Source organism: Mastigoproctus giganteus, chromosome 8 (genome assembly GCF_048544385.1).
Source record: "Mastigoproctus giganteus isolate SK-2022 chromosome 8, ASM4854438v1, whole genome shotgun sequence".
Lineage (NCBI taxonomy): Eukaryota > Metazoa > Arthropoda > Arachnida > Uropygi > Thelyphonidae > Mastigoproctus > Mastigoproctus giganteus.
Genome location: NC_143582.1, coordinates 229,090,170 through 229,142,891, shown reverse-complemented (window position 1 = coordinate 229,142,891; position 52,722 = coordinate 229,090,170). Strand labels below are relative to the sequence as shown.

At 41.7% G+C, this 52,722-nt stretch overlaps 1 protein-coding gene and 2 non-coding genes across 3 annotated transcripts; all 3 read right to left on the bottom strand.

The window, feature by feature from the left end:
• Positions 1-18,573: 18,573 nt before the first annotated feature.
• Positions 18,574-18,657, bottom strand: TRNAL-UAA (transfer RNA leucine (anticodon UAA)). Its single transcript has one exon. It is a non-coding gene; the product is annotated as a tRNA-Leu (tRNA).
• A 6,790-nt stretch (positions 18,658-25,447) lies between these two features.
• TRNAR-UCG (transfer RNA arginine (anticodon UCG)) lies at positions 25,448-25,520 on the bottom strand. The gene has a single exon. It is a non-coding gene; the product is annotated as a tRNA-Arg (tRNA).
• Positions 25,521-29,717: 4,197 nt separating this feature from the next.
• Positions 29,718-51,615, bottom strand: LOC150082400 (uncharacterized). The gene is made up of 2 exons (XM_090380546.1): positions 51,465-51,615; positions 29,718-30,493 (listed from the first exon to the last, which is right to left on the bottom strand). Exons 1-2 carry the CDS (start codon positions 51,473-51,475, stop codon positions 29,995-29,997), a joined length of 510 nt encoding a protein of 169 aa, XP_090236672.1. The 5' UTR covers positions 51,476-51,615; the 3' UTR covers positions 29,718-29,994.
• Positions 51,616-52,722: the final 1,107 nt, after the last annotated feature.

Below are 52,722 nucleotides of genomic sequence, written 5' to 3'. Positions count from 1 at the left end.
CAAATGTGACCCCAATTCACAAAGGGGGATCAAAGGCTGACACAAGTAATTATAGACCTGTGAGTTTAACTTCTGTTCCCGGAAAATTAATGGAGGCACTGGTGAAAGAAGCACTGCAGGATCATCTAGACAAGACTTCAGTTATAGCTAGGACACAGCATGGTTTTGTTAAGGGGAAGTCTTGCCTGACCAATTTGATTGGATACTATGATGCAGTCACAAAAGAACTGGATGCAGGGAATAACTTTGATATTATATACTTGGATCTTAGAAAGGCTTTTGATACTGTTGCACATGGAAGACTGCTGCACAAATTGGAGCAGTGTGGCATTGGAGGCAAGTTGCTGCTATGGATAAAGGGGTGGTTGAGGGGGAGAAGACAGAGAGTGGTAATCAATGGACACTGCTCATCGTGGACTAATGTTATTAGTGGAGTCCCTCAGGGTTCAGTATTGGGGCCTTTATTGTTTTCTGTATTTATAAATGATATTGATGATGGTATATCAGGCTTAATGTCCAAGTTTGCAGACGATACAAAGGTTGGCAGGGTTGTCAAGGACACTACTGACACTATGCTGCTGCAACAGGATTTGGAAAGGTTGAGCAGATGGGCTTCGAGGTGGCAAATGAAGTTTAACATTGACAAATGTAAAGTACTACATATGGGAAACAGCAACCCCAGAGCAACGTATCAACTCTGTGGTACTACACTGACAGTGGTAGAGAATGAAAGGGACCTGGGGGTGGTGGTGCAGGCAGATATGAAGTTCTCTGAGCAGTGCAGACGAGCTGCAAGAGTAGCTCATGGTGTATTGTCAATGATATATAGAAATTTTTCTAGCAGGGATAAGGAGGTGATTATTCCCTTGTATAAGGCAATGGTCAGGCCACACCTAGAGTACTGTATACAGGCCTGGAGGCCTCATTTCAGGAAGGATGTAGAGCTGCTGGAACGAGTACAGAGAAGGGCAACTAGATTGGTGAATGGGACAAAGGGGTTCTCTTACGAAGAAAGGCTTAAGTTTTGCAAATTACAGTGTCTGGAAACTAGGCACCAGCGGGGTGATCTGATAGAGGTGTACAAAGCCTTGAATGGTTTGAGCATGCTCAATGCTGATGGGATTCTTCCTCTAGCTCAGAAAAATCACCTGAGAGGGCATAAATTCAAATTGAGGAAAGACAGATGTAGGATAGATGTGCGGAAATTTGCCTTTAGCCAGCGGGTGGTTGGTGGGTGGAACAGACTTCCATCCCTTGTCGTGGAAGTTGATAGCCTAAATAAGTTTAAGGCTCAGCTGGACAGGTATTTCGAACGAACAGAGGGGTGAAGTGGAAGTGGTTATTTTTATTTATTTATGTTACTTTTTTTTTTTTTTTTTTTTTTGGCTGATGCTGCATAAGCTTGCTTTCTTGCATCAGATGCCTCTACTAATGCTAATGCTAATGCTAATGCTAATGAGAGTAGTAGTAGTGGCATGTGATGCAAGAAAGCAAGTGTATGAGCTTATGCAGCATCAGCCAAAAAAAAAAAAAAAAAAATCACACCATTCCCTCCAAATGCCTTTCCAGTTCCTCCTTAAATTTATTTAACCTATCAACTTCCACAACGACAGATGAAAGTTTGTTCCAGCAATTAACCACCCGCTGGCTAAAGGCAAATTTCCGCACATCTGTTCTACATCTGTCTTTTCTTAATTTGAATTTATGTCCCCTTAGGTTCGTAATCTGAACAAGTGGAAGGATCCCATCAGAATTCAGCGTGCTCAATCCATTTAAGGCCTTATACACCTCATTCAGTCTCAGCAGCGATTGTGGATGTAGGCTAATCTGGGGAGAGATTAGCACACAGTATCACCCGGTAAACATCACTGAAAGGGATCGATATGGCAGTCGAGGTGTCTCGTCTGGGGAAGCGTTATCTTGAATAGACGTACGCAACTCCAGATACTGGAAGGCGGTACTGTAACCGGTGCACGCTACTGTGCTGGGGTAATCCTTCCACATGTGCATCTGTTCCAAGGTGCCATTGGCCACGAGTTCGTGTTTATGGATGATAATGCCACACCCCATCACACTGCAGCTGTTGATATGCTTTTGGAAAGTGAGGACATTGTTCGTATGGATTGGCCTGGCCGTTCAACCGATCTAAATCCCATCGAACACATATGGGACGCTCTGGGGAGACGCCTAGCGGCACGTCCACTCCCACCAGAAAATGTTCACCAGCTGAAGATGGCACTGACAGAGGAATGGACGATGTTACCGCAAGGACTTATCAACAACATTGTTCTAAGTATGGACAAGCAATGCAAAGCCTGCGTTGACATTAGGGGTGGTGGCCATATCTCCTACTGAGAACCACCTCTTCCCTTTTTTCCATCTTTGGCAGTGATGAATCTGTGTCCAGGCAGCCAGTGCTATGTTGCCATTTTTGAATAAAGTCTCTCTGTACCGTTTTGTTTCCGTTGTTGTGTCAATGTTGTTTCCTTCGTCATTTCTGTACCTCACGAGGTCCGTTTGCTTGCTTTTCCCATTTCCAGCCCTCTCCTATGAGAAGCTACAGGTGAAACCTGACTGGTCTTTAAATTTTGCACACCAGTGTAATTGGAATGCTGGTGATGGGAGTGTATCACAACACAACACACACACAGTACATCGAACCCTGCTGAAAATGGGGCTACTAAGCCACAGGCAGCTTCGATTGCCCATGCTAACCATGGTTCACCAGGGACAGCGCCTACAATGGGCATGCCAGCATCGAAACTGGACCTTGAGTGATTGGAAGAAGGTCGACTGGTCCGATGAATCACGTTTCCTGTTGCACCACGTGGACGGCCGGGTACGTGTATGTCGATTACCTGGCGAAATGATAACGTCTGGATGCACGGTGGGACGAAAACAAGTTGGTGGCGGCGGTATCATGCTTTGGGCGATGATCTGCTGGGATACCCTGGTTCCGTAGACAGGTGGACAGGAGCAGCAGCGCATAGCACACACTTCTTGATTAGACCGGGTTTGAGCTCGTGACCAGAAAATACGGATGATGCGGAAAGGTCAGGGAATGACCACCGCATATCCCCGGAGTAATATGGCCTTAGTTGCTAATGCTCCTAAAACCAAATAACAAACAATACCCTGGTTCCAGTCATCCATGTGTCGGGTACTCTGACTACCACCCACCTATCTAAATATTATTGCTGTCTGCTTGGGTAGCACAGTTGTATCGTGACCGTCCTACCCACACCGAGTGGAAAAGGCCTGGGTTCGAATCCCGTCGATGATACGAGGAACTTTAATGGGCTTTTTTCACTCCGTGGCTGAGTTAGTCGGTCTCAGGTGCAGATAGCATGGTGTTATCCTCCAGAATCTGGGATTTTTCGTCCAGCAAAACAGACAAATCGATCATTAGCATTAGCATTAGCATTAGTAGAGGAATTTGATGCAAAAAAGCAAGCTTATGCAGCATCAGCCAAAAAAAAAAAAAAAAACCACTTCCACTTCACCCCTCTGTTCGTTCAAAATATCTGTCCAGCTGAGCCTTAAACTTATTTAGGCTATCAACTTCCACGACAAGGGATGGAAGTCTGTTCCACCAACCAACCACCCGCTGGCTAAAGGCAAATTTCCGCACGTCTATCCTACATCTGTCTTTCCTCAATTTGAATTTATGCCGTCTCAGGTGATTATTCTGAGCGAGAGGAAGAATCCCATCAGCATTGAGCATGCTCAAACCATTCAAGGCTTTATACACCTCTATCAGATCACCTCGCTAGTGCCTAGTCTCCAGACACTGTAATTTGCAAAATTTAAGCCTTTCTTCATAAGACCACCCCTTTGTTCCATTCAGTAATCTTGTTGCCCTTCTCTGTACTCGTTCCAGCAGCTCTACATCCTTCTTGAAATGAGGCCTCCAGACCTGTATATAGTACTCTAGGTGTGGCCTGACCATTGCCTTATACAAGGGAATAATCACCTCCTTATCCCTGCTAGAAACATTCCTATATATCATTGACAATACATCATGAGCTACTCTTGCAGACCGTCTGCACTGCTCAGAGAACTTCATATTTGCCTGCACAACCACCCCCAAGTCCCTTTCATTCTCTACCACTGTCAGTGTAGTACCACAGAGTTGATACGTTGCTCTGGGGTTGCTGTTTCCCATGTGTAGTACTTTACATTTGTCAATGTTAAACTTCATTTGCCGCCTCTCAGCCCATCTGCTCAACCTTTCCAGATCCTGTTGCAGCAGCATAGTGTCAGTAGTGTCCTTGACAACCCTGCCTACCTTTGTATCGTCTGCAAACTTCGACATTAAGCTTGATATACCATCATCAATATCATTTATGAATACAGAAAACAATAATGGACCCAACACTGAACCCTGAGGGACTCCACTAATAACATTAGTCCACGACGAGTAGTGTCCATTGATTACCACTCTCTGTCTTCTCCCCCTCAGCCACCCCTTTATCCACAGCAGCAATTTGCCTCCAATGCCACACTGCTCCAATTTGTGTAGCAGTCTTCCATGTGCAACAGCATCAAAAGCCTTTCTAAGATCCAAGTATATACAGTAATATCAAAGTTATTCCCTGCATCCAGTTCCTTTGTGACTGCATCATAGTATCCAATCAAATTGATCAGGCAAGACTTCCACTTAACAAAATCATGCTGTGTCCGAGCTATAGCTGAAGTCTTGTCTAAATGATCCTGCAGTGCTTCTTTAACTAGTGCCTCCATTAATTTTCCTGGAACAGAAGTTAAACTCACAGATCTATAATTACTTGTGTCAGCCTTTGATCCTCCTTTGTGAATTGGGGTGACATTTGCACATCTCCAGTCTGTGTGTACGTCTCCTGAGTCCAAGGAAGCTCTCATAATTATGGCTAAGGGTTTTCTTACTTCCTTTGCTGCCTCCTTTAATATAACTGGATAGATCCCATCCACCCCGGGTGCCTTTCTTGTGTTTATCTTCAACAATTTCTCCTCCACTTTACTCTCAATTATTACAAGATTCTCTAGCTTACTGCTAGAGTTGAACTCTGGCTTTCCTCTCGCTAAATAACTCCTCATGTGTGAATGTCGATGCAAAATATTCATTTAGTTTGTTAGCTACCTGAGCAGGATCATCAACAGTTGACCCATCGATATCAAGTGGCCCAATCTGATTCATCCCCTTCCTTCTAGAGTTTACATAAGTAAAGAACTCTCTGCTGTTTTTCTTTGCATCCCTTGCCACAGATATCTCGTAATCTGCCCTCGCCTGCCTAACCTCCTTTGTAACTTGGTTACAGATCAACTTGGTTGTATCTATCATAGGCTTCTGTGTCATGTGTTAATTTGTATGTATCCCATGCTTGTTTCTTCTCTGCCATATGCCTCATCAGTTCGTCTGACATCCATTTAGGCCTAAACCTTGAACAATATTTCTTAGTTGGTATGTATAGCCTAGTAGCTTCCAAGATAAGTTCTTTGAATGCTTCCCATTTTGCATTTGCTGTTGGTAACATCATCAGTTGGTCCCACTGTATAGAATTTAAATACTGTCTCAGTCCATCGTAGTCGCCTTTACGAAAGCAATAAACCTTCCCTTTACCCCTAATGGTAGTTACCTCTTTGAGTAAATCCCACTTCAGTACACCGTGATCACTGCCACCTAGTGGTTCATTTATCTGCAGATTCTTAATGCATGAAGAATCACTGCTGATAATCAAATCAAGAGTATTACTCCCTCTAGTTGCCTCCCGAACATGCTGATGTAGAAAACAATCATAACATTAGTCCACGATGAGCAGTGTCCATTGATTACCACTCTCTGTCTTCTCCCCCTCAACCACCCCTTTATCCATAGCAGCAACTTGCCTCCAATGCCACACTGCTCCAATTTGTGCAGCAGTCTTCCATGTGCAACAGTATCAAAAGCCTTTCTAAGATCCAAGTATATAATATCAAAGTTATTCCCTGCATCCAGTTCTTTTGTGACTGCATCATAGTATCCAATCAAATTGGTCAGGCAAGACTTCCCCTTAACAAAACCATGCTGTGTCCTAGCTATAACTGAAGTCTTGTCTAGATGATCCTGCAGTGCTTCTTTCACCAGTGCCTCCATTAATTTTCCGGGAACAGAAGTTAAACTCACAGGTCTATAATTACTTGTGTCAGCCTTTGATCCCCCTTTGTGAATTGGGGTCACATTTGCACATCTCCAGTCAATGGGTACCTCCCCTGAGTCCAAGGAAGCTCTCATAATTATGGCTAAGGGTTTGCTTACCTCCTTTGCTGCCTCCTTTAATATAACTGGATAGATCCCATCCACCCCAGGTGCCTTTCTTGTGTTTATCTTCAACAATTTCTCCTCCACTTTGCTCTCAGTTATTACAAGATTCTCTAGCTTACTGCTAGAGTTGAATACACCTCTGGCATTCCCCTCGCTGAATAACTCCTCATGTGTGAATGTCGATGCAAAATATTCATTTAGTTTGTTAACTACCCGAGCAGGGTCATCAACAGTTGACCCATCGATCTCAAGTGGACCAATCTGATTCATCCCCTTCCTTCTAGAGTTTACATAAGTAAAGAACTCTTTGCTGTTTTTCTTCGCATCCCTTGCCAAGGATCTCTCGTAATCTGCCTTCGCCTGCCTAACCTCCTTTGTAACTTGGTTACAGATCAACTTGTATCTATCATAGGCGTCCGTGTCACGTGTTAATTTGTATGTATCCCATGCATTTTTCTTCTCTGCCATATGCCTCATTAGTTCATCTGACAACCATTTAGGCCTAAACCTTGAACAATATTTCTTAGTTGGTATGTAAAGCCTAGTAGCTTCCACGATAAGTTCTTTGAATGCTTCCCATTTTGAATTTGCTGTTTGCAATATCATCAGTTGATCCCACTGTATAGAATTTAAATACTGTCTCAGTCCATTGTAGTCGCCTTTACGAAAGCAATACCCCTTCCCTTTACCCCTAATGGTAGTTACCTCTTTGAGTAACTCCCACTTCAGCACACTGTGATCACTGCCACCAAGTGGTTCATTTATCTGCAGATTCTTAATGCATGAAGAATCACTACTGATAATCAATCACTACTGATAATCATCCAATAAATCCACAAAAGCCTTGCTAGTGTGTGAGTGACCAGCCCCCAAATTCCAGTCAATATCTGGGAAATTAAAATCTCCCATTATATGACTCTCTGATTTACTGTCCCACTCTATTTCCCTGTACAGTTTCTTATTATACTCATCAGAGTCATTAGGCCTATAGCACACTCCTACTCTCAATTTTGATCTCCCAATGCTTATGTCACACCAAACTGACTCGACACTGCACTGTCCAGCGATGTCCACTGGCTTCATTTCCTTGGATTTTATGTATTTCTTAACTAATAGCATAACCCCTCCTCCCTTCCTATCCAGTCTATCCTTTCTGTAGACGTTGTACTCCCCAAATTGCAGTTCTGCATCCCTTATATCTGTGTGACACCACGTCTCTGATATCCCAACAATATCTGCCTTTGATGTTTTGAGCAATACCTCAAATTCATCAAATTTATTTGCTAAACTCCTAGCATTGGTGTACACGCAAGTATACATGCACCTATTTCTATTCTTAGCTACCCTAACACAACCCATGTGTTTACTTGTACTGCAATGACTCCCGGCAGTCTCTGAAATATTCTGCATCTTGTTTTTCAGGCTTCTGCTCATTCCAATAGAAGCAGTGCAAGAATCTCTTTCACCTCTGCCAGTGGCTACTGTTAATCTATTCATCTTTATCTCCCCCCAAGCTAGCAGTTTTCCGACTCACCTAACACTTCCTCGATAGCATCAGCAAATATTTTTGCACCCTTTCTATTTAAGTGTATCCCATCCCTGTATTGTATCCCATCGAACACACTCAATTAGCAGCCATATGACACACAGTACGGAAGATGAAGTTAATTATTCGGGTGGCCCTAAAATAATAGTTTGGGGTTTTTTTTGTTTTTTTTTAAACATCATTGCTAGCGAGAGTGCGCGTGCGCGTTGTTGTGAAGGCTGCCTTATCTTGTGCTCCTCAAGTTTACAGTGTTTTCACGTGTTTGTTACGCCAACTTTTTTGTATAGTGACCTGATTGATTATACTGTGCACCTCTAGTGGAAGATTGCGTCCGTAAACCTTTAGGTAATTATGATTTTTTCATGATCTCTTTCTCACCTGTATTCATATTTGCCGTATGTGCTTGTTTGAAGACCCTAATTTTTACTTTTGCATTTGCTGGACTTCACTGCTCGCCAACTCCCAATCGCCTCCGGGCTATATCATAAGGTCAAGCAGTTCCACCACGTTTTGAGTTTGCCGTCAGTTAATCACTTCATATGTGCAAATTTTACAATTCTAACCTATTTTTTGCACCAGTCTGGCTTACGAAACTGGCTTGCGCACATCATGCTGTTAACCTTATTAACCTAAGGGGTTCACATCTAAGGGGTTCACATCTAGTGAGTATGGGTTTGACACACTCAGGGTCCTGAGCTGGATATCATCATTCTTCTCTTTCTTGGTGATGCCCTTCTACTTTTCTCTCTTTCTTTCTCTCTCTCTCAGGGATTTTTTTTTTTTTTGGCTGGTGCTGCATATGCCTCAGGCTCCCTTGCGCCATATAGCTAATAATAATAATAATAATAATAATAATAATAATAATAATAATACCTGAGAAGCTAGCGAGGAAATACCAGTTGACCAAAGAAAGTGTACCATACTACAAGTACGAACCCCAGGCAGTACTCGAGATCCGAACCCACAAGCTGTACTGGGATCGCGCCATAATAACGGATAAGACCATCCCGCACAGCAGACCAGACATAACCCTTGTGGACAAGATGGAAAAGACTACCTACCTGATTGACATAGCGGTGCCGAACACTAGCAATGTCCAGAAAACCCATGAGGAAAAAATTAGGAAGTATACGAACCTGAGACATGAGATCAAGGAGATGTGGCATATGCAAGAAGTATCAACCATCCCAATCATCGTGTCAACCACCGGTATGGTACCAAAGACTGTACATAGCAGCCTAGCAGCAATGAGTCTCCCAGAGAACACCTACAAGGAACTCCAGAAAGTCGCAATCCTGAACACCTGTAGGACAGTCAGAAATTTCCTTGACCGACAGTAACACCAGACATTACAACCACCCTGTGTATTTGGTAGCAGTAGCCGTTACCGTGTGAAACCCCCCAATCAGGGAGAAATAATATAACAGCAACAACAACAATAATACAATACAATACAATTTATTTATCAAGAGAATATGTTTATAATAAATAATAATAATAATAATAATAAAAAGGGGCGTGATGGCATATTACTTTAAGAACCTCATTGATTTAGGATTCTCATACGAGGAAATAAAGGAGGGCACTACGTTCCGGTTCAACACCAAGTCAAATTCATCCTCGACTAATCATATGGTGGTCAGCTTTACAACAAAGATCTATAAAGAAGTACGGGTCCCAAGCACGGGTGTTCCTTGGCTGTGGCTCCCACAAGTTTAGAGCATTTACGATAGTAACCAAATGCTTTCTTGTGCTAGGCTACGGGAACACCACACAACATTGCACTCACAGCTCTCCAACCTATAGCCACTGTGCCCGTAGTGGGCACGTCATTACAACGTGCCCACACAAAGAGGAACAGTCTGTCTGCATTAACTGTAAGAGGCGCAAGAGGACTTCTCAGCACTCGGTGAGAGATACAACCTGCCCTGAATACCAACGTGCCCTGGAAATGATACGGCTCGGAACTGCTGATGGAGAGTAACCCGAACAACTCTGCATTTCAGGTGAATCAGAATAAAACATCTTCTGATGATATTCACTCTCATTCTTTCTCCTGCACTCCACAAAACCTTAAACTTAAAGTTCTTCAAATCAATGGACATAGGTCGCGAATCGTCGCGGACGAGATTCGGCTGGCTGTAGAGCAATACGCTGTGGACGTGATCTCTATCCAGGAGCCCTACTTCTCGAAGGGTCAGTTTGGGCATATCTTCAAGATTATGTGCTATTCCATTTATGCTCGAATGGTACAACTTGTTCCCCAAGACCCTAAAACATGCATCATCATTTTAAACAGAGATTCAGATGTTGTTGTTGTTCATGGTCTCTGCAACAAACTGGCGACTTGTGTGCAAATAACCACATCTCTCTCCTTCTATCTTCTGTCAATCTACTGTTCCCCTTCTGTAGACTTCAACGATTCATTAAACTTCTTGGAGTTCGCGCTTAACTTCCTCGGCTCTAGGAATATCCTAATTTCCTCGGATGTTAATGCAAAGCCCCATTTCTGGTTCAGTGCTGTTTCTGATGTCCGAGATCTTCTTCTTGAGGACTTTATTTGAGGTCACAATCTTGCAGTCCATAATCGACCAGGACAGCTCTCCACCTATTGCAGCTCAACTGGCGAGTCGAATGTTAACGTTACACCCACCACCAGTGACTTAAATTCACGCATCAGTGACTGGGTTACAATCCCAGATTGGAAACTCAACGATCTCAGAACCATTGTGTTCCACATCTCTGTCGATGTACCTAACAACTGCAACTCACCTAGAACACCAGACTAGACTTCGTCCGGTTCTGCACAAAAACTGTTGGCTGGGACTCTTTAGATGTGTCCGTCACTAATGACTTTCCATCAAACCCTCCAGACAGCATCAAACCCTTCAGCTTAACTTCTGCAGAAAATTTAGCCGAACTTATTCAACAGTCTCTTATAAAAGCCTCCTATAAATCAGCAAAGAAGAAGACCATCCGCTCTAAAGTCTGCTCCTAGTGGTCCCAGGACCTTACTACTCTTCGAAAATCAGTTCACCGAGCTCGATTGTTATATCAGCGACACTGCAACTGGCCTGCTGACGATGTCATGCTATTATATAATGACTACATTGCCAAAAAGAATGCCTTATTGCCAATTTCAACGAGAAAAAGAGAAACCTGGACCATCTTTGTAAAAGAATCCAACAGCAAAAATCCATGGAGCCTCATGTACAAGATAGCTCGGGAGAGAACAAATACTTCTGATGTCCTCAGCACTGTTACCACTGAGACTCATGAAATCTCAGGCTGGACAGACTCTATCAAACAAATTCTTCGACTTATTTCCTATGGATAATCATTCTGAAGATTCTCCAGAGCATATGGCAATTCAGAAGGCAAATAACATACCGAGCCATTTACTTTAGAGGACTTACCTCGGTAGTCAAGAAGATCAACTTGAAGAAGTGTCCAGGAATGGATATGGTTGAATGTGTTCATTCTCCGGCTGTTAAAATTAAGACCTCTCTACTTGCTCTTGCGCTTCAATAAATGCCTCATGGACGGCATCTTTCCCTCTGTTTGGAAGGTTTCTTTGCTCCATCTTATCAAAAAGCCAGATAAGCCTGCCTCAAATCCACGTGCCTGCAAATCAGTTGCGCTGCTTGCTAATCTTGGGAAGTTCTTGGAGTGGCTTATGACTCTTCGACTAACAGGTCTATTTCAACAACAAAATCTCTTCTCTGCCTGTCAATATGGCTTCACCCCAGCTCATTCTTGCAAGGAGGCCTTGTCTAACTTTGTCTGGCACATTGTGAATTCTAAATCCAAATTTGAACTAGCTATTATGGTCGACTTCAAGGGTGCCTTCGACTCTATCTGGTGGGACAAAGCCCTTGAACGTCTCCGGTCTGCCAGATGCTCTTTTCATATGTACAATTTATTTCAAAGCTGTTTCTCTGACTCAATAATTGTCAAGTCAAAATTCCTCCAAGTCTCTTGGAAGGTTTTTCAAGAGTGCCCCCAGGGTTAAGTCCTGGGGCTCCTTATCTGGAACATTGTGCTTCAAGACTGGCTGGGCCGCTCTCTCCAGAATTGTAAAATTTTTGCTTTCACCGGTGACCTAACAATTGTGGTCTCAGGCAGTTCTCGTGCGGTGTTGGAGGAGAATGCACACCTAACTTTAACTGATCTTTCCACCTAGTCATTGGCTAACAAACTTAAACTTAATCCAGTGAAAACAAAAATGATGCTTTTTAAATCCTAGTTGGATCTCAGGCGGCCTCCCCAAGTCAAAATTTTTGGCAAGCAGCTCCCTATAGTCACTGAAGCAAAACTCCTTGGGGTCATTATTAGCCATAAGCTTTCCTTCTATCCTCATCTGATTCATATAAGTACTAAAATCAAAAAATTTACAGTGCCAATTATTAGAATTTCCAGAAGGGGAGGGGAGTCTCTCTCTAGGAAGTCACACTTTATCTACTATAATGCTGTTTTCCTGCCCATAGTCACCTATGCAGCAGGAGCTTGGTTTCATCGGGCCACAAATTCCAAAATGAGGTTAAAACTGAATTCCTTCCAGCTGAGCATGCTCCTCTCTATTCTCAGAGTCTGTAGAACAGTTTCCACCGTTGCAGTGCATGCTATTGCGGGGTTCCTTCAGTTGGATCTATCGTGGCCTCTGCTTTCGACACAAAAAACAAATACCTTCAGAATTACTTGGTATCCAGCTAAATTTAAATGAAGATCCTGAAAAAGAGAATCCAGATGCTTTAACGAGCTAATTAGCATCGGGCAGACCAGATAGAACCCCACCCCACTTGGAGCGGCCACAAGAAAATTCCTGCCTGATGTGACCTTCTTACTCTCTAAATCGGTTAAAACCTGGTGCTTCTTAACTATGGAAACTTCCTTTCTGGTAACTGGACATGGCTCTCTCAATCAAAAACTCTGTATCAGTTTCGCTTGCATCACACCGATCTCTGCAGCTGCGGGAATACTGAAGATTGGAGTCGCCTGCTCTTTAACTGTGCAATCTACGACAATCTTAGGGTGAAGCTCCGAACTGACGTTTCAGATCTTTCTCCAGCGCGGGAGGAATTGCTTTTGCAGAATAAGAACCATCTCTTAGCTCTTCAGAGGTGTTTGCTCGCAAAAAGAGAATCAACGCCGGAGTAGCGAACCAAAACAATCCACCAAATATACCTGTGTAAGCGGGACAATAGTTTGCTTCTCTGCTGTCCTGGATGACAAAATATGTACTTCAGGGAACACTCAAAAATTTCTGCGCAATGCTGGGCTGCTCATGAATTAAGCATAATTGAACAAAATTCGATATATTTTTTTCGATGGTTCATGTACGCAAGGATTGCCACTGCATTGATCCTAAAGGTTCAACTGATCCAGTTCCACATCTGAATTATCCTGGATAAAAGAATACTTATTGAAGACTACTTTTCTTTTTTTTTTTTTTTTTTTTTGCTTTTGTCAACCAGCACCGTTTTTTTTGTGTTTTTTTTTTACTAGCACGTCTGTTATTATTATTTTTTTTTTTATTTATTTATTTTTTTATTATTTATTGTTTTTTTTTTATCCCAACGTGTCTTTCTTTTTCTTTTTCTGTTTTTTTTATTATTACATTTTATTTTATTTTATTTCAACTAACACCACGGGTTGTTGTTTTTTTTTTTTTTTTTTTCTCTCTCGCTCCTTTGTTTTCCTCTGGAACGGGCCCCAACGGATCCTAGCCCACCTTTTGGCATCATTACGTGAGTCAGAGTCTCTTTTGAGACATTACGTGCTCTACTGGAACTGGTCCACCTTCCTGTGGTGTGGACGAATACCCAGAATCATCTGGGTAGCCAAGTGGCCAGAACATAACAACAGGACACTCACAGAATACACACAAACCTACACAAAAGACATTTCTGGCCCATTTACAGTTGATTCTGCTCTTCACAGAGACACCAGGCGGAGTTGAACAGACGTTCTAGGTGCCGCCCTATACACATAAACATTATTGCTGACCTTGTACACCCTTTCATGGCAATGATCTTCCCCTTTGGCGGTGCCGTCTTTCAGCAGGATAATGCGCCATGCCACACCGCCCGGATTGTTCGAGACTGGTTCGCGGAATATGAGGAAGACTTCCAGGTATTGCCCTGGCCTCCAAATTCTCCAGACATCAATTCCATCGAGCATCTGTGGTTTGTGTTGGAACAGCAACTCCGATCTGCGTCGTCTCAACCACGGACCTTACAGGAGTTAAAGGATCTGCTGGTTATGTGTTGGTACCAGACCAGATATCACAAGACACATTTAGAAATTTTGTGGCGTCCATGCCTCGCCGGGTACGAGCTGTTTTGGCTGCACGTGGAGGACCAACATCATATTAGGTAGGCGGTCATAATGTTTTGGCTGATCGGTGAGGCTGAGGGTTATAATAAGTGCCTTCTACAAGTTTCTTCCCAATTTTCGCGAAGGAAAGACGATAAAAGCTGATGTTTATTTATAGGTGATATAAAGAGGTACAAGAAGAAAGTGATCGAACTTTCTGAATTCCAAAGAGATCAAATTGTTGGTGAGTGTTTAGCAGGGGCATCAGTGAACAAACCTGATGATTTGTTTAATGTATCGAAAGTGTTTTCTGCATTCACCAAATATGGAAAAACAAAATCGAATTGTAGTGGAAAATCGAAGCTTGCTGAAAAAGGCCGCCGAACACCGAAAAGGATTGTAGCCAGAAAACATAAAACAACTGCCTCAAAAATAATTTAATGTGAGCGCCTCAGCAATCTGATTTCTAGCAAAACAATTCAGTGAGAATTTCGTAAACCAGAAATTCATGGCAGAGCCACTGTCGCCAAGCCTCTCGTTACTGATGATAATACTAGGAAGAGGATGCAATAGTGCAAGGAGCAAAACAACTGGACATTTATTGATCGGAAACATGCCATATTTTCCGACGACTCATCATTCACACGTTTTCCAACGTCAGGGAGGAAGCGCATTATCCTGACTCTGTTCTGCCAAAAGTCAAACAAGAAAGAGGATGACCCTATCATCGCCCTGAATGGACAAATTACTGCTACTGATTACTTTGATATTTTGAGCGACCAGGTTAATCCCATGGTGCAAACATCGTTTCAAACAAACGATGCCATGTTTCAAGATGATAATGATCCAATATACACAGCCAGATGTGCCGATTTTGGCTTGAGGAGCATGAAACTGAGGCTAAGCATTTCACACGGCCTGCACAATCACTAGACGTAAAGATTATTGAGGCACTGTAGGCATATTCGAGAGGACAATGGAAAGCAGACTTTCTCTACCTTCATCACTCAAAGATCTTGAATCGTTTCTGCACGAAGAATGGTCCAATGTTCCTCGTGAGACAGTTCAAGAATTATTTGAATCTATTCCACTTAGAATATAAGTACTTTTAAAGGCAAAGGATTTCCCAAAAGCATATTACTGCATATCTGTCTTATCACAGTTGTTTCCATTATTTTGTCTATCGCCTATACATGTATCTCTTCACAAACGATACCATGTTCACAAGTCTTACCTAACAATACGCGCGAAGCGTTCACGAATTACCTAAAGCAGTTTTTAATGAAATTTGGAATGGTCTGACAAATATTTTTAAAAGGACAAATTATAAAATTTCATGAAAATTCTTCCTCTGAAAGTCGAGTTGTTACTTGCGGACCAACCAACGGACTCAGTGTAAAGACAATAGGCGCATATGCATATATGCAAACGCGCTTAAAAAAAAGAGTATATGGGAGGAGAGTACAATTGTAAGAAAACTAAAAGATTAAGTTAAAAAACTGGAGTTAAAAAATTAAGTTAAAAATCTCCGGTGTCTAATTTTTTGGACACTGGAGACGTAAAACAATTTAATTAAAAATTAATTAAAAAGTTTGTTAAAAAATATATATGAACCTTTATTCCTTAGCAAATCGTGCCGTTTTTGTTTCGAATAACGGCAAGTGTGCGGCACGGCATGCATTCTATATGGTGTTTTAGTGTTTAGTCTAATTGCAACCATTCTTCCAGCAAAATATCACAAAATGGAAGGAAGAGGACTTCGTTGCTGAGCTCTCTCTCCAGCATATCCCACACATTCTCAATACGATTGAGATCGAATGAAAGTGGGGGGCAGGAGAAACTGGAGGAAATCCGTGGCATGCTCTCCGAACCATTTTTGTACCATTCTGGCATGATGAGCTATTGCATTGTCATCCACAAAGTGGCCGTCACCTTCAGGCTAAAAGTGTAACATTTAAGGGTGCAGTAGATCTGATACCAAATTCATGTACTCTCTCTCTGGATGACATTCGACTTTCCACCTGTATGAACGGACCCAGTCAGTGCCAACGGAAATTTCCCCATGCCACGAAACCATATACTTATCAGGAAAGCTTTTGATACTGTTGCACATGAAAGACTGCTGTACAAATTGCGACAGAATATCATTAAGGACAAGTTGCTGCTATATATAGCAGCAACTTGTCCTTAATAAAGGGATAAAGGGATGGTTGAATGGGAGAAGACAAAGCGTGGTAATCAATGGCCACAGCTCTTCGTGGACTAATGTTATTAGTGGAAACCCCCCCTCCCCAGGTTAAGTATTGGGCCCATTGTTGTTTTTTATATCTATTAATGATATTGATGAAGTTATAGCAGGCTTAAATTTTGGCAGGGTGGTTAATGACAGTAATCAATGTAGGCCTGTAACAGGATCTAGAAATATTAGGCAGATGGGCTGAGAAATGGCAATAGAAGTTTAACATTGACAAATGCAAAGTACTCCATTTGGGTAGCAGTAACCGAGTGGTATCCAAGAGGAGCTAAAAGAAAACCTGGAAGACAACAACGGAAATGGATAGATGAAGTTAAAGTTGTGCTGCCCATCTATAAATGGATGGCCATTGCACAAAACAGAAGGAACTGGAAAGTTGATGGAGTGGCCTTCATCCTGCAGTGGATTGAAATTGGTTGATGATGATGATGATGAACCCCAGAGTAATGTACCAACGCTGTGTTTTTACACTTGGTGTAGTGGAAAATGAAAAAGACTTGGGGGTAATTGTACAGCCGAATATGAGGTTCTCTGAGCAATGAAGACAAGCTGCTAGAACAGCTCATAGGGTTTTGCCAATGATATACAGGAATTTTGCTAGCAGGGATAAGGAGATGATTATCCTATTGTATAAGGCAATGGTCAGGCTACATCTAGAGTGCTGCACAAAGGTCTGGAGGCCTTATTTTAGGATGGATGTGGAGCTGCCGGAACAAGTACAGAGAAGGATAATGAGATTGATGAGAGGAACAAAGGTACTCTTATCAAGAGAGGCTTCAGTTCTGCAAATTGCAGCTTCTGGAGACTAGATACTTGCCCATACTACGCACTTGGGACATAAATTCAAATTGAGGAAAGACGGTTGCAGAATTGATGTGAGGAAGTTTTCTTTTAGCCAGCGGTTGGTTGTTCTGGAAAAACTCCCATCTGTTGTTGTGGAAGTTAATAGCTTAAATAAATTCAGGGAAGAATTAGAGACACTAATGGAGGAAATGAATAGGTGAAATGGGAGGTTTCAAATGTCCTGTTTTTTTTTTTTTTTTAATAAAGCAAGCGATGCCCACCGTTTCGTGAGGTCCCTCCTACACTCTCTACCTACCATTAGTCTAAAACAAAGTGTATCGTGATTCTTCTGACCACACGACTTTCTTACATTGTTCCACTGCCCAATCTAGACGTTTTCGGCAGCACTGCAAACGGATTTTTCTGTTTTTCTCTGAAACAAGTGGCTTCTGAATAGGCAGACGACTGCCAACACCCAATTTCAGTTTCATGCGAGTGGTACGGGTTGAAATATGGCAGTTCTTGGTTGAATTCAGATGTTATTTGCTGCCCACTGGATGTCCTATTTTATCGTACAGTCCTCCTCAGAGTATGTTTTCTGCTACATTTACGCCTTTGAGATGTGAAAGAACACTGCTTGCTTGCCAGTCACCTTTGAAATGGATGCTTTTGAGAGACTAGTAATGTCTTTCGTTTTCTGAATCGTGGCTCCTGCTAAAATGATGAGGCACCCACAATTAGGTATTTTTCACAGTCTGATAGATAATGCTTTTTTCCCATTCTGGCTTCAGATTACTGCAGTCGAAAAACTTGTACAGTCTTTATACTCAACAAGGCAACGCGTCATCACCCCACGCTACAGTTTTCCTTGCATCTATTTGCATTTATTCGCATTCTTCTGTCTGTGACCGTCTTAATATAAAGGTTCGTACTTTTTAGGTCAGTGTGTATTATTTTGTAGAGTTTTATAAAGTTATAATGTTATAATTAATTAACTGTAGTTAACTGTATTTACTTTTCACTTCTATTAATCAAAGAAAAAGGAAAAGATTTCATTTAATTTAAGGGAAAAAAAAAAAAATCGAAAGCGCCTGAAATGTAACGCACTCTTTAAACCGACTAAAATTTATGATTTTTTAAAATATTTTTATTTGTTTGATTGCATTAATCTGGTTTTGGCGCTGAAAAAAAAATTCTATTATTACTTAATTCCATGTACGACTCTACATAATTAAAAAAAAAAAAAAAAGGTGCACCAAGTTCGCGAAGTGGATACATTTAGGATTCGGCTCTCGCATGAGACAACATGTTCAATGCTCCTCCCTGTAATTAAATCTAATTAACGTGAACTAATTTTAGGGAAAAATTATAATAGAAAATGAAACAAAACATTATTACCAGGAGTGGGGTTCGAACCCACGCTCTCTTTTGAGAACCAGATCTTAAGTCTGGCGCCTTAAACCACTCGGCCATCCTGGTACTGATTTCACTACCCGTCAACAACATATAAAAAAGGTTCAGTCATGGAAGATAAGCACAGTACTTTAACCTTCCTATCACTGCTGATAACTATTGTAAAAACCATCAATCATTATTGATTTACTAATGTCTTTAAGTTTGGTTGAAATCAATTGTAAAATGGGAGACTTTTGTTTTTCTTCTCTCTCTGTCTGGTTTGGGAAATCGAGGTTTTACAATACAAAAATCATTTCTTACACAGTGTTCCGGAGTTTCCATTGTGTTCTGTGGCAATTTGATAATGCTCAGAGGAGTTGGGAAGAACAATGCTATTGTGGAAGCAAGCTAAAACAAAAAAAACTTTCAGGTTTTAGAGCTCGACAGTGTCACTAGTTAATGATACCTTGAAAGAATGAAGGGGCCATAACGAGGGGGAGTAGACAGGGCGAAACTGTTATCAGTGTCAAAATGCAATGACGCAAACATTTCCAAAGAGTGCGATGATGCGTTTATTTGTTTTTTATTTGTCTTGGGGTAGAGGGGGCAAAGTCCACGAAAATGAGTTCTTGAAATTGGTCTAACGTGACCAGCGAGCCATAAAGCGTTGAAGGTCACCGCATGGCGGGCTTAGGATGAGTTCGTTCTAATTTGATCATAAATTTAAGCTGTGTAGTGTATTTTAAAAAGGGGAAGTCGCTTGTGGAACACCAAGGGAAAAAAGTGAAACAAATGATTATTATATGAGGTATTGTTCTTCGTTTTTCAATAACGCCATTTATTTTTTTTGGAAAACAAAAAAAAAAAATCATCCTTAAAACGTTATTCCGCAGTTGTAGTATTGTGTATCGATCCTGAGAATTTTAGTTGCTTTTTGCTATCTGCTCCAGTTACTATAAACCCTCAATTTTACTGACTAATAGACGGATATAAGGTCCAGCTGCGTGAAGTGTACCTCTGTGAGGATGGTGCAATATGTGTCATTCTCCCGGCAGATTTGCTCTTGCTCAAGGGAGTTTTGGCTGTCAAGGGTTTCGAATATGGTGTTTAGGATGTTGTTTACCGATTCATTCCAATTTTTCGTCATGCTTTCTTTGGGCGTCCTGGCAGAGGGTGTCACCTCACCTCTGGGCAGTTTGTTCATTGTGATTTTACAGACTATGCCTCAGGGGGTCTGAGTTTCCCACCGTGGAGACCAGGTGCTCCCAGGACAGCTTTTTCTGCTGCCTGATCATTGCCGTGTAGGCATTCCTGGTTTCCCGGTATTGTTGCCTGAGGGCCTCCACTTCTGGGGGGGGGCTGAGATTTCAGTGGCTAGGACCTTAAAAAAAAATACGTTTGTGTGGGTTGATTGCTAGACTGAAAGACCGAAATGTGAGCGAACTTAATTTGGAACTATTAAATTTTGACCTGTGAGGTATATGCTGGCGAGCAGATAGAGAGGGAAAGGAGACTGAAGACTAGGGGGAGAAAGACAGAAGAAATGGGATCAATAGAGGAGACGACCCCCATTATAAGTCAGTGGGGCATGCCCATGCCCCACCAGGAGGAAATCTGGGTTGGCGAGTAGGTAAAGTGTAAAATGTAAAGTGTATCTAGGGTCAAATGGCACCAGGGGTTTCCCCCCATCTCCGCATAGTTTACTTTGTGTGGTGATACAGTTCACTGTAAAGGCCAGAGATTTAAAAGTGTATGGATCTTGAAATGTGTGGTGTTATGTACCATTGTTCTTCTGGCTATTTAGCCGCCTGGCCCCTCCTGAGGCCCGACGTTGCCCCGCTTTCGCCCCGTGGAGGCAGACCAGGTACCTAGTAATTTGCATTTACTCTGGCAGGTCCTGCCACCTATTTTCCTGAGATTTCAATGGCAAGGACCTAAAAAAAAAAAAAAAACGACGCACCCGTACTCGGCTGTCCACATAGTGCAACAGGAAACGTAATTCATCGGACCAGACGACCTTCTTCCAATCACTCAAGGCCCAGTTTCGATGCTCGCGTGCCCATTATAGGCGCTGTCGCTGGTGAACCGTGGTTAGCATGGGCACTCGGAGTGGCCTGCGGCTACCCAGCCCCATTTTCAGCAGTGTTCGATGTACTGCGTGTTATGACACATTACTCCCGTTACCAGCAGCCCAATTACCGGTGAGTTGAGCCACAGTCACTCTTCTGTTGCCACGTACCATCCCGAAGAGCCTTCGCTTACCTTGAGCATCGATGAGCCGTGGTTATCCGACACTTCGCCGGCAGTTCGTTGGTTTTCCCTCCTCGCACTACTTTCGGTAGGTACTAACCACGGCTGACCGTGAGCATCCCACCAGCCGTGCCTTTTCGTGTATGCTCTGATCCAGTCGTCTGGCCATTACAACTTGTCCTTTGTCAAATTCGCTTAAGTCCGCTGCCTTTTCCATCTGAAGAACAAGAGTAACACTGATTTACAGAGCTCAGTATCAGATGTTTTATACACCGTGTTCCGAACCGCGCACGCGCTGTAGTTCGCCTGCAGTTGTTTCGATTTGCATCCGACTGCTTGTCATAATGTTTTGGCTCATCGATGTAGGTGCAAAGCATTTCCGAGTGTACATGAACCACAATGTTCGGATATGCTACGTCGTTCATGGTGCCAATCAGTGGGATCATTCATTCATTCATTCATTTATTAATTACACACAATATAGTCTCAACATTATGTACATAAAAGTATATACATGATTTATATACAAGATATATTTACATATAATTATATGCTCTGACAAACATTAAACTCTCATGTGTGTGTGCAAGTGTGTTCTTATTCAGGGTAGCTCCCAGGCATAAGCCCAAATCTACCTTGAGAACTTGGGAATATATAGTCTTTACAAAGCAGTCCTTAAAAAGTATGTTAAATTACTTGAGTCTGATTTTACTGTAGCGCTATTCGCACTTGAAATCCCGCACCCACTGGAGGTAGTGCAATACCAGTGAGTGCCAGCAATCCCGCGCCCCGGGTTGGCCATACCAGGGAGCCAGCAGGGAAAAAAAAATAATAATAAAAAAAATATATATATATATAATAAAACAACAATAATATTCAATAGTCTGGATGGCACAACTATAAACTTCAAAAATCACAGTTCAATTGAATATTTCCTCAGCTGCTGTTTCACATGCACTGGAACCTCCAAAACCAATAACGGTACTATCCAGCAATCTCCAACTGTACGCCATGGATAATAGACGCTTTAGACCACCAGACCCGACGCAATGAATCTGATCCAGCACGGCAGAATCCAGAATGGAGTATTCATGATTGCAGCACAAAAGACAACCAACCAGAGCACCAGACCCAACACCATGAATCAGGTCCAGCATCCCAGCCGCCAGCCAGATGCAGAAACCAATAGTGAAACTCCATGAAGACAATTAAGACACTAGGTTTGCCTCTGAAGAAAGGCTCTGAGAATAGTTCTTCTTGCAAAAACAGCAGCTGAAAACTCCTGAAATAAATTAAAACAGTCACGATTTGCAATAAGCAAATGCACTATATCAAATGATAAGTCAGGAATATGCGCCATCAAAATCCGCCTTTGGTCTTTATACTCCCGACATAAAAAAATTACATGCATCCAAGTCTCCTGCTCGCCACATGTACAGAAAGGATCTGTCTCCAACCCTCTCTCATATAATTTGGCCCTAAGTGAGCCGTGTCCTGTTAACAAATAAGAAGTGTACATAGAAGGCGTAAACCAAGATGCCACGGTTTTTGCCAATGCATAGTTCACCTGGGGAATATATTTCCTCGTCACAGCTCCAACATCACCACTTTCCCATCTGGTCTGCCATAAATCCATTAATTTGTTCCATATTCGTTGTTTTTCTTCTTTAATATTATTCTCCAAATCAATTGTAATATCCAAAAACGTTACTGATGTACCCTTTTTCAATTTGTACAAAAACCCTCTGTAGACAATAAATAAATCCAATGGCATGGTACCAGTAATTACCTGTAGGGCGTTTGTAGACGCTGTTCTAGGTACTTTCAATAAAGTTAATAACATAGAGCGCTGAAGCGATAAAAGTTTCGATCGAATCCTAGTTTTAGTTACCACAGAAAACCAAACAACAGCCGCATATGCCACTATCTGGAGAAAAATAGTCTTATAATACAATGACAACACTCTCTTATTCAATCCCCACTCCTTACGAGAAATCCTAGCAATGGAGCCTGTAAAGTGTCTTACTTTTACATTTAGGTGTGAAACATGTGGGAAAAAGGAAAGTTTGTCATCTATGATTAATCCCAAATACTTAGTTTTAGCAACATAAGGAATTTGAACACCACCTAAAAGAACTCTTGGAGGCCTGCCGTAATCAAATTGTTTCTTAAAAACCATAAAACAGGTCTTACTTGCAGAGATCTTCAATTTGTTCAAATTGGCCCACTCCATTAAATCATCTAAAACTGACTGTATTTTTCTTTCCAATATAAGTCTGGAGCGCCCAGAAACTCCAATCACAAGGTCATCAGCATAAGCTATCTTAGCAACCTCTGTACTCTCCTTAACAAGCCACTGATCTAAAACTGCATTCCAAAAGAGAGGTCCCAAAACCGAACCTTGAGGACAGCCTCTCGAGACACTGTCACTATATGACAGATGACGTGCACGCACAGTAATAAATCTGTCCTGAAAGTATGACCTTATAGTGTTAAATATGTAACTATTACACTCTGCAAGCACTAGAGATCGAAGGGCACTTTCCCACCATACCGAATCAAATGCTCCTTCGAAGTCTATAAAGACCATAAGAACATATTTCTCAGAAGAATCCTTAATGTACTTTAAAACAGATGTTATGGCGTCCTCTGTAGAGTGCCCCTTCTTAAATCCATGCTGATCAGCAGAACACAGATGCTTATCCTCTAACATCGCAGAAATTCTGGGAGCAAGTAACCTTTCAGGGGATCGAGTGTATATTACGAAAATATGCCTCCACACTACTACATCTCTTCCATCAGTACACAACACAACTGTTCAAATGATTCGCTGATTTTCATCGGTGCTCGAAATTCATTAGATCATATGATTTGCTTCCATTTCTCTTTTATCTATTTTTTTGCATTCTTGGCACAGACATGCTGCCGCATTTTATGGTTAGTATCCGAGATCTGTGACTTCCATCAAGTTCTCTGACTCCTGCAGTACATTATCCGTACACTTCTTCGCAGGCACTAGTGTCTTGAGACGTTCCCACATTAAATGCAGAAGTTAATTATTCCGTGTTTTGGCGACAATTCCACTTTGTAATCCTCTCCGGACGCTGACTTGTTCCCTCACCTTACATTTAAGCCGCAGTCGCGTCTGTTCATAATGTTTCATGGGCGTTTTTCTATTTGTTCACGATTCGAGTTAGTCTTTGAACGTCGACAGATGCAACCGTCCGCTCTTCTGCACGAACAAGTTCTCACAGATTTTCAAAGAGGTATGACTGTGGTGTACGCGCATCGACAATCATATCACTTTGGAAGTCCGTGAGACCCTCTTGTTTTCGATTGCCGATGAACTGATTTGACCATATAATCTTATCGATTTACATATTTTATCACAGATCGTTGATTATGACCCAAACCATTATGATCCTAATAAAATGCCAATCAGTGTATGTTAAATCACGTATCTGAATTTTAAGATTTTTAAATAAATTTTTATAACTGTGGAGAGAAGGAAAATTAAATTTACAGTGGCGTAATTTCTCTGGTACTTTTAGCTAATTATAGAAAAATCAGCTTCAAAAATCGCATTCTAGTGACAAAATATGAATTAAAATCTGCACAGGCAGATTTTAATTCATAAAACTGGCATGGATGGTTTCCGAATGTATTAAAACATTTTCGCTCTCTCTCTCTCTCTCTCTCTTGGTACTTATGAAATTGGTCGGTTTATCACGTGATAAACCGACCAATACAGTGTACGGAGTATAGACCTGCTGAGAACAGCAAAAGTTCGAGAGCTGTGGAAGATCATGATCACCAGTGTCCTTAACGGACACGGTACATAGAGAGAAAGAGAGAGAGAGAGAGAGATCATTTTGAACGCACAAGGGTGAAGATGCCAAACTAAATTACATTAGAGGAATTACAATAATACTTGTAACTGTAGTTATTGTACGTTTTCCATTTCATTGTAGGGTTGATTGGTTGATTGGGGATTTATTTGGTGCATCAGCATCTACGGCCAGAGTGCACCAATTGTAGAGCAATCCACGTACAGTACTGTACTGTATTTGACAAGTGAGAATTTCATTTCAAATATTTAACACTAGATGGCATGACTGTCCGCATTACTGTTACTTTTAGTAGAAGGAAAATAAGAGACCCCTTTACATAGGTCATATGAAACTTCTAATGAAGTCATTGTGCAGCCCCAAAATGCATTTCAGTTTGTATTTTCTATGATTGGTTTCAAGGAGTGAATCCTTTGTCAGTTTTCAGTGTAGAGCATGCAAGGTTACAGATTTTCAATGACGAAAGCGGGACTTGTGGTCGCATTCCAGAATACATGACTTCATAAGTACCCTGCAACGTCATCAATAATTTAACAGGAGGGGCAGAAGCAAGGATTTTTTTACTTTTTTTTTTTTCATTTTATTTATGAATTTATTCAAATTCAGAATACTCAAGGCGGTAAACTAGGGAAGAGGATGGTATCCATTGGCCAGAATGGTTTGCAATGCCGTTGTAACTGTTTAGATCAGCAACAGACCACAGTGAACAAATGTTCATGCATTATTTTGTGATTACTTGCTGAAAGCGGTCTAAAGGGAAAAAAGAAGCGAATGACCGTCTGCGACAGGACTCGAACCTGCAATCTTCTGATTCGAAGTCAGACGCCTTATCCATTAGGCCACGCAGACCACCACGTATGAATGAGATTGCAAATCCCATCACATAAAATGCTCTAACAAAATTAACGAAACAATACGAGTATTGCGCATCGAAAGTTGATGCCAGCCACCAGAAGGATTGTAGGAAGTGAAGATTACCTAATCACTTGAGATTGTAATCATCAAATAGATTGACACTTGACTTGTTTACCAAGATACAGAAATATAGTAAACATGACATAGGTAATCATGGTAGTCATGACCCGACTGCAGACTGTGGATCGGATCACAGCCTGGTCCTTGCCAAACATCTTGGGCTATGTACGCACTGCAGTACATATCAGGCACGCTAGGTTACTAAATTGAAGTTTTCGCTTTCTGTGATTAAGTGAAAAGTAAATAACTAATTGATAATACATTTATTACTGATATATGAAAGTAATTGTTTTCACTTTCGCTGCACGTGCCTCAAATATCATATTCCTCACTTTTTGATAGTTATAGGTAGCCGAGTGATCTGATCCCAGTAATAACTTACCCATTCCTTGTGTTTGAATATAAGTGTTTTCTGGTAACCTCTTCAGACTCTGTGTGTCTATCCTGGAGTATTTCCTCCTGGATTTTAATAAACATTGAATACAGTATGTATTTCATGGATCCTCCGTGATTATTAGGATAAATAGATAGTTTATAATTGATTATTTACATGTTAGTAAATTAATGAAAGATGACCTCTTCAAAAAGATAAAGCACTGTAACATGCACAGTGTTTGAACTGAGTTTCTCTTTTATGCGCATCCGCCATATTGTCCATTCATTCCTCCAATCAGTGTATCTGATTGGAGGAATGAATTTCAAAGTACAAACAGAATTTCAAGTATTATCATATACAGTATAGGGAGAACTTGAGATGTATGTATGAAAAAAAAATAATAATAACAATCATCGGATTTCTGTATTTCTGATTTTAATGAAATTTGGAATGGCTCGACAAAACTTTCTCAATGATCCAAATACTCGACTCCCAGCTTTAGGAGTTAAGTTGTCATGTGGTTGTGCAGACATGCTGAAGCTAATAGGAGCTTAGCAAATTGCGAAAGCGTGTAAAAAAAAGCAACAGGATGGACATGTGTTATGTCTTATGTAAGGCGACCCCTAAACGTTAGTTCATCTCCGCCATGGTTCTCTGTGATGATATACAAAACTATGTACGATGGCCGGAAATGAGTGTAGCTATGTTTGCGTAGTGTGTCTGTTTTCGTGAGTTTAGTTGTTTCTGGCCGCTTTGCTACCAGGAAGGCTACTTCCCAGTACCCGTCCACGCCACGAGGAAGCGGGCTCAACCATACACGTACTAAACTAAATGTAATATATTTCCAGCACCCTCAAAAACATCAACTTACATGGCGAAATCCATCTGGCAAGGACTCAGCAATCCTGGACTACATTTTGATCAATGCCAGATTTCGCTCATCACTCATGGACGTTCGTGCCATGAGGGGACCTGATTGCGGATCTGATCACTACCTCATCCTGGCTAAGGTGCAGCTCAAATTACGGCATGCAAAAAGATCATCTCGGTCAGCCAAGCTGGACTGGAGGCAGCTAATGAATGCTGCCAACAAACAGGCATATCAGATCGCCCTATCCAACCGCTTCGAGATGCTGGCTGTGCCCGAGGATATAAATGAAGAAGAAAAGCAGATCTCTGATGCCATCCTGGAATGTGCCAAGCCCCTATGTCCACCTGCCCGACGTCGAACACAACCATGGATATCAGACGAGTGCCTCGACCTCGTGGACAAACGGAAACAGGCAAAGTTGGTCGACTTTGAACGGTACCGGCAGCTAAACCGAGAAGTCCGACAAAGAATGATAGCAGAAAGAGAAGCATACTGGAACCAAGTGGCAGACGATCTTGAAGTGGCGGCATCCAAAAACGAGTACCGCACCCTCAGATGTCTGAGTGGAAAGACCAAATTGACTAGTGACAACATCAAGAATGCTGATGGGACCTTCGTGCGATCACCATCCGAACGCCTGCAACGGTGGAGTGAATTCTTCAAAGCTTTGTATAATCACGACCCACCTCAGGGACCGCCAGCAACAGCACTCTCGATCGACCCCCCTGAGGTCTCCATGGTCGATGTTGAGCCTACAGTAGAAGAAGTGAAAGCAGCCATACAATCCCTGAAGAATGGCAGGGCACCAGGAGTGGACCAAGTCACCACAGAAGCGATCAAAGCCGGGGGAGATGTACTGCTTCGCCGACTACACTCACTCCTCAAAACCATCTGGTGCACTGAACAAATTCCGTTAACATGGAGGAAAGCCATTATCGTACCGATCCACAAGAAAGGTGATAACCGGGACTGCAAGAACTACCGTGGCATCAGCCTCCTTTCCATCATCGGAAAGGTCTTTATGAAGATCATCCAGTCAAGACTGCAAAAACATCGCGAGCAAACCAGTCGAGAAGAACAGGCAGGATTTAGACCCGGGCGAGGATGCTGTGATCAAATCTTTGCCATTCGTCAGCTGATGGAGGAGAGGATCCGGTGTGGACAGCGAACCGTCATTGTTTTCATTGACTTTAAGTCTGCTTTCGACTGTGTTCACCGGCCTGCCTTATGGAAACTATTAGAGGTTGAACATGTACCTCGAAAAGTCATCACACTCCTCCAAACTGCATACAACGGTTTAACCAGCCAGGTGCGCATCCAGAACGATTTATCTGAGGAACTTACCATCCAAACTGGAGTCCGCCAAGGGGATGTAGCCTCTCCGTTGCTTTTCAACATCGTGGTCGACGCCATTATGAGGCAAGCATTCAGAAACAGACAGGGCATACAATATGACAAGGATCACTATGTGACTGACCTGATGTTTGCTGATGATAGTGCTATCCTTGCCGGTAACGACGCTGAAGCCACGGACATCCTCTACGACATTGCCCGCATTGCCCGGCCATACGGTTTGAAGATCAATGCTGGTAAGACAAAGGCCCTGACAACAGATGGGTCGCAAGCCACCATCTATCTCGAAGGCGTCCAGATCGAGCAAGTGCAAGACTTTAAATGCCTTGGGTCGCTGGTCCAGGAGAAGAAAGTTGCATCCACCATGGAAATCCACAGCAGAATTGGACAGGCGGCCACTGCGTTCGCCTCGCTCAAATGGTGTCTGTGGAAGAGGACCAACATTTCCACAAAGACTAAAATCCGACTCTTCCGGACTTTGATCCTGCCCATTCTTCTTCACGGATCGGAAACATGGATTTGTCTCAAGTTAGATTTGAACAAACTTGAGGTATTCCAAATGCGATGCCTGCGGCAGATCTTGGGCATCTCTCTTCGCGACCGCATCACTAATGATACCATCCGCGCCAGATGCCAACAGCAACCAACCATTGCCGACCAAATCCAGAAGCGAAGGCTCAGATGGTTTGGCCACGTATGTAGAATGGGCATGAACAGAATACCATCCACACTCCTTTGGAGACAACGACCCACCCAATGGAGCATCCAACGGACCGCGCCTAGGAAAACGTGGGCCAAGCAAGTGGAAGATGACTTGAAGAGCCGACGTCTCGACCTTAACCAGGCCAGGACTGAAGCCATGGATCGTAAGGTATGGAAGAACATCACAGAGCAAGTCCGAAACCCTGCGGCACCTACAGCAGCATACTGGTTGCGTGGCCAACCGCCTCCCCCAGCTGCCAGCTAAGGACCAAAGAAGAAGAAGAAGAAGAATATATTTCCAGCACCCATAGGAAGAAGCGCAAGTGCTATGGGTACAGCAGTCTCCTATAATCACGTACGGTGGTGAATACCACAGAGAATTCGGCATCCAGTGGAGAAAGTGTAATACCAGTGGATGCCAGCAGTTCCGTACCTAGGAAGGCCAAAGCTGGCTACAAGCAGGTGAAAATCCCGTCTCTAATAAACTGAAAAAGCAACAGGAGACTGTTTACCCAGAATGGACACGAAGTATTTTTGCAGAAGTGTGCCTCCCAACTCCTCATCTAACAATATCATACAAAATTTGCATCATTAAATCCTGTAACTCTTACGTCTCTTCCTACTTTGTGCCTGAGGTAGGTACCTCTGCTGCTATACCCTCATCCCAGCTATACATCAATGAATCTAAATCAGTTTTAGTCAGACCAAATCACTTGTATATTTAGATACAAAAAAGCAGTCGAGTATTCGGTACAAGTAAGTTTATTATTTAAGTATGTACATTCTAATGAAATCGTTATATATAAAACAGAAAAAAGAACAATAAGAATAAGGCCTTGGCTTGCACTTAATCCCTTTTACAAAGTTGCAAGGACGAGGGTTTCGTAGGCCAACTGTCTTATAATACTTCTTATGCTACATCTTCAGTGCGCGTACTTCTCAAATGTTAGCAAACTGCCTGGCATCAGTTTTGGTACAACAGACAGGGTGGGGGTCATCGCCGTCTACATGGATCATTTTGCAACCTTTACGAATGAGACGCAGGTTTAAACGAAATTCTCTGGTTTGTGGACTACCACTCCTACCGGTTTTCCGTTAGACACGAAGGTCAAAGGAACACGAATAATCTTCGAATCGGATGAACGCTGAGTAAGGACACGGTTCCGAGGCTGGATGATCTGTTCAATGGGCACATCTGTCGAAGGCTCGACGTACTCCGTTGTTTGTCCTTCATCCTTTTCTTTATTTTTGGAGCCGCCAAAGAGATTTAGAGGATCGAGCTTCTCTGGAATTTTGTGAATCTGGGACAACAAGGGATTAATGAGAGACGGTATTGGGTTGGGGAGAGGTTTGTTTTCGTGATTGACGTCAACGTTCAAGCGGAAGTTGAAAATAGGTGACTTTGGGAATTCTTGAACTGGGGAGAAGATCCCTAGTCGACGATTGTGTATTGACGGATGCTCCTCCTCCTCGGGGGTGCTGTTAGGTTCCTCGGACAATCCTTGTACAGTAATCGCCGCTAAGAAGGGAATGGCCAGGACGATCCTGCAAAATTGAAAGAATTAGAATTATTGCAAACAGAATGGGAGGAAACATACAAAAAGACTTCGATATTTATTGCTGTCTTTATTCCCACCTTTCTTCCTCCATGGGGGAGAAATAATAGTAGGACCGGTTTTTAGCATATCGCCAGACCTCTTCTGTTGCTATCTATTGCATTATCTGGGGAAGAGATTTGATTGCTGACTTTCCTCATTTCGTCCTTCAGCTATATAGATTTAAGAAATTTCGAAGTCTTCTTATAAAAGGTACGACCTTCAAGGTAGTTGTTAAAACCTATTAAACTCGTTTAATAAGTACAAAGAAAACGCCTTCCCTTTCGGGTAGTCCTGAGTTAAACGCAATTTTACCTCAGCAAAGTGGTGAGAACTTTCAAATTGTAATAATATTTCGGAGGTTTATGATTAATTTTATTTATTTCCTAAAATATGTGTTCTCGAGGGCAGCGAAGTTGTAATCACCTCCCTCCCTACACCGGAGGAAAAGGCCTCGGTTAGAATCTCATCAATGACTCGTGTAACTTTCTTGAGCCTTTTTCACTTCGTGGATGAGTTGACTGGTCTCAGGCGAGGAAAGGAAGGGGAAGATTTTTCTCTCTGAAATTCGGAATTTTTTTTTTTTCCAGCACAGTACACAAACCAACCAGAGAACACACGGAATTTATGGACCTAATACTCAGGGTGGATAAAGTTTTCTCGAGTAACCATAATATGACAGTTTTTTTTTAGTTGCGATAAAATATGTGCGTCCTCATTTTGAGACACTCATTGTACGTTTTCAACTTTCTGGTCATATGAGAGATTTTTTAGGCGTGGATTTATCACTGACTTTTTCTTTCATCTAAAAAGTTCATTTTTAGATGAAAGAACTTTAAAATGAACTTTTTATCTAAAAAGTTCATTTTAAACTGATTTTCAGTTAATCGCAGCAGTTTGAAATTAAAGCAAAAAAAACGAACGAGTCCTGAGGTTGCATTTTGTACATATGAGAGAATGATGACACAGGGGTTGATGACGCAGTACAAATTCTGTAAATGCCAGATAGTGTAAAAAAGTACTGTATTTGTGTTAGTTTGCGTAGTGCAGTGGGAGTTTATTTTGGTCTGTTGTTACTCTGGAATTTAGTCTCCAGGGCTCCTAGTGGGACCAAAGGCTTCCATCTAGCGCCTCGGGGATCCCGGGTACAGTAGAAGAAAGACTCTGGAGAAGGCGATCCTGGACTGTGTCTGAGCTTGCCAGGGCGGGCCCCAGTGTAAAAGGGGAAGATGTGAAAGGCGGTGACAGTGGAAGGGAGGGAGCAGAGCAAGAAGGTTAGAGTGAATTATAAGAAGGTTGTCCACAAGAAATAGAAATTTAAAGGAATAGAGTTGCACTCCTGTGTAAGAATCCACACAGGAGGGGGGGGGATTGGACTAATAAGAAAAGTAAAAGATTTGTGGTGGTAGGGTCCACCAAGTGAAAAATAAGGATGGGAGATGAGGGAAGGGAGTATCCACGTGCGCAATGCAACCCCTACCTTCCTGAGAAAGTCAACTTCGCCCATATTTATTGCGCGAAACTTGTCAAGAACACTGCCCGTTTGCGCTTGTATCGAAATGCTCACTCCTTGAGTGCAAATAAAGTAAAGCCAGCATCGCGAACAACGAAAAAATTTCTGGGCACTCGTATTGACTTGGAGCACCAGTTTGTGTTTGATTTAAGCATCGTGAAAATGGCGTACTGTTTTACGACCACTTTCCTTGACTCCGTGAGGCTTTTCCTGTTCTTTAGGCTGCAGTGCAAGCGAAGCTGTCTTATGAGGGAGCTTCAAGGCTAACGGGTAAACTTCGGGACAAATGCCGACAGATATGAGAAGTTTAACGTCTGGAACGATCCTTTTGTTGCGAGCTTTAAACTCGAACAACGGGTAATTACTGAGATAAGACCAGGCGGCACGCGCAGACGTTTTAGCTTGCACCTGGCCGGCATAATTGCGCGGAACGTGACATCGTTTAAAGTTAAGCTACCGCTAAGAAACAATAGTAATTAGAACTATCATCGTGTCTGCTGTGGGCAGCGACATTTCGTGCTACTGAAACAATGACAGAGCGTGCCATTGTTGAAAGTGCTACACGCGCTACGGGTAGTGATGTCACGCGCTGAATCATACGTCACGAAACTGACAATGAAGAAATAAAAAAAAAAACAAAACAAAACGTGCCCATTCAAGGCCAAAATCATGTTTCTTGTTTGGCAGCTTTCGCAACAATTGCTTGCTTTGAAAGATCGTTTGGTCAGCCTATACACTGCACAGCATCGTGGAACTGTCTCGAAGGCATAAAAAAAAAGTCATTAGGGCCCCCCGAATATACTTTCATATGCCCAAGTATATTATGTTCGTGAATTGCTTGTGTTCTCTGGTCGATTTTCCTGTTTGCTGGAAGAAAATCTCATGTTTCCGGGAAGAAACTCAGCCACGGAGTGAAACAAGCCCATAAAAGTTCCTCGCGTCATTGACAGGATTCGGACCCGGCACTTTTCCACCCGATGTGGGAAGGATGATGACAATGCCACTGTGCTAACCGCGTAGACGCTTTGAAGCATTTGAGCAGGCGCAGAAAGGTTTGAACACTGGAGTGATGGATCCATGGCACTGATGGACAGGTCTTCGGGAGCAGGTTCTAATGTCCTCTGACGTAGTACTGAGAAGGAAGTCGACAGAGTAAGTTCTGCCTATATTTCTTATCGACTGCAAACTTGTAGAGGTTGCCGTCCAAGGAGTGTATGTACTGCAGAATTTGCACGGGTAGGAACCGATCGGATAACTTTAACCGGTTGGGTGCCTGAAGGTTAAGGACTGGGATCTTCCATCCGCAGTTAGCCCAGATGTCTTGTTCCCAACCATCATTTTGACATCAAAGACGAGTCTTCTCTCGTGAATAATGGCAGGAAGACGCCAGGTAAATTTCCATATGACCTAACCTTCAATAGAATTCCTCCGCGAAAATCCGTCTAAGATGCGTCATAGCAATTGAAGTCCAGACTTCGACGCCATAGAGTATGACCGGGTATACACGTCTTTATGTATCTGTACCCAACAGCCTGGTTATGGACGTGCATAAGTTGTTGTTTAAGCAACCACCGGAGTCGACAGAACTTTATTTGCAGGTGGTCTAGGTGTAATAGAAAGGACAACTTTCGGTCAAAAATAATACCCAGGTACCTTGTTGGTCAGCAGAAATCGCGGATCCTCTTAATATGGGTTGCACCATTGTTTGGTTCCCTTTGAGCCAGAAAGTCAACTGTTTCGACTTCTCAGGATTGATGTGAAGACCGAAACCGGAGAGGAAGGCCTCGAGGTTCTGGATTTTCTAAAGGATTGATGTAGTCGACAGTGTCTCCAGGGTTGATAGGAGTGAACAGTTTTGTGTCATCAGCAAAGGTATTACTGTATATAATTGTTTTAGGGGACTTTAATATGCCAGATGCTTATGGGTGTAATGCCAATGAAACTAATGTATAGACACCGAAAGACAGATTCCAAAGTATTCTTATCTTTAAATTTGAATCATACCTCTAAATTTCCAACTAATAACACGAACTATTTGGTTTCACTCTTTACCAATTTTCCGTTGGTGGTTAGTAAGCCAACAAAACTATTTAAATCAGATCGCAATCCATATGTCATCAGCAAATATGCCATAAAACCTTTTCTATTAAGGATACTGGTTTAGTACGAAAACAAAAAAATAATTTTAATAAAGTGAAATGGCCTGATATGAATTATGAATTCAAAAACTTCCATTGGAATTACTATTAAAAAATTAATGATCCTCATCCTGATCACTGATGCTCACCATCATGATCCTAATCACTAGTTTGCTTAAAATCATTAATGATGTAATAAATTACCTTGTATACCATGCTATAAAGCTACAGATTAAAATTATCCACACTGGTTCTCAAAGGAATTAAAATCTTTATTGGTAAAAAATTCGAAAAAATGCATAATAGGTTTAAGATAAATAAGGAAACGTGCTTTTGTAATAAATATTCTTTTTTAAGAAGGTAGATCAAGGCTCCGACAAATATTTGGACTTTGTTTAAAGAAGAAAATCTTTGAGGCTAAAGATATTAAGCCTATATTCAAGGCTAAAAATTATAAGGCAAAAAAATCAAAATGCTATAGTGAAACCCTGGATATACCCGAAGATCTCTGATATATATTAAAGGCTGAATACTTCGCAAGCAGTTTTGAACAAATATGCAATACAAATACTGACAACGATCGAAATAAAGTAAATGAAGTATTTTTCTTAAATTACAATGATACACTAAACGTATTTGAGATAAATCAAGCCGAATTGTTAAACACAACCCACAGCATGAAAAGGACCTTGCTGGAGGTTCTGATGGTTCCTCAGTAACCTACTATATTATGGAAAAAGATCTCGAACAATATTGGTAAATCCATTGCTTCTTTTAATAAAATTATTTTTTGGGCGGGAACTCTATCCCGCTGAATTAAAAAAGGTATACCATTAGGACCTCCAGAAAGGTCCAGGATTCATCATTAACTAACAACTACAGATCAGTTTGCCAATTAAATACACTTTCAAGGCAATAGAATTCATTGTAATGAAGCAGCTGTTTAAATTTATTAAACTCAATCTGTCAAATTACACTCAAGGATTTATCAAGGCACAATCCACCTGCACATATATGATTTCTTTTTTTTATCAGATATATCCTAGGCGTTAGACAAAAGAGGACAAATTAAAACAATTTTCCTTGATTTAAGCGAAACCTTTGAAAAAGTAGTTCATTAGAGATTAATGGAAAAACTGGATCGTTATGGAGTCAGAGGACAGGCTTTTAACGGGATTGCAAACTGCTTGGAGAGAGAGAGATGTCAGTAACTTTTTTAAGGTAAAATTTCATACGCTTTTAAACCTGAAATTGGTGAACCATAGGGTTCCTCCATGGGCCCTTTGCTATTTTTAATCTATGTCAAAGACTTGCCTAATATTTCAGGGGAATATTAGGCAAATATTCCCTAATATTAGGAATATTTTAATTACCAAATTAAAATAAACCTTCATGCAGAAGACATAAAAATTTATAAATCAATAAGTAACACCAGCGACTGTATAATTTCAAATGAAGCACTGCAATTAGTAATTCGGTGGCTGAAGAAGAACAAGAATAGAATGATAGTTAATCAATAAATAAAATAATAAATAACAAAATTATGGGAGTTACAACTACTATAACAGGACGGCAAGATTAAACAACAAGGAAAATTTGGAGATATTTGATGCCCCTGGACACTTCAAGAAGCAACTTAAGTCTCAATATACATCTGATATCTGAGCTTTGAAATTTATTTTATTTTATAATATGTTTTTCTATTGTGAGAGAAGGGAATCAACTGTATAATTATATTCCTTTCTTATTTTTTATTTTATTTTTGCCTCCTGTAATTACAATACAAAGTTGCTGTATTGATTTGCTTTGGAATTGTTATTTTATTTTAACTGCATTTTAAGGCATGTACGATTGCTGTTTTGTAGCCGAAATAAATAAATAATAAATAAATAAAATATAAACCATTATACCATCACAGAGAACGTATACTAATGCCTCATAGTGTTAGTGCGCGTGCACACACACACACGCACGCCTCTCTCAGATTACAGTACAGTATTCCAAAGCATTTTTTTCACGCATATTTTTTCTCCTGTTATCTTTAACGTGTATGATTGTCTGTCTGCATGTAACAACTCCATTCTCAGTAAACAAATTTTCAAGAAAAAAATATATTTGGATCTTTTAAAAATATTTATCAATCCACCATCCTAATAATCAGACCAAAAGAAATTCGGCCTTTTTTTTTACTACTACGTTATTTGTAAATTGAACAATGCTTTACCTCTACTCAACAGGATCTACCTATACTAATACCTCTCCTCTCCTAAGCATGAAGGCTGGATGCACCCTTACGTGCATAATTTTTTCTCCAGGAAATTCGGGGTTTTCATCCCGAAAAAACTGATCACTGAATGCACACAATGAAAAATGCATTAAAGATTTTTTTTTTTCTTGTTCGGAAGTGCTTATTCAAAAAACTAATAAAAGATTGCGGATGGTTGTTAGCTCAGAAAAAAAAAATAATAAAATAAAATAAATTAAAGGAGGTTTGCTAGAAAAAAAATGCTGACAAAAAGCTGAATTAGGAATAAAATTAAGTCTTTTTAAAATTTGTCTCCTGATTTTCTGAAGCACAACATTTTTAATTCAGGTAGTCTTTCAATAAATGAAGGATATAAAAACATAACTGCCACAGTGACTAGAGTGAGCTATGAATAGAAACATGCATTAGTTTGAAGGCGACCACCAAAGTAGCAAATTTAAAACAAAATCGATTTGATCCTGAAACTTTATTATCGGACCTACTTACGGTCCCCGCTCATTTCAGGACTTAATTCGAAGTAAATTAATGAAGACTTTGTGCTTTCTGACTGTCGGAGGACAGAACTACCTTAAATAAAAGGATCGATACCTCGGCGAAGGTCAGACTACGAACATCAACTGCGACCGTATGTTAATAAGCATTGCGTTACTTTCATTTATTTACAGCAACTTCCTGGTGCATACAGTCGAACCAAATCCGGCAATCCATTATCTGGACTACCCTAAATGGACGAACCCACAAACAACTCAGAAATTTTGACATACCCGTATGTCTCTTAAAAGCAAATTAGAGGAGTGTGGCTTTTCAAAACGCGTACAAGTCTATTTATCTGTTGAGAAAAAGTTGCATCGTGAAAGAAGCTCGACATTGGCAGTTAGATGACACGATTGTGTGAAACATTTTCTCGCTTTTCATATCTTACATACTACAGTATACATTGGAAGCGGAAATAATTTTATTTTAATTGTAATGTTCCATATGTACTGTATACACTGAGTGGACAGAAATCATGGGATACCTACCTAGTAACGGGTAGGCCCGCCGTGTGACTGCCCTGATAAGGGCAGTCACACGGCGAAGCATTGAGTCCACTAGTTCACGAAAGCGTTCCATAGGTATTTCTCTCCATGCTTGTTGGACCGCTGTCCATAATTCCGTCGCATTCCTGGATGGAAGATCCAAAGCTCGAATGGACCTTTCCACAGCATCCCAAAGATGTTCCACAGAATTCATGTCCAGTGAATGGGGAGGCCATTCCATGGTGGTAAAATCTGTGGAATGCATTTCGAACTATGTTCTAGTCACCATGGCTCTGTGCAGAGGCGCCTTGTCCTTTTGGAAGAGTCCATTGCCCTGCGGGTGCACGATGAGCATGAAGGGATGCGATGGTCTGCAAGCATGGACATGTGAACTAGACCGTTCAGAAATGCGCCTAGACGTACCAGAGGTCCCAACGTGTGCCAGTTGAACACGCCCCAGACCATTACTGACGTCCACCTGCCTAAATTGTGGCTAATGATCGCCTGATGGTCTTGGTGGAGACGTTTCTGGCACCTCACTCGTTCAAGTCGGATGTGATTTGTGCCACTGTCGCTCTCCGATTGACTGAAATAATGTGAGACAGACGGCCACGTTCATCCACCACGTTTCTCCACCCACAGCGGTGTCTATGATGAGATGTTATTCCGAAAATGTCGCATTCCCCATACACTCTTGATGCTGTTAACGGGGATAGTGCAATTTCTGTACTCTTTCCGCAATAGAGTTTCCCATGCTTCGGGCACCCACTTCAAAGTCGGTTAACTCACGACGTTTATCCATACTGACATCGAATTACCGTCTACGTGAATGCAGTGTACCTGTATACGTGCCAATCTGCGGGTTCGTCCTCTAGCGAAAGGGATGACAGCATGGAAATCGCCCAGGAAACAGGTATCCCATGAATTCTGTCTTTTCAGTGTATTTATTGTGGTTCTCCATTTTCTGTACGTTCTTTTCTAAGAAAAAAGCAACACTGGTGCAATATTATGTATGTTAAGTAGAGACCATTTTTTGCAGATAATTTTTTTTTTTTTTTAAGCATGTAATATGACTACTTAAATTCCAAAGTTCCAAGCTCCAGCAAAAATTCGGTCTCAGAGCAATAATTGGAAGAATCGACTGGGAAAGCGTTTTATAATTTTATTCTTTATTACTTCGGCGTTAGTAATTATTTAAAGCCTATTTACAATGATCAAGACAATTCAAAGCTTATTTTCGAACTAATTTTTTTAGAATTTTCTTGTGGGTCTTTATACCAAATATCTTGTCAATAGGTTAATTGTTATCCTCTATGCACTCATTTCCCATCCACAGAAACCTCATCTCACCTCATGGCCAGGACTGTACAATGGTACCTGGGGACCTGGGTGGATGGCTAGTCTGCCCTCCCCTTTCTTTTTTTTAAACTAAGTTATAACCATTTAAGAAAAGTTCTGGGGTGGCACGGGTGTGTCGCATCCAATGCAGTCTCCTGTTGCATTGCCTTACTGACGGCTACTTCACCTCAAGGTTTTGGTAACCTCTTCTTGTATAAAATATTTTAGGCACATTATTTGAAAACTCATTCGGAATGTCCAGCGATTAAATATCATTAGATATTCCGAACGTGCTTATTCTTTGAACATCCCATACGCGCTCAGTGTGATTCACATCAGAGAAGTGCGCACTCCAATCCATATGGACTCGATGGTACAATGCCCTATGGCAATGAGCGTTGTCCTCCATCAGAATGAACTCTTCACCAGCATCGAGAAGGGTCATGAGTGGCAGAATCTCACCTGTGTACCTCCGTACAGTCAGTAAGGGTGTGGGGGGGGGGCGCGGCCCATTCCTCATAAATCCAATCACGGCGTTTGAATGTTCCCACATTCTTCTGTCCTGACGATGTCGGTCATCCAGTGGAATTCATACACCACCGGTCTTCTCGCATATAGTTCGTATCTCTCCCTGTCGCTACTGCAAACGGCTACAGGCTTTAAATTATTATGGATCTTAATCAGGATTGCCAAACTTGCAGCCTTTAAGCGTTTTTTGTCCTATGTATTGATAGTTTAAATTTCATGCATATTTGCATACTACTGAATTAAATAATTCTTTAACCTTATATAATCAAAATATGTATAGCCTTATAAAATTTTACTAATTTCTTCAAGCTTTTCTTTCTTATTTTATTTATTTATTATTTTTTTTTATATTTATGATTTACTATTATTATTATATAATTTTATATAATAAAATTCTCGTGGGTAGCACAGTTGGTAGAATCTGCGTCCTTCCCACACCGGGTGGAAAAGAGCTGAGTTCGAATCTGGTCGATGAAATGAGGAATTTTTATGGACCCTTTTCTTCATAACGTGGCTGAGTTGGTCGGTCTTAGTCGAAAATAGCATGGTTTTTCCTCCCGGAAACTTGGGTTTTTCGTCCAGCAAACAGAAAATTGACCTCAAAATACATGCGATTTATAGACTGTACACAGAGAACAATCATCCAATATCTATACTAGGGATTCCAAACGGAAATCCCTAGTTAAATATTGGATGATCACGAAGGTACAGAGATTGTTCTCAATCTCCTTACTGCAAAATCCACAGAAAGCTGGAGATTAATGAAAGAAGAAAAGAAGACGCTCGTGATTTAGTAGCAAATATTGTTAAAAATTCTGGCAGCTGGATTTAGTAATCAGCACGCAATTTTCATGCTGAAGCTTCGTTGTGTTTTTATTTTTTAAAAGATGGCGATAATGTGATCAGATCTACACCCTGTTGGAAATATTCCAAAAGCTTATTAATGATTTTTTTACGAAGGTAAGAGAAATAACTCTGCGACAGCAGTTAATAATCTTAAAGCAGCTTTTCTTAAGTAATACTCCTGTTTGGGCAGTTTTCAGTAGGCCTTGCCAGCCTGGAGACGGTCCTATCTTCGTACCTGACGTAATTCTGACGGTGAAGTGAGAGGGTATATGGAGCCTGTGGTATTCTGGGATCAAGGGCACATCCTATCGACCTGCTATCGATGACGTGATCAGATTGCCGAAATTCCTGCGTTTCCTTCTGCGAGGCGAAAACAGAAATTCCTAAAAATTCGTACGAAAACGAAAAAAAAAAAAGAAGAGTAATCTATCTTTAGGGGTCGCAGAGGTCGCAGCCGGAATGACTTACAGAACCTGATTCAGCTGCGGTTGTGGTGACGACTGAGCTAAAAGAAGCTACCTGAAAAGGCCCCGAAGGTACATGGCCCAGTGATGCATCAATAAAGAAAGTTCCCCTGCCGTGCAAGGGTCATAGTTTGGCATGAGGAAGAATAGAGTCTGATTGATACTGGCTAATCCACTTTCTCCTACTTCCTTTAACTCTCGTTCCTCAAACTCCTTAACGAGCTCTGCACCCCTACGTCAGTGAAATTTCAGATGTGAGTGAGTTAATGGTAATCAGTTCTTTATTTTGTTCATTCCACGCCCGTGCCCAGCCGATAACAGATATTTCACTCTTTGGAGAAGAGGTACACTTAAAAGAACAAATGACTGTCAGCCGTTCCTCACGAGATCTAAAATTCGTTTTTTAGCTTCGATGGCTAGTCCGGTTCAGCTCAACTTGCGTTTCTTAAGGTGAAAATTCTTTAAGGTCGCATAAAAACTGCCATATTTAGACAATCCAAGAGCTGTCTTATGTGTTTTTTATTATTATTCCATAAATTGTGTGTTCTCGGTTTACGTATATGTTTTGTTGGATCTAAAATGGAGTATCTGGGAGAAGAAACTATGTTACCCTCGTCTGAAACTGACTAACTCACTCACGTTGTGAAAAAGACCCGTAAAAATTCCTTGCATCATCGACGCAAGGAATTTTGATGGATCTTTTTTCCAACTTAGAATTTGTTGTATGGTCGAAACCAGGTAGAATTTCGTTGAATGATCGTAAGGATGTGAAATTTTGTTGGATGGTCAGAAAACGTGGAATTTTGCTGGATTGTCGGAATATTATCAAGCTTTCGTCCTTTGACCATCATTTTGAATTTGGGGAGTCAGGTGAATATATAGAACCGAATGTTTTTTGGGTCAAAAATATTCCTAACTGGAACGTGCAATATGTGCAAGGGCATTATCCTTGTGGAGAAAAAAACAATCCATAATTGTCGACAAGATGGTAGAGTTTTCTTCTAACTTTTTACCTCAATCGAATCATAACCTCTTTATAATAGCATAATAGCCCTAGTCGTGTGACTGTTCTGAACAAATTCAGAATGAACCATATGAATATCGAAGAAAACAAGCATCACCAAATGCAGTTCAGACAAGTTGGTACCATAAATAGGTCCCAGAATGGTGCCATTAAGGAAAGATCATGCTTGACTAGTCTAATAAATTACAATGATGCAGTCATTAAACAGCCCTCTTGGGTAGCACAGTTCGTAGAATAGCTATCCTCCCACACCGAGTGGAAAAGATTTGAGTTCGAGTTCCGTCGATGACGTAAGGAATTTTTACGGACCTTTTTCATAACGTGGCTGAGTTAATTGGTCTCGGGCGAGAGTAACATGGTTTTTCTCCCAGAAAATCGAGTTTTTCGACCAGCAAACAGAAAATATGCCTCAGAACACACGAAATTTACAGACAATGTACACGGAGCAATATGGCCTTAGTCGCTGATACTCCTAAAACCCAACAACAACTGAGTTATCAAACAGCTGAATGTAGGTAACTATTTTGACATTGAACACTGATGGCTACTTTATTAGTCCGACCTAATGGGCCTCAGAACAGTCTGGATTCGTTTTAGCATGGACTCAACAAGATGGCGGTGGTTTGCCATAGGGATGTGGTCTACATTGATTCCAGTTGCTGCTGACATTTGTTGCAAATTTGCAACAAATGTCAGTGTGCGTTAATCGTCAAAGCAACTAAGGATACGAGACTTCAGTGTGCATTCTGTTGTTGATTTGCCTATCTGGTTGACAAACCCGAGTTTCTGGGAGAAGAAGAAGCCATGGAATCCTCTCCTGAGATCGATTATCTACTGTTTTTTGAAAGAAAGCCATAAAAATTCCTTTCGTCATTGGGTGGATTCAATTTCGGGCATTTCCCATCCAGTGTGGGGGGAAGCCTTGAATATGTGCTATTGGTATTCCTTTCCTAATATAATAGCAGAGACCTTTATAAATAACATGAAGAACAGCGGGTAAAGTGCCTGCAATAGCTTGTAGCGCCGGTGTGGAGACTTTACGGCATGTTCGAAGCAGCGCCAAGAGAAAAGACCTTTTGTGTAGTATCCAGTTGAGATTTTACGCTAAGAAGACTGGCCCTTTGAAACCGAATACAGGAGGCATATGATAGAATTAGGATAAACACGGCACGATCAGAGAAACATGTCCAAGTACACCACCCAGCGGACGCGCGCTTGCTGATAGGTCTGCGGAGTTGGTGACCTGTTCATGTGCCTATGTTGGCCGACCGCCATCAATAACTCCGTCTGCAATGGGAATGGGAGCACCATTCCTGGACACTGGATGACTGTAAACGAGTCGCCTGTCCTGATGAATCAAGGTTACAGCTCCATCATGCCGATGAACGGGCGCGTATTGAACGTCGAGCAGGTGAACAGCCGGAACCACACTACACTTTTGGACGAAACTAGGCCAGCGCGGTGGAATCAACTGCTGACCCAAAGAAAGTCCCATCTCTATAAGCTGCAATTTATTAAAATTGTTCGAGAAGACTCTGCTGCCAATTCTTGTTATGCATTTTTTCCATAAAAGACCACCATATTTACCCACTGTGATTCCAAAGAGATCAACTGTGACTAATCTAATGGACACCCTATTTCGGATCCAAACGACTCTGAACGCCAAAGAACAGATTGATGTAGTATTTTTAGACATTAAAGCTGCTTACGATAATGTCTCAATCAATTCCTTGATGACAATACTTGAAAGGCATTTCAGAATATAGGGAGGCCTATTAAAAGTCATCGTTTCCATTCTCAAACAAAGGCATCTGATGAACCTTCCAATTGAACCACGTCGTCTACAGAGGAGTCCCCCAAGGTGGCGTCCTTTCTGCACTATTTTTTGCTGCCGCTTTGGACCCTTCCTCTCTACGCATCCTGACTGCAGCTCTTACGCAGATGATATAAAACTTTTCATCTCGTCAAAACAAGGTGACAAATCTGACGCAATCAACGCCCATGCCACTGCCCTAATAGAAGAACTTGACCATTATCTTGAGAATATTGGCCTATCCATAAATCCGACCAAGTCAGCACAGATGTCTTTCACCAACCTGAAGAAGAAGAAGATGAATATAGACATCTACATCAATGGTATTATGGTCCAAAAGGTCTCTCATCACACTGATCTAGGCCTCACCTGGGATGAAGGCCTGACCTTCCAACAGCACTTCGCCAACACTAAAGCAAAAACTCTGTCAGCAATGTGGGCGATAAGACAGGAGCTTACTGGAGTAAACAAACAAAAACTTGCCACTCACTACGTACAAACATGTCTTGTTCCGATTCTCATGTATGCCTCGACGTTCTGGTCCTCTGTTTCCCTCACTAACATCAAAAAATTCATGGGTATCGAGTACTGGATTTTAAGGTGGTTGAACCGTGTTAATGGCCACCTTTTCACCATCTCGAAATCAATCATGTATGCTAACCGAGGTTGCACCCCTTGGAATCAGTTGCTCATTACAGGAAATCTGCGTAATCTCTGTCAACTCCTCACCGATCGCTTTGACGCTCCAAATGTCCATAATCTTGTTGTAGGCCCTAGGCTTTCCCGCGTCCTTTGCAATAGTGCACGGATTCCCCTAAGAAGCTTATTAGAATTTAACTATGCCTAGAAGATGTTTTCCGTCTAACATCCTCCAAACGTACAACACCCTGAAGATTGATCCCCACAAGTTCTGTGATGAGAAAGCGTACAGATCTGAGAAGATACAGGATGTACCATCACATACAACTGTAGAAGTTTCCTGATTATCTCCTTCAGGATGAAATCTCTTATGAACTGTACTTTGCTGAAGAATTAATTTGTTTTAAATTATTATGTGTTTTTTATGTATATGTATTAGCTGTCTATGCATATATTAGGATGCGTATGTGTTTATATGTCTCTCTGTCTTTTGCTCGTGTAACTGTATATATTTGTATGTGCTTTATTTGCTCACATTATATGTTATTTGTTGTATTATTTTATAGAAACTAATGTTTATATATGCGTAATTTATGTACGAGTTCTATGTTTGCTCTCTAAGTTATAATGTACAAATGTATATGTACAGGAACCCTCCTAGCTGAAGGCTGTTCAGGGGTGAAGTATATGTAATAAATTGAATAATAAATAAATAAAGAAAGAAAAAGAGAAATGGTGGAATCTTCTAACCAACTGTTGGCAATGTTTTAATGGATATCACTGTGTCCCCTCATCCCCATCAGATCCTACTTTGGCATTGTTTCGAATCGCTTTGCTCTACTTGGTGACTGTATCTAGATGGCACTGGACTTTTTCAACAAGGCAATGCTGGCAATATGATACGCTCCTTAATACAAGGCCCGCATTATGCAAGTATGTTTCAAGGATCATGTCCAAGCATTTGTGTTGTCCCCTGGCCGCCAAATCCCCCCCCTTTCCCGACGTTAATCCATTGAACATTTGCGGGATGCAGTGGAACACAGCATTCGCCAATCCACGCCAGTGCCACCCTCGTCGGTAGCACAGTTAGTAGAATCGCGTCCTCCACACACCGGGTGGGAAAGACCTGAGTTCGAGTCCCGTCGATGACGTGTAGAATTTTTAATAGAGTTTGTTCACAAAGTTGTTGAGTTAGTCGGTCTCAGGCGATGGTAGCATGGTTTTTTCTCCCGGAAACACGGGTTTTTCTTCCAGAAAACAGAAAATTTATCTCAGAACACTCAACTTACAGACAATATACACGCAGCAATATGGCCTTAGTCGCCGATGGTCCTAAAATTCTACAACAACAACAACAACAACGCCAATGTCTCGTTGAGTTGCCCAACTGTGGAACATCGTGTTGTCCATCTCGTCCTGGATACTTGACGATACCTTCCGCAGTCTCGTAGAGTCGATGCCACTCATGTTTCAAGCGGTTATCACGACAAAAGGTTGACCAGAACACTATTAGGTAAGTGATCATAGTGTTTAGGATAATGGAGGTAAGGCATCATATAAAGAGCAGTCGTCGAAAACAATCTTCTGGCTTTCCACAAAGGCATAATAGTAGATGTTTGATAGATTTAACTGAATGAGTTTTACATTTAGGGAATAATGTTTTGTAAAGCGCTTGGTGACAACCGTGATCTCAATGATTTGTTAGCCTATATAGAATATCAGACAGAACATTCGGTAAAAATCCTTTGATGACAATTCCTTTTTGTGTATCACTATCACTTCATTTCCACTGCCACGATTCACAAGTATTTGAATGTACCATGAGTATTCTTTCCGGGAGTTATAAGTGACGTCAATAATAATATTCTGAAATTCTAAGTGGATTCCTTTCTTTATAAAAGCAGAAAACATCTAAAAGTAAGCTGAAAGTAAGAAGAATGGTAAAATCTGTAGTGCAGATCTCAGTTGACACGCTCCAGTAAGTGCGCAATTAAGGCAGTAACGAAACTACTTCGAAACAGAATCTGAGAGTGAATTAATGGTGGTCGGTTTAGCATGTAGAAGCCACATAGAAGCAGAAAAAGTAACAATGGGAACTATAACAACTTTATGGACAACAGGGCTTTGGTGTATAATTCCTAATTTTGGCGGTAAGAGCAGTAAATCCATGAGCTTAGAAGCTTTATGACGAATGTGTCCAAGGAAAGAAAAGTGATTGTCAATTATGATGCCTATATGTTTAGTTGCGCTGACTAAAGATTTCCATCAAACTTGACAATAGGCGATCTTCTTCCAGTCGCATAGCTCCCTAAGGAGCTGTTGTGGCCACCAACAAATTCCTCCAACTGCATCGATCGTGTGCTATACGAGCAGCATCGCAAAGTGTCATGCCCAGAAGTTCACTGATCCCATCCTTCCACCTAGTTGCAGGTCTTCCTCTGCACCTCTTCCCCTCGGTCTTTCCTTCCATAGGCCTGACGTAGCCCAGTGGTCAGGAGCGAGAGTGCATAGCACGCGTTCCTTGAGTGGACCGGGGTTCAAGCCGGTGACTACTAAATACGATAGATATTTGTATTGACGATTTATTGTAAACTCCACTGACTTGGTTGTCGTGCCGGAGTATAAACAGAATTTTTTTTTTTTTTTTTTCTTCAACAGAAACTTTTCCCTTTTTCCTATACGACCAAAAAACTTGAGTTTCCTTTTGTTGATGCTATGAAGAGGAATTTTGGGCCTGCCAATTTTATTCAATACCCACTCATTTGTTCTTCGATCCAAGTAAGAATTATGCAGTATTCTCCTGTAACACCACATTTCAAATACCTCAATTGCCTTCCTGCCAACTCTTTTCAGATTCCATCCTTCACATCGATAAGTAGCAACTGGAAAAATTAACGAATCAATGAATCTCAGTTTCGTCTTTAGGGGCAGATCATGATCTCTCCATAATTTTATCAGATCAGCCACCAATGTTTTAGCCATTTCCCCTGTCGTCTCTTTACATCGTTTCAGAAGTCACTTTTATTTATTCTTGACCCTAAGTAATCAAATTTATCAACTTCTTCGATATCTTTCCCATTAATCTTCACTTTACTGGAATCGATATTATCAGGCAGTCCAGAGACCTCTAAATATTATAATCTTCGTAATGCTATTGCAGAAGGAGCGCTCTGTTTAGGTGTTTGTAATAAGGTAGTCCCTCGGTGTACACCAAGTAAAAACTTTAGTATTGTCTCTCATGGAAGGCTACTATATAAAGTGGACGAAGTTGGAGTCACGCTGATTCACAGGCTGGTTGAAGATAGACGATAGAGGGTTGTCATAAATCGTCAGTTTTTCAATGTTGTCATATGAGGTGTGCCATAAAGTTTCCAGGCTGATGCAATGAAAAGAACACAAAGTGAAGGATCTTAAAAATGTCATGTTTTTATTCAAATTAATCACCACTTGATTGAATTATATCGTTCTAAAAGTTTTTGAAAAGAGTAATCTAAGCCATCCAAAGAGATAATGTTTAATTTGGCGGTTAGGTTTTTCTTTATGTACTCAACATCCGGAAATCTCTTTCCCCTAAGAGCACCGCGGGAAAGAGGAAGAAGTCCGCTAGTTAGTGCTATATCATGAGGCACTGTTAAAATAGTAGACCAGACCCAGTACTACGTGACTAGGGATGGCCATTAGGGAGCAGCTGTCCAGGTGCCAGCTGCTCCCTGGTAGCGAAGAAGCTTGCCATACAGGCCTGTTTCGCAGAGGTTCTGCACAAATTCAGTTTATCAGGTGGAGACAGACGGAAGTCTAAGTGCCACCTTAGAAATAATAATAATAATAAACATCACAACCAGGCCAATCCCCCATCAGGACAGGAATCTTTCAGGGAGATGCCCTGAGCCCATTGTGATTCTGTCTAGCACTTAACCCGCTATTCACCATGCTCAACAGTAGCAAGTACGGATATAACCTCAAAGAAGGAAGCAAGAATCTGTATACCCTCACCACCCACCTGATGTACATCGATGACATCAAGCTCTACGCGGGAATCGAGAAGCACCTCCAGCAACTACTCCAGATCACCGAAGAATTCAGCAATGACATTAGGATGAAATTTGGTCTAGACAAATGCAAGACCCACGGATTGCACCAGGGAAAATTAGTCAACCGAAGCTACCAGCTGCAGACTGGTAAAGAGATCGAAGCCATAGCAGAGAGAGACGCCTACGAATACTTGAGGATTATGCAGGCTCAGCAGTTACAGCACAAGAAATTAAGGCCTGGCTGACCGAAAAATACCATCAGAGACTCAGAAGCCTTCTGAAAGCAAAGCTGAACGGAGGGAACACAGTTAAAGCCATAAACACCTATGCAGTTCCAGTGCGAACATACTCCTTCGGGGTCATAGATTGGACTAAACCGAGCTGGAGGATATCATAAGAAAGACAAGGACAATAATGACCAAGAGCCGCCAACACCACCCAAAATCTACCGTGGAGAGACTGACAAGTGCCCGGAAAGAAGGGGCCTGGTAGACTTCATTGAGCAACAGAAGACAGCGATAGTTAACCTGAAGAATTACTTCCAGAAACACACAGCAGCACTCCACTAGGACATAAGGCAGATATACAAGCGGTATACCCCACTCAACCTAAGCGAGGAGCCCCCCCTCAACCAGGAGGCACAAACGAAGCTAGAAAGATGGGCAGAGAAGACACTCCATGGCAGACACTAAGAACTGCATGAAGATCACATAGATAAAATTGCTTCAAATGCATGGCTCACGAGCGGGATGCTCTTTCCCGAGACTGAAGGATTCATGCTCGTTATCCAAGACCAGGTAATCAGTAGCAGGAACTATAGAAAATACATCGCCAAGGAGTCCGGAGTGTTCAATGACACATGTCGACGATGCCATCTGGCCTCAGAAATGATCCAACACATCACCGCGGAATGCAAGGTTGTCACTCAGACTGAGTACACTCATAGACCAGGTAGCCAGGATAATACATCAGAAGCTAGCAAGGAAATACCAGTTGATCGAAGAAAGCGTACCGTACTACAAATATGAACCCCAATCCACAAGCTGTACTGGGACCGCACCATAATAACGGATAGGACAATCCCGCACAACAGCCCGGACATAACCCTTGTGGACAAGAAGGAAAAGGCTACCTATCTGATTGACATAGTGGTACCCAACACTGGCAACCTGCCGAAAACCCATGGTAAAAAAAATCAGGGAGTACCCGAACCTAAAACAGGAGATCAAAGAGATGTGGCATATGCAACAAGTAACGACCATCACCATCATCGTGTCAACCACAGGTATGGTGCCAAAAACCCTACATAACAGCCTAGTAGCAATACGTCTCCCAACGAACATCTACAAGGAACTGCAGAAAATCGCAATTCTGAACACCTGTAGGATAGTCAGAGAGTTCCTCGACCAACAGTAACAGCAGACATAACAACAACTACCCTGTACTTGGTAGCAATACCTGTCACGAGGTGAAACCCCTAATCAGGGAGAAATAATATGAGTAATAATAATAATAATAGTGATGGTTGATCTGCACAGTGCCATGTTTCTTCAGAAATGTCTTAACAACAAGTGCGGAATGGGCAGGAGCACTGTCTTGCAAGAAGAACCAGCTGTGGCTTTCTCTAGAAATTGCGGCCTCGCCCGAAATGTGTTTCAATACTCTTTGAAGCACCTGTACGTAGAACGCAGCACTGACTCTCTCTCTCTCTCTCTCTCTCTCTCTCTCTCTCTCTCTCTCTCTCTCTCCCACCTTCAGGTACAAATTTTTTGTGAATCACCTTGTTTGTCGAAAAACATGATCAGCATCGTCTTGATCCTGGACCTCTGTAAACGAAATATTTAGGCCTTGGTGCTGATTTTTAAGTTCACTGCATGCTCTGACGCTTCGTCTGTGGGTCGTACTGAAACACCCAACACTCATCTCCAGTTACAGTACAGTCGAGGAAATTAGGATTGTCTTGACAAGTCTGGATGAAGTCTTCGCATCATGACACTCCTCGTTGCTTCTGCCAATTCGTGTGGCTGTGTGGCACAAATTTTGCCCAGACCTTCCCTAAATCTTCATGCAGAATTTGACGTATCGTCTCCATATTCATATCTAACTCATCAGCCACCATTCTGAGGGCCAAACAACGCCCAATTTCTCGAACATTTGCAACTCTCCATTTCGCGAGCGGTTGATAGACGCCCACTTCTTGGGTCATTGCTAACGTCCGTCTTTAAATCTCATTTACCATTCAAACACACTAACTACTTAAAGTTTCATCGCCATAAAGAGTTTTAACATTTCATATGTTTCTGTTGCAGATTTTCCCAGTTTAAAGCAAAATGTGATATTCATTCGTTGCTGCAATGCAAAATCGTGACACGGAACCTTAACGCTACTAACGAAACTGGTTGTTACTTGCATCTACTGTCAGCCTACTGGACAATCTCTGTACCACATCTGTTGGAGGAAATTTGAACGACAACATACCACTTTTTTTTTTTTTTTTAAACTCATCGAACATGGCTCAACAGCAGCAGTCGGGGAACTTTATTGCCACACTTCCTAAATGGTCAGTCTCCCAATGTAACAAGCAGGATCCTTCAGCTCAATATTCAGTCGCGCTCCTATTTCTGATTTGCTTAAATGATATTGACAAAGGTATCAAAGGGAAGCTTTGCTGGTGATTTGAAAGGTGGGATGGGAGGTTAACAATCCGAGCATGGCCATGTTGCTTCAGAAAGACTTAGATCAGTTGCATGCATGGTCCGAGAAATGGAAGCTAATGCACCTATATGCCCCTAAATGCAACCTATACATTTGGAGAACAAAAACAAGCTTGGGGTGACGTATAAGCTGGGAAGAGAAGAGCTAACAATGGTTCAAGACGAAAGCAGACTTAGGTGCTACTGTTTAGCAACCTGAACTTTTCCATGCAAATAAACAGGTAGCTAAGATGCCACTTGATGCCCTGTCTATGATTTATAAGGGCCTTTGTAGTTAACATAATTATTTCTTGTGGTAATTTTATTATTTTGTTCTTCCTTTCTTTGTTAGGTAGGGTTAATTGCGGTACACCGTCGATGTGCTGATAGAGATGCTGCAAATCGTCCGTTCTATCGTGCCCTATGAACACATATATGAGGTTCCATGCTTTCAGCCGAAGGACTCCTTGTAAAAGCAATCGGTGAAGGACAAAGGGTTTGCAAATTCCCGGGAATTAAACCCAGTAACCGGCATGTTAATTCGCAGCGGATTGTGGAACACCCGGTTAAAAACTGGAAGTCAAAAGGCCACGTGAAAATTTAACTTACCTCCAAGTCATCTTCTAGTGGTGGGCTTCACCTGCGAAGTCGCGTGCTGAAGGCGGTTGTTGGAGAAGTGACAGCGAAAAAGCGTGTTTTGCAGAGCTCGCTTCTTTCCCAGGGGAGCTTTGGGTGATCCCGCAGTTGCACGAACCATCTCTTCAAGAGGTGTCCGCTTGGAACAAGCTTTCATTGGCCGCCAAAAGTACCGGTAGAAAACGTGACCCCCTCCTACGTACCTCGCACAGAGGCGAAGGTGTGAGAGTCAAGGTCTTCGCCTCCCCCCACTTCCATCCGTCAGCGAGCAGTGATGACGTCACGGGGAGTGTCACGGACAGATAATTTCGCCACCAAACTGTGCACTACAGAAGAAAAGAAGGTGGGACTGCTCCTGTAATAAGCATCGACGAAGCCATTAATAAAGGTGTCGGCACTTTTTTGCCGGTGAATCCCCCACCCGGACAAGCCCAAATCTCATCAAAAAGGAAATTACGGGACAAGCAAAGGGGCTGTAATCTCAGTTTTTTTGAGATTCACTCCTGTCTCCAAATAAATAAAAAAATGCCCTCCCCCCCACTACACACATACATGCGATAGTGTGCGTTCGGCAAATACAACCTTACAACTATAATGCAAATTTATGACAGTTTGTCCACACGACCACCTGTATTGTGGTGAATCAAACACGAGAAAGATGGATGGGATCCCATCAATCACCACCAACGGGTTTCAGCTAAACGTATAACAGCGTGTCACACGTGCGATTTATCCGCCGTAGTGGGTAATCACGAAAATTGATTGGATGCGATAGTAGACATTTCCGTGCAATCATAATCTTCCTTTTATTCCGAAGATGAATCGCCGTCCTCCACCCCCCCCCATTTCCCACATCACCTCGGAAACACTCCCGAAGTTTCGTTTGCGTGCACTCCTGTTGCTATTTCCGTCTGCAATCATTTTCCAAATGATTTTCATGCCCGATCTACCCCAAACTCTGACACACCGATAAACCGTAGTTTGACCTAACTAAGCCCACTACCACCTGAGACAGCGTGCGGTTGAAAGTCATTACGAATAGGCAGCGTCTGTCTCAAAAAAAAAAAAAAAAAAAAAAGAAAGAAAAAATAGTAGACTGTTTAAGGAAAAGTCAAGACAGTCGCCGTATTGAGGGTCACCCTTGGCGAAAAGCATATCGAAAGGTTTAGATAAAAGAAAGGAGGGAGATGGAGGGAGAAGAATAATCTGAATTCTCCTATGGTGCTTATAT